The 72089-nt window shown below is 33.6% G+C and overlaps 3 protein-coding genes and 1 long non-coding RNA gene across 4 annotated transcripts in view; 1 reads left to right on the forward strand and 3 right to left on the reverse strand.

Moving 5' to 3' along the window:
• Positions 1-6832: 6832 nt before the first annotated feature.
• On the forward strand, positions 6833-20577 carry LOC114392721. Its single transcript, XM_028353944.1, has 15 exons — positions 6833-7225; positions 7714-8140; positions 8322-8415; positions 11368-11554; positions 11645-11900; positions 12634-12849; positions 12935-13021; positions 13113-13247; positions 14588-14701; positions 14801-15048; positions 15181-15261; positions 15489-15720; positions 18930-19028; positions 19172-19357; positions 20019-20577. The coding sequence occupies exons 2-15, from the start codon at positions 7787-7789 to the stop codon at positions 20115-20117; spliced, it is 2388 nt and encodes a 795-aa protein (XP_028209745.1). The 5' UTR covers positions 6833-7225; positions 7714-7786; the 3' UTR covers positions 20118-20577.
• A 6188-nt stretch (positions 20578-26765) lies between these two features.
• Positions 26766-27982, reverse strand: LOC114371505 (dehydration-responsive element-binding protein 2F-like). The gene has a single exon (XM_028328923.1). It carries the CDS (start codon positions 27976-27978, stop codon positions 27049-27051), a length of 930 nt encoding a protein of 309 aa, XP_028184724.1. The 5' UTR covers positions 27979-27982; the 3' UTR covers positions 26766-27048.
• An 8986-nt stretch (positions 27983-36968) lies between these two features.
• On the reverse strand, positions 36969-39422 carry LOC114371512. The gene is made up of 3 exons (XR_003658053.1): positions 38327-39422; positions 38135-38222; positions 36969-37866 (listed from the first exon to the last, which is right to left on the reverse strand). It is a non-coding gene; the product is annotated as an uncharacterized LOC114371512 (long non-coding RNA).
• Positions 39423-70860: 31438 nt separating this feature from the next.
• Positions 70861-72089, reverse strand: part of LOC114375240 — a 3469-nt gene continuing 2240 nt past the window's right edge. The window contains exon 4 of the mRNA XM_028333015.1: positions 70861-70947. Within this exon, the coding sequence (XP_028188816.1) occupies positions 70861-70947 (87 nt within the window). The remainder of the gene's footprint in view (positions 70948-72089) is intronic.

Below are 72089 nucleotides of genomic sequence, written 5' to 3' on the forward strand. Positions count from 1 at the left end.
TTTTAAAAAACACCATATTTATAACATAGAATAGAAAGAACTAAAGTTATTAAAAAAAAGAAAGTTAATTAGTAATTATACACTATACTATAGTAAAATTAACTAAAATTATTTATAACATAATTAATTTTCTTTGATGGAACACTATACTGTAGTTTGGTTAAAGGGCTCTAATACTAATAGAGGTACCGAGAGTTAAGAAAAATATAATATAAATCAAGAAAGGAGCTAGGAAAAATATAATATAAATCATGAAAGGTGGCAAAGCCTCCTAATTAGATTATATTATATTTTAGCAAAAATTAAAAATACAATTAATGAATATCAGAGCAGGCGGAAAGGAAGGATAAAATTAGATAGATAAATGGTACACTCTTTTTTTTACAACAAGAAATTCTTTATAGGTTTTCTAGATATTAAGCCGAGTACTGAAGAGCACTAACAACCCACACTCTTTGGGTCTTACAAAGATCTTATTTTGCTCAAAGCACCAACCTAATCATAAAGGACTTATATATTTTATAAACAAACATGCACACATTTTCAAACTTACAAATCCCAGGTTTTTGAAAGAAAGAAAGTAAAATACAAAAAATGTCCAGGTTCTAAATCATATTCACATTTTCTAAATGAAATAACTAAGACCCCTTGAGGGTACCTTCGAAGAACTTAGCTAGCTATGGTAAAGAGCAAACTTACAATAAGAAGGAAAAGGAGGGAGAGGAGACAATTGGGAATTGAGGGTAGGTGTAGGGTTGTTAGGGGTATTACAACGCTTTGCTCGTAACTCTGATGTGAGTTTGTCTATTATTGGTGACATTTGTGAGTTTGTAGAGATTAATAAATAATCTTTTTATAATAGTAACTGATCTACAAATTTCACTATACAATTTATGAGGATATACAACTTTTGTCCTGTTATCAGGATCCCATAAAGGTGTTTATACCAATTTCAAAGACCTTTGTTTAGCAAAGTAGGCTATTCAAAGCCCAATCTATAAAGGATTTTATTCAAAAGAAGAAGCAGAAAAAGCCCTTGAATTAAATACTACTGATATAAATAAAATTAAAGAAGCCTTCCTCGAACCCGAGCCCACAGCTGTAGGCATAAATGCTGACTAAACCAAAACTACTCCCAAAACTTACAAAGACTCTGTCGGCCCAAATGTTCCTGAACCAACAAACCCTTTGAATCTTGATAATTTCAAGAAAATCCAAAGATTATTGTTCAAGGTTCACACCAGCCAAACCCAAAATCCTAATTTTTACATAGGTGTCCATGCCTATTTCAACCAGAAATTTGTGTGTACTAATAAAACTCCATTTTGCGAGAATAAAATTAATTGTCCTTGTAGAATAAAATTCCTTTTCAGAAAAGTCAGATTAGACCTAGACCAATTCAAATCCTTCAGATTCGAAGACTTAGCAATTACCACAAAAAGTCTTCTCGACTATGGTTATCTAGAATCAATTTTAATCCCTCCCTCGGACAGATTTGAAGGGTTTAATCCCTCTATAAATGAAACCATAAACCTTATACAGGATGAAATGATGGACTATATGTCCATCAAAATTGTAACCTGCCCGAGTAATTTTACCTCACAAAATTATCCCACCCATGTTATGAAACTATTGCCTGAAGACCACAAGTATTTTCCTTGTCTGTTTAATGACGAATATGAGAACTGGGATGTGCAAGGCAATATACAATACCAATACAGCCTCATGAGAGCACAGACACAGGGTTATCAATGGTTTTTCTCAGAATTCGATAGAAGGGATTTTGACCTAATAAGAGAGACCTTTGACACAAAACTCTTTTTACCTGCATACAATGAGAATATTTTCATATATTGTCCGATAGAACATAACAATAAATTAGTACAATTTTTCCAAAAAGAAAAGAAAGATAAAGAAATATATGAGGCCAGTGGTTGCCACTGATAGAGCTGTCAAAATGGGTTCCGGCCCGTGGGCCAGCCCAGCCCACTGCGGGCTAGAGGTGGGTCGAGCTCAAGTTTTTTTAAAAAATCGATACCGACAACTTTTCAGTCCGACCCACTTAGCCTGTGGGTTAGGTGGGCTCAACCCGTGGGTTGGTGGGCCAGCCCGTCAACCCACCAAATTTAAATAATATATTATTTTATTTTATTATTATTATAAATTTATAATTGTTAAGAAATTAAATTTTTATTTTGTAGCTAGCAACCCAATTGGCAATTCCCATTCAGTAATAGAGCAAGCCCAAACAATAGCAAAGCCCAATTGAATTAGCAACTGTTAATTTGTTAATGGTCTGCAACGCAACTACCCAAAGCCTGCACCTTTCTTAATTTCTTTGCAACCTAAAGCAAAAGCAACAAACACATTTGACATTACGCTTACGCACAACAGAAAAGAGAAAAGTAGAAGACCTAAATGGCAACAAGTCAAGAAAAGTTACGAAACCTAAATCCCTAATAGTGCGAATTGCGAAAATTGATCTGGCGGCACCTCCACCACACGAGCCACCGACGGTGACGATGACCTCCGAATGCTCGATTACCCGTCACCACAACACTGACCTTCCTCTTCCACCTCGTTTCAGTCGTTTGTGTCGTCGTTGTGGTTGACCTCCAAAATGGTCATTTCTCTCCTATTTTCATGCTTTTAATTTCTTTCCTTTTCTTTGTTAAATGTTAATTATTCTTGATGTATTGAATCTGAGTTGAATGGCTTCTAACTGTGAACCGATTTGAATCTGAGTTTAATTTCTTTCCTTTTCTTTGTTAACTACAACTACATTAGATTGATGGAAATGGCTTATGAAACTGTAAATCGAGTTGACTCTGTTGATGATATTGAGTTTATGGAAGATGAGGAAGAAGCCAGGGTTGAACCTAAACCAAATGCAAAGGAGAAAAGAGGTGACAATGCTGAAAAAGAGAGTAAAAAAGTTAAGGTTTGCACTTCTATAGCTAGGAAATATTTTACTAAAATTGGTGTGGTAGATGGTAAAGAAAAGGCAGAATGTAATGCATGTGGGCAACAATATTTAATTGGTGGCAGTAAAGTAGGTACTTTACATTTATTGCGTCATGTTAAACTCTTGTGTAAAAAGAAAGCTAAATTTCATGATGTGGGGGAATGATAATTGATCATGCTGGAAAGTTAAGATCTAGGGAAGTTGACCAAAAGCGTGTTCTTGAGCTTCTAACAATGTGTATTGTTCGACATGGTTTGCCATTTAACTTTGTTGAATATAAATGGGTTAGGGAATTACTTTCATATATAAATTCTGATGTTAAGCATGTGAGTAGGAACACATTGGTGTCTAGTTTGCTGAAGCTTCATGGTGAGATGAAAGAAAAATTAAAATATGCAATTCATAAATGTCATAATAGAATTTGTTTGACATCTGATTGTTGGACTGCTTGTACTCAAGAGGGGTATATCTGTTTAACAACACATTTTGTTGATAATAATTGGAAATTGAATAGTAAGATTCTTGCTTTTTGTAAATTAGAGCCTTCTCACACCGGTGAAGATTTGGCAAACAAAGTGTTTGAAGTCTTGACTGAATGGGAAATTGATAGGAAAATATTTTCCATTACTTTAGACAATGCTAGTGCTAATGATCGTATGCAAGAACTTTTGGGTGAGCAATTAAGATTGCAAAATAGCTTGTTGTGTGATGGTGAATTTTTGCATGTGAGGTGTTGTGCCCATGTGTTGAATCTTATAGTTCAAGATGGATTAAAAGTGGCTGAAGTTGCTTTACAAAAAATTAGAGACAACATTAAATATGTGAGAGCATCCGAGTCAAGAAAAATAGTATTTACCGAATGTATTGCTCAAGTGAGAGGTATTGATACTAAAGTGGGCTTGAGGTTGGATGTGCCTACTCGGTGGAATTCTACTTATATCATGCTTGAGAGTGCTCTTAGGTATCGTCGTGCTTTTGCAAGTTTCACTATTCGTGATAGAAAATACAAATGTTGTCCATCTAATAAGGAATGGAAAAGAGCTGAAAAATTGTGTGAATTTTTTAAGCCATTTTATAAGATGACTAATTTGATTTCAGGTATATTTTTTCAAACTTCATAATTATAATAAATAGTTTCAGATTTATATTTATAGTTTAATTATCTTATTTGAATTTTTTTAGGTACATCTTATCCAACTTCCAATGAATACTTCATGCAAGTATGAAAAATTGAATGGTTGTTGCGAGAAACACTTAAGTGTGATGATCCAGTATTGCAAAATATGGCAGTGTTGATGATGGAAAAGTTTGGCAAGTATTAGAGTGACTATAATGTCATTTTTTTAATTGCTATGATTGTTGATCCACGGATGAAGCTTGAAGCACTTCGGTTTTACTATTCAAAGCTTGATACTTCTACTTGTGATGAAAAGATTAATAACATAAAAGAGAAGATGTACAAGCTCTTTGATGAATATGTGAGTGTAAAGTCAAGTTCATCTACTGCATCAAGTTCTCAACAACCTACTGTTGAAGAAGATTTCAGTATAGAAGAAAATCAAGAGATGGATGATCCATATAATGTTAGTCTTTTCTTTTGTTTAATTATTTAATTGCTTTATTATTCAATTTATTTAATTTAATTTTTCTCTTATATTGTCATAGGAATATATCAATTATGTGAGCCAAAATGTAAATGTCAATGATAAGTCTGAATTAGATCTCTATTTGGCTGAGACACCGCTTGAACCAAAGTTTTTTCCTAAGTTGGATATTCTGAGTTATTGGAAGGACCGCCAAGAACGTTATCCAAATCTTTGTAGATTGGCATGTGAGGTGTTAAGCATTCCTATAACAATTGTTGCTAGTGAATCGACATTTAGCATTGGTGCTCGTGTGCTAAACAAGTATCGCGCTAGTCTTCTTCTTTCCAATGTTCAAGCACTAATTTTAACCCAAAATGGGATAAATGGTTTTGAAGATATTGGTAATTTACATTTCTTTTTCCATAATTTTTAGTTTGTTATTGGTGTGCTATTTTATTTATTTGACTTGTTAATGATATTGTTTATTTTTTTTGTCTTTGTAGATGAAATTAATGGTGATGTTGAGAAAGAAGAGGAAGTTGTTCTGAATTTCACAGTCTATGACTCTAATGTTTAATTTCAATAGTTTAGAAGTTTATTTTTTATGACATTTAAATTTCAATTATCTTAATGTTGAATGTTTATTTTGAAGACTTCAATCACTTTAATATTGAATGTTTGGATTTGATTTAGTTTGGTTTTTATATTGGGTTTTATTTTAAGTTGTTTGGAATAATTTTTTTTTTTTTTACAAAAAAAGGCAGAAAAGTGGGCTAACCCGCATAACCCACCAACCCGTGGTAGGCCGGGCCAGGCTGGCATTTTGTTAGCCCACATAAAAGTGGGCTGAGCTGGGCTAGCCCACTTTTAGCTCAACCCATTGCGAGCCAGCCCACGTGGGTCGGGTTGACCCATTTTGACAGCTCTAGCCACTGACAACAAACTCTTCCATTCCCATCCACTGATTTTTCTATGGAAGATTCATCAGACATTATTTGTTCATCTTCAGGAAACATCCAAGAAGAAGAGGGTGTTACCATCACAAAAGTCTTCAAAAAATTGACAATTCAGGAGACAAGGCACAGACACATCATCCTACCAAAACACAACTGTAATTTAAGGTGGGAATCTTTCCTTTATTTGTTGGCAGAATCTTTTGCTTTTAGTCTTCTCTATGATAAGCTTTTGTAAAAGTAGACCATGTGACAAAGTAAAAGAATAGTAAATTGTTCTTGACTGAAGGGGTCTTTTGTCTTCTTCTTTCTTATTTTCTCTATATAAAGAGCCTTAGAGCTCAGTTATAGGAACAAGGAGAAGAAATAGAAAGAGTTTGTAATACACTTTACTATCAATAATATTCAGTGTTCTTCGGATTGTCCCTTCTCCGTCCTTTTCCTTCTTATTATAAGTATGATCTTTACCATGATTGACTAAGTTCTTCAAAGGTGCCCTCAAGGGACCTTAATTATTTCATTTAGAAAATGCGAATATGATTTAGAATTCAAACATTTTTTTTATTTTACTCTTTCTTTCAAAAACCTGAGATTTGTAAGTCTGAAAAGGTGTGCATGTTTGTTTATAAAATATAGAAGTCCTTTATGGTTAGGCTCATGCTTTGAGGAAAATAAGATCTTTGTAAGACTCAAAGAGTGTCGGTTGTTAGTGATTTTTAGTGTTGAATTTAATGTCCAGAAAACCTATAAAAAATTTCTTATTGTAAAAAAAATAAAAATATGAGATTATTATATTCTATATTTTTTAAATGTCATAACTTATAGTATTCACTTGAGGAGTATCATCTATCTGTTTATTTTGACCCTTCCTTTTGTTTGCTCTGATATTCATTAATTGTATTTTTAATTTTTGCTAAAATATAATATAATTTAATTAGGAGGCTATGTCACATTTCTTGATTTATATTATATTTTTCCTAGCTCATTTTCTGATTTATATTATATTTTTTTTAGTTCTCGGTTCCTGTATGACCTTGTCTTCGTGCAATTATTTAAATTTTAAACCAAAAATCAATAATTATTCCCATTCAAAAATTGTGAAATTGACAATATTGCCCGTACAGGAAAACTCTCTCGTCAACGGTCTTTAACTGCGGAAATACAAACGCAACTTACGCAAAATAGCCTGTGTATATTATAGTCATTGTTCCCGTTATGAAAACAAAAGAAACTTCACTGCCAGAAGGGCAATATGGTCTTTTCAAAACGTTAACGTGAAAATCAGTTGCGTTGGGACCTGATTCATCTTCCGAGAAAGAGAACACCTTGGCGGCTTCTGAAGGTGGAAAACGCACAAGATTCCATTCCATCCCTTCAATCTGAATTACTATCATTTTCTTTATATGTGAAACCAAAATTCAGAATGTAACATTCGGAGGAATGAAACAACAAGTGAGTGGTCCCGTGTTCATAATAGAAGTGTTGACAATGTGGGCTTAAATAGCTGCCCGAAAACAAAAAAAAAAGTACAAAAAATTTAAAAAAAATAAAAACAAAGAATCAATTTTGGCATTCCCGTTGACCCTATTGCAATTTGCGGTAGCTGGCACTTTAAAGGAGCCACCTTGTCAATTCAATTGTGGAATTGGGCAACCTTGGTTCTTGCCCATGTTGAATCTCAGCATGGGGTTCTGTGTTTTGGAGATTCAGATCCGAGAAAGGTGAGTCAACGCTCTGCAGATGTCAGAGAACTAATGTAGGGTCATGTGATTGTTGCCTTTGTTTATTGAACTCATTTGTGATTCTTCAGTTTTTGTGTAGAAAAATCCAAATGGGTTTGCATTTAGCTTTATTAGTTGTAATTTGCTGCCACCGTTTTCTTCTCTTCATGTCTTAAGAAAAAAAAAGGCTTTCTTAGTTTTAGGCCTAATTGAGCTTTGTAATGGTATGCTGTGTTGGTAGCATTTGTTTATTGAACTCACCAGTGATTCTTCAGTTTGTGTTGAAAATCCAAATGGGTTTGCATTAGTATTAGTAAAGTGTTGTCATTGTTTTCTTCTCTTCATTTCATAAAGAAAAAAGGCTTTCTTAGTTTTAAGCCTAGTTGAGCTTTGTAATGGTATGGCTGTGTGTTTTTGAATATGCAGATGGGATATGGCTTTGGTCATTGTGAGGAATAGTGATAGTGATTTTACTGTTGCTATTTCAGGTTATGATGTCAAAATAGCCTGGTGAATCAGAAGAGCTTGAGTTTGTTTTGTAGTGTTGCATTGCAGTTTAGTATGGCGAGGGACTTGTTAGATTTGTTCTCCATGAACAAATGGAGGTGTTCTTGGTCTCTTGCTGCAACAATTGCTTCTGTTGTGGCATTGGTTTCTGTAGTACATTTGTTCTTGTTCCCTTTGACACCCACTTTCAATTATTTTAAGATAGCCCAGGACTCGTGCTTCCCAACTAATGCATCGGCAGAATTTCCAAGCAACCGTGACCAGGAGTGGCCTGCAGTTGATTTTAAGCGTCAGTTTCCGGCTGACTTACACGGAGCATTTGTTTATCAGGGTGCACCGTGGAAGGCTGAAATTGGCCAGTGGCTTGCTGGTTGTGATTCTGTTATTAAGGAAGTCAACATCACTGAGGTAACAAGTGATAGTAACTTTTATTTCTGTCTTTCTGTTTACATTATTGCCTTCTTTCTGAGTTGTTAATTCAGAGGTTTCCTGTTAGTTTTTTAAAAGTAGTATGGTTGTTATTTTCATTGACTTGATATCTGCTTATCAAAAGTAATTTTTGCCCCTTAATAATATTGTTGATTAACAGATAATAGGTGGCAATAACTGCAAAAAGGACTGCAGTGGCCAGGGGGTTTGTAATCTAGAATTGGGACAATGTCGATGTTTTCATGGTTATTCTGGTTAGTTTTCTTCCCTCCTTTCATTTTATTGACCTGATACATAAGGCTTACTGAGAAGCGACTATTGTAGGATTAACTCATTTTGACAATCTTGTAGGTTTAGCTCTCATAATTTATTATCTTTCATAATATTGCTGTGATCAAAGACTGATGTTCACACACATTCTTTGGTGACTGGTAAATCACACACAATCATTTCCTCAAGGACCTACTTAGTATTTTTTAACTTGAATATTCTTGAAGTCATAATTCTCCAATGAATAGGTGTTGTTACTAGTTAGATACAGAGGTCTTTACAAAATGTTTTAGAGTTAGTTAAGCATTTAAATCCGAGATATATCTCCGGCGACATTTATTGTACCAGCTAATGGCTGATGTGTTATTTATCGTCTGGGGATTATAGTAGGTTAAAACTACTACATGCATGTAATTCCCTTGTTTGTTACTAGAAAAATAATATTAAACTTTTCTAATATTTCGAGTTGTTATCTGAGCTCTTTGTCTTGAGGGCTCTACTTCCATGTCTAAACCCTAGCTTCCTTCATTGTGGCACCTTTTCCCTTTCTCTCCTTCATTGTGGAGACCCTCCTTGCTAGCTTGTTTGCCACTGTTCAGACCGAAATCACGTGTGCCCACGAGCTCATTGCCAGTCCAACATGTGTAGTTCACATGTAGTCCTCAATGTCGTTTCGAGTTGCTGGTTGCACTACTCTGCTTGTTGGCACTACTCAGCCTCTTTTAGTGAGTGGTTGCCCTAGCTGTGGTGTTTTGAGCCTAGTTAATAGGTTTGCAATTCTTTCTAGTACGTGGTACGAGTACGGGTGTGTGGTATGCTACCTTACTAAGTATGTGGTACATGGGGGTATACTTACCACTTGTATCGACTGCCCATGAGACATTTATATCTGCTAGTACCAATCCTACTCTAGAGGCAAGTGTAATTGCTGCAATGTGTATCTAATTGACAAATTCAACCTAGTCCAGCAACCACAATTGTCTGAACTAGAGTATTCATTGGAGAAAAGTATTGGTAGCCCTGAGTCTTCAGTAATTCTCCTTCAGAATTCAGATGATTGCCTTTATAGTTCTGATTATTTACCCATTGACTTGAGAAAAGAAAAAGGTCAATGTCGGTGAGTGATGTTTTTTGGCTGACATCAGTTGAGGTTATTCGGCCAACATCAGACATGACTATTTTTTTGATGACATTTTATAGCCAACATCACCTGAAAAACCCTAATTGATGTTAGCTGAAAATAGCCTCGGCTTCTGTTAGCCATAAATAGGTCTAGGCGTCTAGCTGATGTTGGCAAAAAACTTCACTTATTGGCCTCAGAAAAAATCCTAACTGATGTTGACCAAAGGAAATCCTAGCTGATGTTGACCAAAAAAATCCTAGCCAATGCCAGGAAAAAAATAGCCCCCACCAATGTCGGCAAAAAAACCCTAGTTGGTGTAGGCAAAAAAAAAATACATCGGTCGATGCCGGCCAAAAAAACCCTAGTCGACATCGGTTTCAAAATAGCCTTGGCCAAAAAATAGCCTTGGCCGATGTTGATTGAAACAAAACTTAGACGATGCCGGTTGAAAAATAGTGACCGCCAATGTCAACCGCAAAAATCCCTAGTCGATTGAAAAATAGTCTCAATCAATGTCGGCTGAAAAACATCATCAGCCCATTGGCTGAAAAAACTCGGGATGACATCAACCAAAAACATCATCAACCGATGTTGGTAAAAAATACTCTAGACAACATCGGCAAAACAATAGCCCCAACCAATGTTGGCTGAAAAATCCCCTAGCCAATGTTGGCTGAGAAACATCATCAACCGGCATCAGCCGAAAATCTTTGGCCGGCATTTGTCGGAAAAAATGCATCAATTGATGTTGGACAAAAATAGCCTCGGCTAATATCAGCCAAAAATTTGCTTTTGACCAACCTTGGCCAAGGTTGTTTTCAAAGGAATGCTTTAAAATCTGAAAATCCAATAAAGTATTCAATCCATATCCAAATAATTGGATTGGATTTAAAATCCAAAAAACTAGATTTGGATATAAAACCAATCCATTAAAATGGATTAAAAGTGGTTTGGATATGGTCGGTTATGGATTGGTTTTAACTAACAGGATTTTTTTAACACCCCTAATTGGAGGTGTATACAAATGTAGATTATGTCTGATCAATTGTTGATAGGAGATCCACCTCAGGATAATGCATTTTCTCATGTGATAACTTGGAGGAGCAAGAAACAAAATGTGGTTGCAAGGTTAAATCTTAAGGCCCAAGGAGTTTCTGAATTACTCTGGATGAAGGTCATTCTGGAAGATCTCAAAATAGCGTATGGAGTCCCTACGAGAATTCTACGTGGCAACAAATCTGCCATTTATATTTCTCATAATCCAGTCCTATATGATAGGACAAAAGGCATAGAGATAGACTGAGACTTTATTAAGAAGAAATTGGACAATGGCGTTATAGCAGCAATGTGTGTCCCTTCTAGGAGTCAAACTAACAGATATATTAGCTAAGGACTTTCCACGGAGTGCTTCCATTATTTGTATATCATGTGGACAGAATATTTCCATGTAATTTTGATTGTGTTTTATTTTTTGTAACTGTAATTATGATAGCAAGATTATTTCCCAATAAATACTAGGTTAGAAACTTAGAACTAGTATATGTATCTAATTCCCCTGTATGCTATTAATTAGAAAATTGATATTCACCTTTTTTCAATCTCTTACTAGTTACTTCTAACTTTTAACTTGTTTTTTTTTTTTTTGCTAAAGGCGTTGTTAACATTCTCTGATATGCTTAAAACAAAACAAAGAAGAAAATTACATAATGTGCTGCTACCATTTCCTGAATATGTTTGATTATTGCAGAAAGGCATATTTAATTTATTAGTTGGTCTGAACTCTGAACCATCATGCTAATTTCTGAGGTGACAGGGGATGGATGCACTGAAAAATTGCAATTGCAATGCAACTTCCTTGGATCACCAGATCAACCATTTGGGAGATGGGTTGTCTCAATTTGCCCAGCCAACTGCGACAAGACAAGAGCAATGTGCTTCTGTGGAGAAGGCACAAAATATCCAAATCGACCATTAGCGGAGACATGTGGGTTTCAATTTAAGTATGTAAAATCCTATACCTAGCATTGAGTTTCATTGGCAAGCTTTCTCAATGTGTACTATTCAAGTCTCACTCCTTTCATCTGTTTCAGTCCACCTTCTGAACCTGACGGTCCCAGAATAGTGAATTGGACAAAAATTGACCAAGATGTCTTCACAACCAATCGTAGCATACCAGGTTGGTGTAATGTGGACCCAGCTGAAGCATATGCTGGAAAGGCAAAAATTAAAGAAGAATGTGACTGCAAATATGATGGTCTTGCGGGCCGACTTTGTGAAGTGCCTGTGGAATCTGTTTGCATTAATCAATGCTCTGGGCATGGCCACTGCCGTGGCGGATTTTGTCAGGTGATTCTTTTGTTTATTCTGCACATGGATTCGTTGTGTTACTTGTGTACTGCAAGAAAAGCTTTGCCAATCATCTATTATTTTCATTTTCTAGTTGTAGGAATAGTGGCAAATAAATTACTACCAAGACATATATGATAAAGAAAATTATTTTAAAACATTAAAGCCCATAATTAAAAGTCTTATTCCTCGAAAAGTTGCTCTGGCTATGTTTATTTCAAAATCAAATAACTTGAAGTTGGAGGAGGATAAACCTCTAAGGAAAGAGTTAAAGAATACAGAGGAATGAAAGATCAATGAAGGATTAAAAATTCATGAACAAAATAGCACAGGTTCTTTGGAATCCTTTTGTACAGATGCTATTTCAATTTCTGAAAAATTGTGTTTCTGTTTACTAGTGTAGAGAGTCTGAACTCAGTAGAACTAGGAAGCCTATAATGTGAAGCCAATTGATGCTGAGTAACAATTAAAAGAATGAACTCTCTTTGAAGTACTAAATGCCAGTTATTACCTGTCCAAAACAGTGTCTAGTTTCATTCCTCTAAATGACATTGATAAGTTTCTCAAGGGTAACAACAATAAGATAAAATGGAACTATGACCTTCTGTGCTATATAAATTCTATCTGTTTCCATTCGTTGTATGTAGATAAACTAAATGTTTTGTATTTATAGTGTGAGAATGCTTACTTCCATCCAATGTCAGTAAATAAGGTGAATGTAGTGTATTTTCAGTGCGACAATGGCTGGTATGGAGTAGATTGCAGCATGCCATCTGTTATTTCTTCTATTAAAGAGTGGCCTAGTTGGCTTCGTCCTGCCCGGATTGATATTGCTGACGATACTCATGCCAATGAAAAAATGATTAATCTCAATGCTGTGGTTGCAAAGAAAAGGCCTCTTGTATATGTTTATGATTTGCCCCCAGAGTTCAACAGCTTGCTACTTGAGGTCAGGATAATCTGAATGTCACTCTTGGTTAAATCCTAAGAGCAAAATTTTGATTTTTTTTTTACTTCTATTTTGGTTATTGTAGGGACGCCATTTTAAGTTAGAGTGTGTAAATAGAATTTATGATGGCAATAATATAACAGTTTGGACAGATCAATTGTACGGGGCCCAGGTATTTCATGACTTTTATATAGGAGCATTTCATTCGATCAAATTTAACATTTATAGCAATATATTTATCATGTGCTGCTGCTTGTCCGCAGATAGCACTTTATGAGAGTTTGTTAGCCAGTCCTCATCGAACACTAAATGGTGAAGAGGCAGATTTTTTCTTTGTTCCTGTTCTTGATTCATGTATCATAACTCGTGCTGATGATGCTCCTCACTTGAGTATGCAGGTATATTTTACTTACTGTTGTTTTTATCAGAATATATATGTAGAATATTTATTGCTGCATGTGGCATGCATATAAAGACTGACTGCATCAGTGTTTCAGCCTATGCATGCTAGTAGTGCTTTCAGATCATTTTGAGTTATAATATCTGTGATTAATTGGATGACATGACAGTCAACACTGACTGGCATCTATGTTATGATGTACATGGATTTTCCCTTCCATCAACTTTCTTGAATAGTCATAATTTTGATATTGGAAAAGACCAGGGCCGGCCCAATAGCAAGTGAGGCCTAAAGCAAATTTTAATAAAAATATTTTTATTTTAAATGCGAGAACTATATATTGGGCCTTTTTGCTAACATATGTGACATTTTTTTTAATGTGGCCTTTTTAGCTTTATAAAAACTAAAGGTAATTATTTTTTATTGGTGGGCCTAAAGCTTGAACTTTAGTTGCTTTACCCTTGGGCCAGGCCTGGGAAAGACAGTTGTATGTAATGTTCTTTTTTCCCTTTTCAAATGGAAGGATAAAAATATCTTCAATTATCTATTACTTGTTTGTTCTTACCATCAGCAAATGCTTAGATTATGTTATGTCACTCCTGGTGGTAGATCTGTTTTGTAGTTGTTGTCGTGTAAAAATTTAAAGTCAACTGAAATACGTTTCGGCTAGTCTTATCTCGACAAGATCCCAAAATAATGATGATGATTTATGCCAAGAAGGGGAATCTACTCCTTGGCTATGGGTTCCCAAGCTACTCCGGAAAGCGCTTGGTGTAGGTGAACAAATAAGAAAGGGAGAAAATAGGATTTGGCGTGAAAGGTAATGGTTGAAAGGCTATAAAGGAAAGTGGTAAAGGAAAGAAATAAAGGAAAGGCTGTAAAGGAAAGCTTTATGAAAGCAATAAATGGCAGAAACTGTAAAGAAAAGTGATAAAATAAGTGCAGGATAAAATAGGTTTGTGTTTTGGATTGATTGTGTGCCTAAAATTTGAAGTACAACGCCCATTTTTTCTAGTCATGCTTTGTAACCTCCAACAACTCCCCACTATGCATTTTGAATTTCAAACTGTTGCACAACTTGCTTTCTATTTTAAAGGAACCATTATATTTTCTTTTGATGCTTCTAATGCACTATCCATTGACTTGGTCTTCTGTCACAATCTTAACCAACTTATCAACAATTTATCCATCAACATATTTTTATTTTATTTTTTCTGTTGCCAGTAGTAGTAGTGTTAGTATATTTGTGTGTGTGTGTGTGTGTGTGGCATTGGCTATAGATTCCATGTTTTACACTGTTATTTTTCTCTTTTTCTTACATTGTTTTATAACATTAAGGAGCATATGGGATTGAGGAGCTCTCTCACTTTGGAATATTATAAGAAGGCATATATTCACATTGTTGAACAATATCCTTATTGGAATCGCTCATCAGGAAGGGACCACGTCTGGGTAAGGAGAATTGTTTATCTTATGTTGAAGATTTTTTAATGAAGTAACTTTTACTGTATTTGCTTGTGCTAATTATTTCACTTCTCTTTTTGAAGGCAGTCTTTTTCATGGGATGAAGGTGCTTGCTATGCTCCTAAGGAGATATGGAACAGCATGATGTTAGTTCACTGGGGAAACACAAACACAAAGCATAACCATTCAACCACAGCATATTGGGCTGACAACTGGGATAAAATATCTTCTGACAAAAGAGGCACTCATCCATGTTTTGACCCTGACAAAGATCTCGTGCTTCCCGCTTGGAAAGTTCCTGATGCTAATGTGTTGACTTCAAAACTTTGGGCTTGGTAAATATTTGTCCAAAAATTAATTTTCACCTAAGTGATTTGCTTTGTTTTTCTGGTCATGTTTGAATCTTTTATTCTATTCATTCAAGTTCTTGAAAGCAAACAATGCAACCATGTTATAATTTTTTCCAGGTCTCATGAGAAGCGGAAGACTTTGTTCTACTTCAATGGGAATTTAGGACCGGCGTACCCTCATGGAAGACCTGAAGATACGTAAGTTAACTAAAAAATTATTTTGGAATTTGTAGTATGGTATATATTTGTTTAAAGCATGCTCACATTTTCTTTAATTAGTAACCTTTACATTCTGTTGCCTAATGTTATTTATGAAATTAAATAATTTCTCACTTTCTTGTTACTATTGTTGGTCACCTGATGTTCGTTCAGGTTTAGATGTATTGTTGGTCACCTGTAGTATGGTATATATATATTGTGTGCAGGTATAGCATGGGTATCAGACAGAAGTTGGCAGAAGAGTTTGGTTCTAGCCCTAACAAGGATGGAAAACTTGGGAAACAGCATGCCAAAGACGTCATTGTGACACCAGAGCGTTCTGAAAACTATCACTTGGATCTAGCAAGCTCTGTTTTCTGTGGAGTGTTTCCTGGAGATGGATGGAGTGGTCGCATGGAGGACAGTATTTTGCAAGGATGCATTCCTGTGGTCATTCAGGTAGTAATTTAAGCTCTTTTTCATTTCTTATTTTTCCCCAACAGAATAAAGTTAAAAAATGTATTTGTATAAATCTTATCATTAATATCAAGTTGCTTGTTAGTTTTTTAATCTAGTGACCTGGCTTTGCCATTGCCAAGGAGATTTAAGTCACTTGGTTAGCTGACAAATCCTATACATTTGAATTCAACAAACAAATGGATGTTAACAGAGTGACGATTCATAATGTATTGGAATTTTTTGTGGTTCATCTTCAGAATGTTTTCATAACCTTTTCTCTTACAAAGAACAAGTCCAGCTCCATCTGCTTGGTTCTGGAATGCAGCACTGGGTTGTGGGCTAGAGCAACAGTGCTCATATTATCACAGAAGACCATGGGTGTAGTGTGTCTGACTTGTAATTCAGACAGCAAGGTCTGAATCCTAGTTACTTCGGCAGTAGCAAGAGCCAGGCTCCTATACTCTGCTTCTGTGCTTGACCTAGCCACAACTTTCTGCTTCTTAGATCACCAGGACACAAGATTAGGTCCTAAGAAAATAGCTGCTTCTGAAGCCTAGTCAGCATCACAGTATGCCTGAACAGAAAAATTTGAAGACTTGGAGGGCTGTAATCTTAATCCAAGAGTAAGAAACTCATTCAAGTATCTTAGAATTTTCTTTACAGCTTGCAAATTCTGTTCTGAAGAACTGGACATAAACTGTCATACTTTATTGACAGAAAAGCTGATTTTTGGTCTGGTTATGGTGGCATACTGAAGTGCTCCCACCACTGATCTGTAGAGAGTAGGATCTGTTGTAGAGGCCATTTATTGGTGATAGCAAGAGTGAGAATGATCCTAAAAGTGACCGGTTTTATCACTGGTGAGAAAGTCTCATTATAATCATGTCCAAGCCTTTGATGAAACCCTTTTGGCAATCAACCTTGCCTTGTACTTGTTGATAGAGCCATCTGGATTCTGCTTGATCCTACAGACCCACTTACTGCTAATTGCAACTTGTTGAGATGGTAATTCAACTAGGGTCCAAGTACCATTGCTGATTAAAGCATCATATTCAGACTTCATAGCTGCATACCAGGTGGGATTTGAGATGGCACTTTTGACATATTTGGGTTCAGCATGAGTCAGCAACAATGTGGGGTTAAGTCTAGGTTTCACAATTCCTGATTTTTCCCTTATGGACATAGGATGATTGTTTTCTGGTCTAGATAAATAAGTTTGAGGTGGTGCACTGGGTTGTAAAGGTTCAGGAATGAGAGATAACTGAGAAGATTTGGCAGAGGTGGTGAAGTGTTGACAGGAAGGGAAGAGGTGATTGGCTCGGGTGGAGGAGACTGTTGCTGTGGAACAGAAATAGAGGTGTCATGGGAAGAAAAGCTAGGTTCTGGTGAAGGCTGATATGGGGAATGCGGCTGTTGTATAGAAGCAGTAGATAAAGGTGAAGGTTGAGGAACAACAGTAGCAGGGATAATGGGTAAAACAGTAAGGGGTGTGGGAGTAGGTTGAGAAGGAATGGGTGTGGAGGTTTTTTGAAGGAAATAGGGCTGGGTAGGGAAATTTTGACTCATTGAATAACACATTTTTTTCTGCCATCTGATGCTAGGCATTTATAACCTTTGTGTGAGTATGAGTAGCCTAAGAAGACACTCCTGTGATCTGTATTGAAGTTTATGAGAGTTATAGGGTCTTAGAAGGGGGAAGCATGCCCAGCCAAAAATTCTGAAAAAAGCCTAATCTGGGTTTTTGTGGAACAGCTTCTGAAAAGGAACCTCATTTTGAATTGATGTAGAGGGAAGTCTGTTGATTAGGTACACCAGTAAGAAATGCATGGTTCCAATAGTGAAGAGGCATAGCTGCTTGGGACAGCAAGGTTAACCCCATGTCAAATATGTGCCTATGCTTCCTTCTATTACCCCATTTTGATGATGGGTATGAGGGCATATTAATCTGTGATTAATACCCAAATCATTTAGAAATTTGGTAAAAGGTTTGTACTCTCCACCCCAGTCAGATTGAACAGCTTTTATAGGGAAATTAAACCGAGTATTAACCATAGCCTTGAACTGCTCAAACTGGTGTGGGCATCTACAAAAGTAACATAATACCTGTATCCTGAACTAGATAAAAAAGGTGCAGGGCCCCACAGGTCTGTAAAAACAAGTTCAAAAGGACTAGATAGATAGTTAAGGAGATGAGGGCAATCTATGTGATTTGCGAAGACAACAATGTGAACAGAAATCTGAGACAGTTTTATTGATAGATGGAATTTTACAAATCTGGAATACATATCTCATGACATCTGCACACTAGGATGACCCAGTCTAGCATGCCAAGTGGCAAATGACAAAGCATTACAAGAGGCAGAAATGCAGAATTGCCAACAGTAGTATTATTTGAAGAACTATTTACAGATTCAGAACTAGAATTTGAGCACAGTGGTATTAGCAAAAGACTTTGGCTTGTGAAGTTGAAGTATGTCTGTACATAAGGCATCTGAGAATAATAGTATGGAAAAGGAGCCATTACAGGCATGTACTGCTGAACAGAGGGAACTTTCTGTGTTACAGCTTGTTGTGTTGAAGGTTGCTGGATTACAGATTGCTGTGTGGAAGCTTGCTGTGTTGGAGGAGTGGTTTCTGTGTTAGCATAGATCATGGGCTGTGTAGGATCATGGTTTTCTTCATAGCGACAATAGCAAAACGAAGCTTCATGACCAAATTTATGACAAACTTGGCACTGAATGTTAGCAAACCTACCTCTGCCACGGCCATCTCCTCTACCATAATTGTTGCGACCTCCATTGCAGCCACCATCACCACGACCACCACGTCGGCCAGAGTTAATCGGTGGTGGAGGATTTGAAGGATTAGAATTGTTGGTTGCGGAAGCCATTGTTAATCCTTAAGATTGAACAAAGCTCTGTGATACCATAAAAAGATTTCAGAATTGAAAGCGAGAAAAACTTAAACTTTAGAAATGCAGTTTTTGATATTAATTAACTCGACTGAGAAGTGGTTACAGCTCTAGTATATATGCTAGAGTGAGTACAACTGTAAACAGCTGTCATAACTGACAGAATGACTGTCAACTAACCTAAGGTTAGTTGAGTTAACTAACAATACTAACTCTGCTTAACAGAGTAAAAAGAAAAAGGAGTAATTCTGCTCTTCTACTCAAATAAGTTTTGCCTCTTTGTTTCCTTGTTCTGTAGGATGGGATTTTCCTACCGTACGAGAATGTTCTCAACTATGACAGCTTTGCTGTTCGTATACCTGAAGCGGAAATTCCAAACTTGATAAAGATCCTCCGGGTATTTATTTTCCCCATTTTTTTCTATAATTTTTTTTGGGTTATTGCATAATTTATCTTACAATATAATTCAAGACACTTTGCATAAAGTTGTCATCCTGGGCAACATTGGTTGAGTGGTTGCTAATCCTCTTTTTCTTTCAGGGATTCAATGACACAGAAATTGAATTCAAGCTAGAAAATGTTCAGAAAATATGGCAAAGATTCATGTATCGTGATTCTGTTTTGCTTGAAGCTGAAAGGCAGAAAACTGCTATTGGACATGTTGATGATTGGGCAGTTGAATTCTTAAAGCTGACAGAGGATGATGTCTTTGTCACTTTAATACAGGTACTTCTCTTCGTTTTTTCAAAACTATTTTTGAATGAGGTTTGAACTTTGGTGAGTTAGCAACTAGGTGTTATGATACCCTGACATCAACATGTTGATTGAGTGCACAGAATGTTGATTGAGTGCCCCACCCCACAGGCACAAAAAATCCCTCAAATTTGTTATTGTATTGAAACAACTAATTTGAAGTCAGCTAACAGAACCTTTTTAATTATGCTTTTCAATAGCTTCCCTCAAGTTTAAGTTTTTAATCTACTGCTAGTTCTCATCTCACCAAGATCATTAGGCACACAATGTTTTGGCTCGAAAGGAGTTAAGGGGGGGGGGGGGGGGGATCAGAAATCCTTTTTGATTTCAAAAAAATAATTAATTTCCAATTTCTAATACCATAAGATACTGTAGGACAAGTTAGATAACTCCTAATGATATAATCATGCTGTTTGATTTCATGGCAAGTAATTTCAAATTTTGATACACTTTGACTTGTACATACCGTGGATCAAAAGAAGCCTGATGTTTTAATCATCAACATTATATGCAAAGTGGAAAATAAATATTCTTAGATTGCAATTCATGTATTTATTTGTCTATATATATATATATATATAGATAGATAGATATATATATTACCTTTTAACTAAATAGCTTTTTGTTATACAAGATTTTGCATTACAAGTTACATAATGACCCTTGGAGGAAACAAGTTCGCCACAACAAACATTTTGGATTACCTCACCAGTGTCTGGTAAGCACCAGCTGAGGAGCATGGATAATGTGAAGACTACAAAAGACCAAGTTACTCTAAGAGGAGTAGGGGAAAGGATAACCTTTCTGCTACATTTTGGGAGTCAAGATGAAAAACATTATGTATGAGTAATTTGTAAAAGGACAAGTTCCTTGTAGTTACCATCTCCAATGCAGTAAATCATTCAACCAAGGTGGACGTACAACATTCTTTTTCCCTTCTCACATAAATATGTGCATGGAAAATGCATTTACAGTTTTTATTTTTTCAGAGGTTTATTCTGTCAGGTTTATTCACAAGAGGTTTTTATGGAGAAAAACAAAGAGAGAAAAAAAAAGGTTACATATTTATTTTACTTGTTTCATTTTTGTTCCCTGGATATTGTTAGGCAATACAGATCTTTGAATTGGGTTAACAAAGTGGTGCTATGCCGCACTCAGCAATTATTTGATAAATAAGTGATATTGATACTGCATACATATTTATAGAATTTTTCGTTTTGACACCTTTTAATTAACTATAGCAATTAATAAATAAGTGGTATTAATACTGAATTTTGAAATAGAATTCATTTAAGATAGAACAATGGAGAAGACATAATTACCTTTTGGCAAGTAGAAATTTGAGAAGCTAGAGAAAATTGGAGAAAGATGGTATGGGTACCAAGAAGAGCACCTCACAAGTGAGATTAACACAAACCACACTTGGAAGTTGGATCGGTAACACCCTCTACCCCTCACATATATACTAATAAAGGAATAAAAATTCAAATATTAATTAAAAGTATTTTTAAAACATTTTTTTTTCGAAACAAGTCTTTCAAAGAGGAAAGAGGCTCACATTCATTTTCTTCTACATCATATTCAAACTTGTCCAAATAAATAATAAAGTAATCTCAACTCAAACAAGGTCGTCTAAGCTTCATACAATTAATATAGAACCTATATCCTAATGTCACATCCTATCAGAGCGTTGTGTTCCCGTGTCCTCTAGCAAGTTAAAGATCATCACAGGATCCAAACACAACAACACATACGAAGTGAGTTATCACATTCCTAGCTAATAGAGAAACAAGACAATTAAATATACATATTATATAAATGAAATACCACTTGCTTAAACATAGCTCACGTAATTTCACCACTTTGTCATTCAAAATTCATTTTTCAATCATTAATCACATTACACAAGAATCCCACACTCCGATCAAGATATAATAACGCATCAATTTCATAATAAACAATTAGCAAGCGTATGCAACAGTTATACTAAAACTCAATCCTATATGCAATGTGGTACCATGTCAGTGAAAAACCACCCTAGGGCGCTTAGGAGTAAATAACAAGACGCACCACACAATGGGTTTGTCAGGTCACTCTCACTAAGTAATATCATAGGGAGACCAGTCAGGGTCACGATATTTTGTGAGAATGCTCCAACCATATGGGATCAGCATAGGCTTAAAGGAATATTCAAACCCGATGACCCCCAAGGCCTACACTTCGAAGAGTCCGTCAGGATCTCTCCCTCCTAATTCAAGTCCAATCCCTAAAATCATTTTAGCACACAGACACTGCTCGTGAATTATACAATACCCACGACCTCACACTCGTGTATTAAACACGTACAACATATTGCGCTACAATTTAACACTGGTTCTTAAATAGGAAACCTACACTTTCTCTTTAACACTGGTTCCTAAATAGGAAACCTACACTTTCTTTTTAACACTACGCATTTACAGTTTTCTCAAGATAACACTGGTCGGGTTATTGTACAATTCACAGCTTACAGCACCAATAATGTCACATCAAGAGTTAATCACACACTTATTCACGACCAAAACTCATTCACAATTTCACATCTCATAATGTCACAATCCACCATCACATGTTTTCACGCATCTCACAATTCAACACCTGTTCTGCTTTACACTTTTACTCAATCTCAATAACAATATTATAATCTCAAGACAACATATTATTCCACAATTCATCACATATTTCATTTATAAGCACTGCTCATGAATTATACAATACCACGACCTTACACTCATGTTTCAAACATGTTTAACACAATTGCGCTACAATTTAACACTGGTTCCTAACTAGGAACCTACACATTCTCTTTAACGTTGCGCATAAACACTGGTCAGGTTATTGTATAATTCATAGCTCACAATATAATTAATGTAAAATCAAGTGTTAAACACGTTCACTTATTCACAATCAAATATCATGTCCACACTTTAACATCTCATAACATCACATCAACCATCTCATAACATTTCTAATGATATTCATAAGGTACAACATATATATGTTCATCAAATTTAACCATAATATTCTCAAACTCCAACACTTAATAATTTTTGGAATCATACTATAACACTCTACAATATTATTTACATAAATTATTAATATAAATAACTACCTCTATATACATAAACTAGCATACATCATATTGAATCACAAATTTCAAAGTAAGCTTTCAATGCACAAATTCTAAAATAATTATATGAACACTTCGGTCAATTTCAATTATGATATTAATTTTTTAAAATTATATATAAAAACCTAAAAAGCAAGAAAAAGAGAAAATACAAAATCAATATATCTCTCTAAATTTTTCCTTACTTTATTTCATCAATTCATATTAATTAGAAAAATGCTCGATTTATAAGGTTCACACTCAACACAATAGCATATCAATTTCACAACAATTGGTCTGTCAAACATATATAATTAACTGTAATAATTATAAGGATAAAATGAAAATTGCAAAAACACCCCAAAACTTATTCCAATTGATATCTCTAAGGATCTCTACGCATGTTCTCACTATTCTTCAATTGTGAATAACTCATCCCTTACCTCTAAGCGGACTCACGTGTCTTCCGACAGCGATAGCGGCATCTCTAGCAGTTCCCTGAGATTCCTCCAATTTTTCCTCCGACTGCTTCGATAGAGTTCTCAAAGGTCAGAGAGACGGAGAAGGGATTGAAGCCTCCACTTGTACTGTCTTCATGCGATTCCTTTTTCTCCCTCCACGAATATTTTCTCACAAATCCCAACGGTGAAAGTGTGAGCTATTGAATTTCAAACAACATATCCAAATTTCATGAAAATCTAACGGTTAACGAAACCGGGATCGTAGGAAAAGAGAAAGCTATAGTGCGAGGGGTATTTCTCTTAGCTCCGACATGTGTTTTCAATTCCCAACGGTGAGAATGTTCGGAATTGGGTTACAAACGTGGTGATCAAATTTCATGATGATCCAACGGTGAATGAGTTCAAGATCATAGTTTTTATGAGACAGGTTTGGAAAAAAAAAAGAATTTTGAGAAGAGAAGAGAAAAAACGAGAATGAGGAAAAGAGGAGGCACCGTCGGTGTGAAAACTGACCTAACGCTATTTATAATTATGTTTACTCTATTTATTTATTTATTTATTATTTTATAAAAACAAACTCTATTTTATTTTCTATCAAACAAATAAATGAAATACTCTTTTTATTTTCTCTCAAATCATTATTTTAATTAATAATTATATCTCCTTATTTATTTATTTATTTATAAAATCTCATCATTTTTTTTTCTAAAACTCTATTTATTTATAAATAATAAACTTTTTTTTAAATTAGCTTACGAAAAAATGAGATGTTACAGGATCAATACAATTAACTCACAAACAGACTATCGCTTGATACCTCAAAGTTGATCTTATTGTTTCTATTCCTTTTGAATAATGAATGATCAATTTAATCTCTGAAATTATATATCATTATCATTTTAGTCTTTGAAACCGTGAAAAACTCAAGTAAGTCATTGAAATTTTTTAGGATTTCATTAATTAATTTTATATCCTTAAATGAAAGTCTAAATAATTTCAGAAATTTATTTAAATTTTTCTTAGTTTTAGGAACTAAAATTCAGAAGCTAAATTGGTGTTTACTAATTTCTTTTTCAACAAAATGGGCCTTCGAAGTAAATTTCTACAAGAAAATATTTGAAATATCCTTGCTTTGATGACTTGCTTAAGACCTATATTCTACGGAAGAATTAATTAATTAATATTAGAATGAATTACTAATGTATTATGTTTCTTTCAAGTCTTATCAAAACTTGTTATATATAGGATGATTAACTTAGATAAGTTCAATGATCATAACTAAAAAGTTAACTTTAACTTATGCAGAGATCAATTTTAACTGAGTTTTTTTTCTTCTTCTCCTACAAGTGTTTATGGAGAAATTTATCAAATAGATAAATAGGCAATTGGGTCTAAGTAGATATGTTTTTGTTTGAAACGAATATATAACTTAAAACATATAATAAATTTTGATATATTATTATTATTATTATTATTTTTATTATCATTATAATTATTATTATTCTCTCATGAAAGTTATTTAGTTAAATTACACTCCTCTCCAGTCCACTCTTCGAGAATATCTACTTCCTTGAAACTTGAAAGATGTAAAATGTGTTGCATATGAGTCCATTTTAATGTAAATGTGCATTATTGTAGAGATTTTTTTTTTCTCTCTCACGATGATTCTCAACATAATTAATAGTCAATTTTAAAGGTTTATTATTATTTTTGTGTGACCTTAAATGAAAATTTTAGAAGAAATCTTAAAACCAAAAATATAGGTATTTAAATTTTATTTTACCTTCTAAAATACTAAAACTAATAATAAAATATATAAAATTACTCACCATTATTAAGAGGTTCATTTATATTGAAAATGATTAAAATATATAACTTATATTAATCTCTAAAAATATAGTGTGTACATTTTAAATTAAAAGAGTCACAAAAAATAAATTAAAAGATACAACTTGTAAAAATTTAGCATCTTTTAGAAGATAAGAATGTAACTGCTGTTGTTGTTGTTGTCAAGTTAGGCCATACGCCCTTTGGGATGGTATATTTTCACCACTGTAAACTTTTATAATTATACAATTAATTTGTCAGAATTTTAAAATAATAATAAAATTTGTATGGATATTCGCTTGAAAACTATTTAGTTGTTATTCTACGCTTTTGATTAATTGTGTTGTGCTCCGTATACCTTGAAGTGATTATTCAATTTTGATGTGATTGCACAAAAGGCAAGAAATATTTACAGAGATTCTATATTTTGATAATATTTAAAATGCTAGCGGCATATTTTTAACATATTTTTCTTATTTACTGAAATTTATTAAAAATTATGAGTCTCATCTTTTATTTAATATTTTTTTAATAATTTTATAATTTTTAATAAATTTTAATCAATAAAAAAAGTGTGTTAATTACGTTGTTATCTTCTTAGAAACATTCTTGCATCAGAATTCTGTTTGTGTTATTAAAGCTAAGGTTTTGGACGTTGTGATTCTTCTTTTCTTCCTAGTATTCAGGCTTATTGCCTTCCTTTTGATCACATTGTTGAGATTTCAAGAGCATGGACAATTATTCATAAGTAAATAATCCATAGAGAAAATAAATGCTACCAAAACTCTAGTTTTTTAATTATTCATACCATTATGCTGCTCGATTGTTATTATTTTGAAATCTGTGTAAAAATTGCAGATAATGATAAAGCATATACTGTATGTTCAGATGAAATGGGATTTTGGAGAAGTCGAGGATTCTTCAGTGATTTCATGTAATAACTGTCACCTACTATATTTTTCTTTTCTTTATGTGAAAACCAGCATTTGCAAACGTTTTCTCAATTACGTAATTCCATGATACGCCAATGAAAAATCTCGCTTTGCAAGGCCATGATTCCAGGAATTAGAGTGCCATCAAAACTGCTAACTGCATACATTATTGAAGTCAACGATAACGCCATGTGCATACCTAAACTCTCTTTCCTTGATTCCACAATTCCATGATTGTTTGTGTTGCTAAGTCATACTTGAAAGAGTATATTTGGATAACAGAATTTAAAATGAGAAATTTTAAATTATTTTTTTTTTAAATATTTCAATTGAAATTCTTTTATTTTTAAAATTTTGTATTTGAATAAAAAAAATTAAAATTGTGAGGGTGAAAGAAAATAAATGTAAAGAGAAAAGAATATATAGTTGATGTAGTTCCAATGAACAGAATATTGATGCAACATAGGAGGTGGCGGCAGAGAAATCGGAACACGATGGCGTATACCCCTACACCTGACCACAACATTCAGTCAATGATGCAAAGCATGACGAGACCCTCTGTACCGGCGAGCACCTCTGCCGCGTGATGGGTAGCGACAACTACTCTCCTGACCGACTGGTGCATCTACGTGTTCCCATACACCCACACCCGATTAATGCTCCACAAACTCATACAGTGTTTCTTGAAGAAGAAGTTCATTGGCGTGAGGGAAGAGTCACGAGTTTGAAAATGAGATTTCGGAAACTTTTAGGAAGAAGAGAGAATGAATGTTATATAAAAAATAAGCAAACGTTAAAAGATTCTTCTATCAAAAAGAGAATTTTAATTTCTCACCTTTAAAAAAGAAATTGAAATTCCACATTTTTAATTGTTTAAAATTTTGTTTTAAAATTCCAAAAGTTTAAATTCTTCATAAAAAAACATCCAAACAAAGAATTTTAGATTACATAAATTTAAATTCTCTATAAATTACTTTCCTCGATTAAAATCTTCTCAAATACACTCTTAAAGATTCGCTAACACTTCGCATGGTCATGCGTGAGATCTTATAATCAATTCTGTATGTGCGTGAAAGACGTTAAATATTTTTTATACTAAGCTACTTTCCCTCTAATACATTGCTAGCTGCCTAACAACAGAAATTTTTTTTTTGCTTAAAACAAACTATAATAGAGTAGTAAATCAAAGGTCCAACATGCACTCTCTGATTATATTGATAGAATTGGTTGATGACTTGATCTACTCTGCACCTAATTTGTAACTAGTTTCAACCATATCAAAGCTAGATAGTTTTCTTAATAGTTCCAAATGGAAGGGGAGAAAGTAAGGTCCTCGTTTATGTCATATGCTTCAAACTGGATTTCTTCTGATGCACGATAAAAACTATCTGCAACTCCATGGTCATGCTCATGCATCTCAATCAATTCCTCCCAGTTAACACTACTCATGTCAGAAAACACTCCTGCTTGTTCACTGCTCTCATCTCTTGATGCAGCTTCAGACACTGTTGTTGAACTTCCTGAGCTATTAGTTTTCTCTTCCTCTCTTTCTTCCTTTAGTATTCCCATCTGCTGAAGAAACTCAAGTAGGTCAATCTGAGGCTTCTCCTCAAAATCACCAACAATAGTTTTCTGTGATGAAACTCGAGAATTACCCTCTTGCAGTGGAGGAAGAATTTCTGCATGGTTTTGGATGTCAAAGTTCTCAAGGTCCACCACCTTTGGATGAGTGGACAATGAACTAGTATGTGGTGATGATTGAGTTTGACTTGTTGCAACCACCCCATTTTGCTTAAGCTCTTGCAGCTTCTGATGGATGACATGGACACTAGGTTGAGCATTGAGGTTGAGCAATCCACCTCTTGAGGGAAACATTGAAATGAAGTTCTTGGAAGGGAACCACTTGAAGTACTTGTGAGATTTGGTGGCGGTGGAATTTGTGAAGATAGTTGGTTGCATCATCATGTGGGGGAGGTTAAGGTAAGCATCAGGGCCATAGAGTCTCCTTGCAGCCTCATCATAGGCCAAGGCAGCTTCTTCTGCTGTGGCAAAAGAGCCAAGCCAGAGCCTTGTTCTCTTCTTTGGCTCTCTTATCTCAGCCACCCATTTGCCCCATGTTCTTTGCCTAACACCTCTATACTCACATGAGGAGTTTTGAGGGCCACCTTTGCCCCTTGTTGGCCCTTTCTTCCATGGCTTTGGTGGAAACATTTTGCAACCTTCCATGATGGGAAATTTAGTAATGCAAGGTGGTGGAATTGATGCATGATGTGGGAGGAATGGAGCAGGATATGTAGGAGCAAGAGTGGAGTTTGGTGTTAAATGTTGTCACGTTTGGAGAAGTGGCCATGTGACCGTTACTTAGTGAAGGCAAATATTGCTTCAAATTCTGCAGACTCTCAAACATGAATAACTTAAAAATATTTTTAAGACCAAAAACATGTTTTGAGTATCTTAAAACTGATTTTTCAAAATCACATTATCATTTAATTGATAACACAAAATAAAAATTTTGATATGTAACCCAAAAAAATATTTATTAAAGATTTTAAAATTCGATTATTTATCAAAAACTTTAAAAAGTTTCTTTTTCTTCATCTTAAATATCTTAAAGTTATTTATCTTTGAGAGTCTCTAGCCCCAAAATTAAAACATACTCTTTAGTACTTAAATTTATTAAATATTTTATTTAGTCTCTTCTACAGTGAAAAAATTCTCACAAATTATAAATTCAAATCACAAAAAATTGCACAAAGAGACTAAAAAAAATATTTTACAAATTTAAAAGATTAAAAAAGTTGATTTGAAAGACAAAAAAATAACCTTAAATTCAAGGATTAAAATCAGATTTAAATTTTTTATAAGTTCTTTTAACCAATAATATATTATTTTTATGGGCTGAGTGAATTCTTTGGCTGTTGTCGTGAACTTTGTATATTACACGTGTTGATTATTAGGAATATGAGATTGCATGGTCTTAACATGTGGTCTTAACATGTGGTGGTAGATAAGTATATATTTTTGTTGTCTAAATCTAAACATAAGATAACTTGTTCCACAAAGGGATATAGTCAAACTGAAAAGCTGAAAAAAGATTAGCTTTTTAATAACTTCTTTCACGAAAACGGGGTTCTTGAAATTAAGGTCAAGCGCTTTTAATTGAGTGACCTAGTTATTTTGGATATCTGTTTTGCTTTTGGAAGTCACGGGTAATGGATTGTTATGACATACCCACGATTATTCAAGCTTATTAGTGTAATACACCGTGTGCTGCACGGATGTTGAGTATACAATTTATGATTTTTTTTATATTATTATATTTTTATAATATATTTATTAATTTTTTTATAAATTTTATATATGTAAAAAAAATAAGATAATTATAAATATTCATATATATTTAAATAGTTTTAGTGTTTTTTGAATTTTTTTCTAAGAAATATGAGATTGTGTGTATTGAGCTGGACGGATGTAGTTGGATGGTAATCATTTTTATCCGTCTAATTAGAATAATACTCATCATATATTCATTCGTTATCTTCACGATACCTATTAAGAAGATGTCTATAGATTTTTTAATATCCAAAACTATCCACGGATATGCATGAATAGTTTAAAAATATTTTAACAAACATTTTTATTTTAATTTTTATATATTTTAATATTTTCTTGAATTTTTTTTAATTATTACAACTAAAGTTATTCAAATATTCTAGGATCTACACAATAAAGATGCCCACATGATTAAATAATTAAATAAATATTATGAACTCCAAACAAAATTATCTAAAAATTAAATTACTTTCTAAAATATAAACTCAAATATAAATACATTAAAATATAATTACAAATAAAATTATATTTCGAAACATAGGTACAAATAAAAAATATTTACATATTTAAGTTTGGTATAAAAAAAGAACATTTAAATTAAAGTACCATGATACTTACCCCATGTCTATTAACAAAATGGCAGTGAAGATACATGTAGACTGAACTTATTATCCAGTATCCACTAAAGATACTCAGTTAGCATCTATTGCAAAATTTATTAGCAAATATCAGTGGGTGTGAATTTCTTTGTCATTTTTAGTTGTATATATTATTTTTAACTAAATATGAAATAATTTAATATATATTTATTTTTGTATAATATTTTTAATTAAATGATAAAATATATTTTTTAAATTTTATAATTAAAGTAATCTTATATAACATTTTTTTTGGAGAAAATCAATATGAAATTATCATCTGACATCATTTTATAATATATATATATATATATATATATATATATATATATATATATATATATATATATATATATATATATATATATATATATATATATATAGATTTGAGCATAGCTTTAGTTAAATTAAGACAAAGAAAATTCGGTCATTATGATTAATTAATGGTTGTTTAATAAAAACTTAATCAAACTATGATTTTGAAAATGATAGCTAAAGGAGTTTTAACAGTAGTTCGTCTTAAGCGTCACCTTAAATTTCACATGACATACTCTACGAAACACTGGACAGGAGAATCATCTTGAGTATAAAATATACAAGTTTATCCGTTTGATCCTCTAACCAATTCAATTAGATCTTTGACTTCAACAGAGTTACAATTAAAGGTATTACTTTACCTAAAAAATGGACCGATCCGGTGGGAAAGATTAATTTGCTTTCAAATGAAAAAACCCCAAATACCTTTCCTTGAAACATAAAGGATTTGATATGGAAGATAGCAAAAGGTTATTAAATGTTAGGCAGTGACTCCAGTAACAAGGGAAATAGTTTTTTCGAGTAATTGTGAGTGCTTTGAATGAACTCTGACATTCTTCTTTGGATTCTATACATTAGCTGTCCTCGAACGGACAAATTACAAGAAGATCCACCTCAACATTTTCCAATTTCACGAGCTACATTTCACATGTTTTGCTGCTATACACAGCCTGATTCTCGAGACCCAGTTCACCTTTATCCCATGCTTTCCCTCTATATGCCTAGCTATGTCATCTGTGAATTACATTCTTAATTATCACCGAAGCCTACAAAATGCCCTTTTCAAGCCAAACAAAACATTGGTGACAAATATAGACACGACAATGAATGATGGTATGTGGTAAAATTGGTGCTGAGAAGGCAACCGTATGACATAATTATACTTGGGGTTATTACAAGACAAACTGGAAATAGATGATTCGAGGAAAAGAATGAAATAAAATAGAGGAAATATACAATTGTGATTAGATGAATCACCTGTGTAAAACATATGAAGAGATATACAATTAAGATTTCACTACATATTTATACAAGCGACCAATTTTTTGTGAAAATTTATACCAATAATTGATTTTAAATGATCAGGTAAATCAACCTTACCATTGCCTCATTGGCAATCAAATGATTCAGAGCTAATCAACCTTATCAGAAAATGGCATTCAAGTCACCACTTCCATGATTCTCTTTTCTTGTCACATCGTGCAACTTTCTTGTTATGCTAATTTAGATAAATCTCTTACTAATGTGTATAAAGCAGATCCCATTAGCAAATCTGAAATTGGCTGGAGCATAGCTTTTGAAATGGGATGTTTACCTGTTTAGTGTTTATTAAGCACAAATGATCTGGCACTTTCAAATGTCACTTAGAGTCTCCCTTGAGAGATTTATACATTTTAGTTGAGAGCTTTTGAGATAAAAAGCTTGAGTGAGTGTGTTCACTCAGCTGATCATTTTCATTAATATATAAGTAAACAAAGTCAATACAAGTACAAGGGCAAGGCAGAGGTGCATACTGAGGCACCCTGAAATACAACTACAGCAAAATATAAAATACATGTGCTAACAATTTTCATTCACCATTTTTGTTTGGTCAGTTTCTTTTCCTAATGCCGAATCGCTTAGAGAACCGATCTTGGAAGCTACTCATGCACATACAAATTACTTGAAAGAATGGAGTGGATTATTTCCTCAGAATAACAGTTATATAGTGTTTGTAAATGATGACAAACGTGATGACCATTCAAATAAGGATGCTGGGAACTCCACTGATGCAGAAAACATGTTAGAAAAATAGAACTTACCTTAATTTTAGAGAAAAGGAATTTTAGAGAATAAGAATAAATCATCTAAAGAACACTTGCTTGAGAATAATTTTTCACCCTAAGAGGAGGAGTAGGGTTCACTCAGCCGATGATCATCTTACAAAACACCTTCATGAAAAGCAAGTTTGTGTAAATGAATGTAATGATTTCTTTAGAAATTCAAAGAGGATTAAGTGTTATCCATGTACATTGAGTCTAAGAAAGAAAAGCCAGTTTCTCAACTCAGATGGGAGGTGTCAGAACATTTGAAAGAATTGTAATTTCTGAGCAAAAACAGCATCATGCAGAAAACAAGAAGGAAACTGTTAACTGTTTGACTCTTGAAACAGATTTTTTAAATTGTTGCTAGATTTTTTAGGATATGCTGTTATGCTGCAGATATGTTGTTAGGCTGTTATGCTGTTTTTAAATTTATCTTCTATTTTTTAGGCAACAACCCGTAGGAGTTTTATCTATATATTTTAGCATCTCTTTGTAAAAGGTACTTTGCTTTTCAGATCAATAAAACAGCCTTTCTTCTGCAGTAATATCCGGAGTTTCTTTATCTTTTAATCATTCGTATCTTTCTAAAAACAACAAATTGGTATCCTGAGCCTTATTCTGAGGGATCTGAGAGATTGAGAGAACCCATACACATTCAAAACACAAACACACATAACCTAGTCAGAATGAATCCAGAAGGTTCATCCATTCCACTTACACTTCTGCTGTTTGATGGTAAAAGTTATCATCTCTGGGCTTTTAGAATGGAAGCCTATCTCGAGGCAGGTGATTTGTGGGAAGCTGTTGAAGATGTGTACGAAGTCGAACCCTTGCCGGACAATCCAACGGTTGCTCAAATCAAAAATCACAAAGAAAGGAAGCAGAGAAAGTCAAAAGCAAAAGCAACTTTGCTTGCAGCAGTTTCATCCACCATTCTAGCCAGAATAATGACACTTAAAACAGCCAATCAAATTTGGGACTTTTTGAAACAATAGTATGAAGGAAATGAAAAGGTTAAAGGCATGCAGGTGCTGAATTTTATCCGAGAATTTGAGATGCAGAGAATGAAGGAATCAGAAACGATTAAGGAATACTCTGATAGGCTTCTTGGCATAGTCAATAATGTAAGGCTCCTAGGTACTGAATTTTCAGACGCTAGAATTGTTCAAAAAATTCTAGTCACAATACCTAAAAAGTTTGAAGCCACAATTGCATCTCTGGAGAATTCAAGGAATTTGTCAAGCATTACATTGGCAGAATTGTTGAATGCACTACAAGCACAAGAACAAAGGAGGCTTATGAGGCAAGAAGGGTCTGTTGAGGGTGCTTTTCAGGCCAGATCACAGAATTACAAAGGAGGCAAAAATAACAAGAAGAAGCAGAGCAACAACAAAAATGGCCAAAGCAGCAAGACACGTGTCTTTTCACCTTGTCCTCATTGCAAAAAAAATAATCACCCACACAACAAGTGTTGGTGGAGACCAGACATAAAATGCCACAAGTGTGGTCAATTAGGACATGTGGAAAGAATATGCAAGACTCAACAACAACAACAAGGAGAAGCCAAGGCTGCTGAAGATCAGCCTATGGAGGAGCAGCTGTTTGTAGCATCATGCTTTGCAACCAACACCACTACGGAGAGCTGGCTTATAGACAGTGGTTGCACAAACCACATGACTTATGATCGTGAACTTTTCAAAGAATTGGACGAGACAACTATTTCCAAAGTCAGAATTGGAAATGGAGCACTCATTGCAGTAAAAGGCAAGGGAACGGTTGCAATTGAAGGCCACTCAGGTTTGAAATTAATTTCTGATGTATTATATGTTCCTGAAATTAATCAAAACCTTTTAAGTGTTACTCAACTGCTGGAGAAAGGATATAAGGTGTTGTTTGAGGACAAAAACTATGTGATTAAAGATGCAAACAACATAGAAATGATCAAAGTTCAAATGAAAGGCAAGAGTTTTGTCTTGGACTTGATGAATGAGGAGCAGCAAGCAGCTATACACAAAGAGGATGATAATACAATGCTTTGGCACAAGAGATTGGGGCACTTTCATCATGCTGCACTACTTTTCATGAAAAAGAACAACATAGTGAAAGATATGCCAGAATTAGACGATTTACCTCCAAAATGTGTTGCTTGCCAATATGGAAAGCAAACCAGACTTCCTTTTCAACAAAACAAGACTTGGAGGGCTTCACAAAAGCTGCAGTTAGTACACACAGATGTGGGAGGACCCATGAAAACACCATCATTGAATGGCAGTAAATATTATATTGCATTCATTGATGATTATTCAAGAATGTGTTGGATTTATTCTATGAAGTTTAAATCTGATGTTGCTGACATCTTTGTGAAGTTTAAAGCTTGGGTTGAAACTCAAAGTGGATGCAAGATGCAGGTGATCAGGTCCGATAATGGAACTGAATATACCTCTGAAAAATTTAACAAGTTTTGTGTAGATGCAGGCATTGAACATCAATTGACAGCACCATACACTCCGCAACAGAATGGTGTTGTCGAGAGGAAAAACCGAACAATTATGGAGATGACAAGGTGCTTACTTCATGACAAAGGGCTACCAAAGGAATTTTGGGCAGAGGCTGCACACACAACAGTTTTTTTGCTGAATAGGTTACCAACAAAAGCTTTGCAGAAAAAGACTCCATTTGAAGCATGGTACGACTACAAACCAAAGCTAACAAATCTGAAGACATTTGGCTGCCTATGTTTCTCTTACATACCTCAAGTAAAGAGAGACAAGCTTGACAAGAAAGCAGAACCTGGAATTTTTGTAGGTTATAGCTCAACTTCAAAGGCCTACAGAATCTACCTACCACAGAGCAACAAAGTAATCGTCAGCAGGGATGTCAAATTTCTGGAGTCAGATAGTTGGGACTGGAAAAATGATAAGAGGTCTGAGTTTCAGGAGGAGAATGAAGATGTTGATGAAGAACCCATCAGAGGAACCAGATCACTTTCAGACATCTATCAAAGGTGTAATGTTGCTGTAATGGAGCCTGAGGGATATGAAGAAGCTACAGCTGATCAGAAATGGAGAAATGCAATGAAAGAGGAGCTTATAATGATTGAAAAAAAATAAAACATGGGAGCTGGTGGACAGACCTAACCACAAGAAAGCGATTGGTGTCAAGTGGGTTTATAGAACCAAGCTCAACTCAGATGGTTCTGTAAACAAATACAAGGCAAGGCTTGTTGTTAAAGGATATGCTCAAGTGTTTGGTGTTGATTTTTCAGAGACTTTTGCCCCAGTTGCTAGACTAGAAACCATAAGAATGTTGATGTCTCTTGCTGCACAAAAAGGTTGGATTATACATCAAATGGATGTGAAATCAGCCTTCTTAAATGGATACTTGGAGGAAGAAATTTTTGTTGAGCAACCTGAAGGGTTCGTTGTTCAAGGACAGGAGGAGAAAGTATATCGATTAAGGAAAGCTTTGTATGGTTTAAAGCAGGCACCGCGGTCATGGTATAGCAGAATTGATGCACACTTGGTGAACTTAGGCTTCAAAAAAAGTTTAAGTGAATCTACTTTATATGTGAAGAAGACTAATGGTGAAATGCTTGTAGTATCTCTATATGTTGATGATCTACTGGTTTTGGGAAGCAGCGGGGAGCATATTGACAAGTTCAAGGAAGAAATGAAAGATGCTTTTGAAATGACAGACCTTGGAAGGATGACATTCTTTCTCGGTATGCAGGTGGATCAAAAACAGAATGAAATATTTCTTTGCCAGGAAAAATATGCAAATGAAATTCTCAAGAAGTTCAACATGGAAGGGTGCAAACCAACTGCAACTCCAATGAATCAAAAGGAGAAGTTTTACAAAGAAGATGGAGCTGAAAAAGTGGATGAAAAGCTGTATAGGAGCCTTATAGGCTGCCTAATGTATTTAAGTGCATCAAGGCCTGACATCTTGCATGCAGTAAGCTTGTTATCAAGGTACATGAACTGTGCTAGTAGAATTCATTTTCAGGCAGCAAAAAGAGTTCTTAGATATGTTAAAGGCACAATTGATTTTGGAATAAGATACCATTATGTTAAAAACTTCAGACTTCATGGTTATTCTGATAGTGATTGGGCTGGATGTGCTGATGATATGAGAAGTACTTCAGGTTATCTTTTTAGCTTTGGTTCTGGAATTTTCTCATGGTATTCAAAGAAACAGGAAGTAATAGCTCAATCCACAGCAGAAGCAGAATATGTTGCTGCAACTGCTGCTGTAAATCAAGCTCTTTGGATCAGAAAGCTTATGATAGATTTGCATATGGAACAACAGGACAGTACGCAGATATTTGTGGATAATCAAGCTGCAATTTCAATTTCAAATAATCCAGTATTTCATGGCAAAACAAAACACTTCAAGATAAAGCTCTATTTTCTCAGGGAGGCACAAAAGGAAGGAGAAGTGAAATTAATTTACTGCACAACAAAGGAACAAAGTGCTGATATCCTAACAAAGGCGCTTCCTAAAGCTAGATATGAATTCTTGAGGCAGAGGCTTGGTGTATGTTGTTCCAGAGTCAAGGAGGAGTGTTAACTGTTTGACTCTTGAAACAAATTTTTTAAATTGTTGCTAGATTTTTTAGGATATGCTGTTATGCTGCAGATATGTTGTTAGGCTGTTATGCTGTTATGCTGTTTTTAAATTTATCTTCTATTTTTTAGGCAACAACCCATAGGAGTTTTATCTATATATTTTAGCATCTCTTTGTAAAAGGTACTATGCTTTTCAGATCAATAAAACATCCTTTCTTCTGCAGTAATATCCGGAGTTTCTTTATCTTTTAATCATTCGTATCTTTCTAAAAACAACAGAAACTCTGCACTGGGTTCTCAGAGGATAGTCACAAAAGATACCACTTCCATGATTCTCTTTTGTTGGCACAACATCTTGCAACTTTCTAGCAAGAAAAAAGGCAATCCCATAAATGTAATATGAGACCAGCTATGACAATATAAAAGATCATCTGCCTAGTGTTTCTGGGAGGAGGAAAAAAATGAAATGCACTAGACATAAGCAAACAATATATATATATATATATATATATATATATATATATACCGATATATATATATATATATATATACCGATATACATGCATACATATATAGATAGATCGATGTCATACACTTAACCGAGTAAATATTGAATTTTTAATTAGCACATTCATGAGCCAAAAGAGAATATATATTCCTATCCAACATCTTGATGCAAATGCAATCTGCTTTTTGTTTCCATTCATAGAATATTTAGGACGAGCCGAGAAGAAAACTACAATTTCTACTGACTACTATCAACTTTAACTGTTTATTTTCATTTAGAGGACAGGAAGAGGAAAACTGAATTTTGAAGCTATAAATAAAAATCCATGAACCATATTCTTACTTTTTAAGGTCAAGATATTACGAGACAAAAACCTTGTTTAGATCATATATATTAGTACAGATAACATAAAGATATGGGTCCTATCCTTTCTATCAATCAATAATATCGACAAAAGAGGAACTAGATGCAGATTTTCTTCGTTTTTTCTTTTAAGAAAAAAAGGGACTAAAATATCTCCTGAACTGAAAGAACGTGGACAGAAAATTCACCAAATTAGCAAGGGAGAGCATGACACATAGGTTCAATCCAGATCTAATAAGCTAATATTTTATAAAATATAAAAAGTTTACCCATAAACAAATTGAGTAGATCAGGGTAGACCTGGGACCTTGACCAATCTTTGGAGTATCACTTATTGTATTTTTCAACTAGTGGATGTCAGATGAGCATGAGGAACAGCAGCAGACAGACTTGACCAATCTTTGGAGTATCACTTAAGATGAAGCCTTTCATTTTGATTTGAGTGAGCTTTGCAAATGTTCTTCCATGTATTCTTCAGGTCTTGTGGTGTATGATGCTCACACACCCTCTCAAACACATGGGTACCGAATGCCAATTTTTTTTTCCATTTCTTTGGGTCATTGAAACTAAACTTCTGCACTCTCCTTCACAAAGAAAGCAAGCAATTACTACAACAGTTGAAAACATATATATCCTTGAGATAATTAAACTTCAACACTCAAGGTGGAAGAAACACATACAAGGATCCGCGTCCTTTAACTTTCTAACACAATATTAGATTGTTCTAAATCAAAGAATTGTTGTGGAAGCAAAAGAAATACATGTCTGGGGAATGATGTTTACACACAAACATAATGCAGTTAGCTACTTATAAAGTATGAAGAAGTAATGAAGAAAAGAAAATGATGATACCCTTATCAGGTCTTCCTCCTTAGCTGTCCTCGGAGTTTTCTTTCGTCTTAACTCACTACCCAGAAATACTAGGCTTGCTTGGGGTTTGCTGTAAGTCAAAATATCCAATCAAATTAGAATGGCCAAAATAGATATAGTCCTTACCACAAGGTAATTATCACACATTTGCATCACAAATCAGTAATTGATCACCTTCATAACACTTTAAACAAAGATCTTGTTCTGCCTGCTTTTTCATTTCAAGCTTAATCTTTTCACCTTGATACACAAAATCACCTCTACCCACAACAATTTCTAGTATGACCTGGAGCTTTAACACTAGCAATTTGCCGTTGTAAGCCATTTTGATCTTTGAGTTATAGATCTGTTTCATGTTTTAGACCAGAGTTTACTTCCAGAAATCTTATGCTGGATTCCATCTGGAAGTGCAACATGTGGAATTGACTCAACCTGTAGTTGCTAAGAATTTTCACCTCCAAATGTATCTTGAGGCATCAAAGTATCATTAAAAGGAATATTAGATTCATCGAGAAAGACTTCAATATGACTGCTGGATTGACACAATTTTGAAGCAATGCATCTATTCTGACTATCCTCTAAGCACCCATCACCCGAAGTTTCTCTGTTATTATTTTCTGCATGATGCTCTCGTTACTCAGAAACTAGAAGTCTTCAGGCTAAATGTTCTGACACTTTCTGTTTGAGTTGAGAAACTGACTTTTTCTTTAGACTCAAAGCTTGTAGATGCGTAACATTTAATCCTCTTCAAAATTTTAAAGAAATCATCACATTCATTTTCACAAACTTGCTTTTAGTGTTTTGAAAGACAATCATCTGCCGAGAAAACCCTACCTAGTGAAAAACTATTATCAAGCAAGTGTTCTTTTGATGATTTATTCTCATTCTCTAAAATTCTCTTTTTCTACCATGTTTTCTGCATCAGTGGAGTTCCCGACATCCTTATCTAAATGATCATCACGTTTGCCATCATTTACAAGCATTGTATAACTGTTGTTCCGAGAAAATAATCCACTCCTTTCTTTCAAGTAATAAGTACCTGAATGGGTACCTTCCAAGATAATTTCTCTCAGCTATTCAGCATTAGGAAAATAAACAGACCAAACAAAAATGGTGAATGAAAATGTATAAATCTCATAAGGGAGAGTTCTCGAAAGAAAATGATACTTCCATTACCTGCTCTTAGACAAATTTGAAAGCGCCATCTCTTTGGTGCTTAATAAACATGTAAACATCCCATTTCAAAAGCTTCGCTCCAGTCATTTTCAGATTTGATAATGGGTCTGCTTTACACATTACAAAAAGAGTGAAAGATATTTATCTCAATTAGCATGACAATAATATTACCCTCATCAAATATGGCAAATGAAATATTTAGAGCCTAAAAACAACAAAAGTCACATTTTCATTATTTTCGGTAAAAATCTTTGAAAACATAATATAAAGTAAAATCAGGTGACACTTTTATAATTGTTTATGAACACAAAAATAAAAACAGGAAATGTTTCTAAAAACAGTTGCTCAATAATGACTAATGAGTAACCGAATTAGTTTAAATAGCTTCTAAGACTATTACAAAGTAAACTTTGTCACTTACATGTGAATGTTTGTAAATTTGATTTGGGTTAAAATTAATTTTGAAGTACAGTAATTTATGTGTTGGATGTTTTCATCCTGAAAGCAAGTTTGATGTAAAACTTAATACAAACTTTTCAACTTAACTCAAAAATTACTTTTTTTTATCACTTCTAGTCAAAATAAGATTTAGAGGCAAAAAAATCAATACCTAACAATAACAAACGTCCTAATCTTCACTAGTCACATTTAACACGAAGGAAAAATCAATTAATCCTAATACTTCCCACCGAGATATCAAACACATGCACTTTGAAATTGTTTTACCTAACCCAATATCTCCTGGAGGACATCTTCACAACCTCACAAAAAAAAACCCAACTCCAGAATCCAAGGTAGAAGAAGCATCATCAGGTCAACCACACAACTGAACAGTTTCTCCAGAACACCTCAAAGCAACCCATTCCATTGTAGTTTCACTAAATTTTCCATGCCCACAGGTGCTGCATCAATTAAACCTATAACAACAACGATTACAACACTAATCAAGAATGAAAGGGAAATGTGGCTGTCATGCTTGAAGATTATTCATAAGATTATTGGGAAATGTGGTGGTAAATACTCAACAGTGTTTTCCTCCGAGTTGGATCTGCTAGATTGGTTATTAGGGATACTTTTGGAATATAAACAAGAATGTTGTCTCAAACAAAAAATAGGGAGATTTATGGAAATAGCTTACAATATTCCCAAGGAAAAGTCAAGTTAACGAAATGCAGGTTTAATAGATTCCTATGAATAACATTCCGAGAGTACTATTCTGAGGAATGAAAAACCAACTGTTAAGCCAAATGCACCCTAAAAGTAACTTACCCAAGCCAAAAACTTAATCAAGCTTGGCTTCAGGAATTTATTAAAAAATTAAATCACTAATTCTCAGTTTCAACATCCCAAAAAGTATTCATAGCATAAGAAACAAAATACTTCCTTCAGAAAATCTTGTTACGAAAAGTACTTAAATCACTGCACAGGACCAAATAAGGCAAAACCCCTTAGCAACTCAACTAATCAGAAGTTAATTATCACACATGGTAGGGAAATTAGTGTAGGAACTTACCATTGTTTTTATGTTCACGGAATCTCATGAAGTGTCTACTCAACCTGTTCAAAACAATGTAGGACCTTCTTTTGAGGAATTGGTGAAGCAAATAACCACGAGCAATATTTAGTTCCAACAAAAATGTGTCTATCACAATTCAAGATTTGCAAACTCAGATTGCCCAATTAGCTACAACTATGAACCAACTGCAGTAATAGGTTCTGGCTAACTTCCCTCCCAAATAATTGTCAATCCAAAAGTGAATGTTAGTGCCATGTCTTTGAGGGGTAGAAAGGAGCTGCAACAAAAAAATAATGTAACAAATTCTAAATTGAAGAAAAGTAGTGTTGCACAAGTTATGAATTTTAGAAAACAAGTCCAAATGCAACACTCCCCAAAGCTCCCCTCCATTTTCCATCCAGAGTTGCTTCTCCAAAGAGACATGAGCTAGATAGCGAGATGATGGAGATTTTTAGGAAACTTGAAATCAACATTGTTGGTGTGATACCTTCTACCCCAACATGCATATAAATGAAAATATATATATATATATATATATATATATATATATATATATATATATATATATATATATATATAAAACGCGGAATCAAATTAAATCAAATTTTATTTAATAAAATTGTAAGTAAATCCACATGGATTCACAGTTACCAAATAAAACTTCTTAGAAACAATTTAAGCACAAAACAAGGTTGTTTCAATTTATAAAAGAACTCAAGTTAAGCAGCAAAATAAAATAAAGTAAAATAACATGTTTGGAACATCATGCAAATAAAACAAAAACCCATGCTTCAATGTCACATTCTATCAAAGCATTGTCCCGGTGTGACACTCTCTACCCCGACATACATATACACAAATAAAACATATAAAAATATTGATAAACAAATTTACATGAATAAAAGGTTCACACTCACTTCACTATTACCAAATAAAACTTATTAAAAGTATATCCGACTTAGAGCAAGGCCATCAAAGTTTACAAAAGAAATTTTGTTAAATCAATGAGGTAAAATAAAATAAAATAACATCATGCAATTAAAATAAAAATTCATCCCCAATGTCACATCCTATCAGAGCATTGTGTCTCAGCATCTCTAGCACGAGATTCTTTAAAGTTATTCACCTAGTCATCTGCTCCCACAAACACAAGGTTTAAGATCATCACAAGATCCAAACACAAATAACACATACGTGCATGTGAGTTATCACATTTCTATAAAAATAATATAAATAAACAAGGACATAATCAAAATAAATTATGGAAGTAATTATAACATAGCTCAACTTAATACAATTCACGTCACATCACCACTTTATCATTTAAAATTCATTTTTCAATCATTAATCACATTACGCATGAATCACACACTCGGATCAACACGTAATAACACTTATCAATTTCATAATAAACAATTAGCAAGTGTTATGCAATAATTATACTAAAACTCATGCATATATGCAATGTGGTACCACGTTATTGAAAAACCACTCTGAGATGCTTAGGAGTACATAACAAGACACACCACACAATGGGTATGTCAGGTTACTCTCACTATGTAAAATCATAACGTGACTAGTCAGGGTACTCTGTTTTGCGAGAATGCTCCAACCATAAAGGATCACCATAGGCTTAAAGGAGCACTCAAACCGAGTGTCTTTACCTCCAAGGCCTAGACTCCGAAGAATCCGTTAGGACCTCACCTTCCTGATTCAGGTCCAATCCCTAAAACAATTTTTGCACCCAGATACTGCTCATGAATTATACAATACCCACGACCTCACACTCATGTTCCAAACACGTTTAACACATTGCGCTACAATTTAACATTTTAGGTTCCTAACTAGGAATCCTACACTTTTCCTTTAACATTGTGCATCAAGTGTTAACCACACACTTATTCACAATCAAATCTCATGTTCACAATTTAACATCTCATAATGTCACAATCCACCATCACATGTTTACGTGTATCTCACAAATTAACACATGTTTAACTTTATACTTATACTTAATCTCAATAACAATATTATAATCTCAAAGCAACATGTTATCTCACAATTCATCACATATTCAATTTTATCATTTACACTCAATTTTAATCACAATTTCATGATCTCAATATTACCATTTATCATGCTCACCTAATAAATCTTATCCAAAGTACAAACAATTTATACAAAAATGTTTCTCATAACATGGGATGTAAAACCCCTCAAATAATTTCACATAATCATATCAAATCAAGGAATCAAAATCATAGCTAAAAAGAAAAACATGGAAACACCAAGAGCATTCAATTTATCAACCAATTCGCATCAGAATATCAATTGGTTCATGAAACACAATAAAATCATATTTATAATCATAAAAGAAAAATTACAGTTCAATAAACATCCCAAAATAAATACAATTTAATCCTCTAAGGATCCCTACACATGTTCATTCTAACCCCAATAGCGATAAACTCATTTCTTACCTCTAAGTGGGCTCACGTGTGTAATCTAACAGTGATAGCAGCGTCTCTAGCAGTTCTCTAAGATTCCTCAAGCTTTTCCTGTATTTGCTCTGTTAGGATTTCCAAGCGTTAGAGAGAAGGAGAAGAGATTATATTTTACTGTCAACGTGCGAGACTAATTTCTCACCCCAAAAATATTATTTCATACATCCCAACGGGAAGACTATGCAAAAAAAATTTCCGAAGGTGGTGTCCAAATTTCAATACGATCCAATAGTTGACGAGTACAGGATCGTAGTTTTACTGGGATAAGTTTTGGGTTTTTGCATGAAAAGAGAAAGCTACGATGCGAAGGATATTTCTCTCACCTCATACATTGTTTCAAATATTCCAATGATGATAATGTTTGAAAATGAGTTCCAAAGCCGATGCTCAAATTTCACGATGATCCAACGGTTAACAAGTACAAAATACTAATTTTACTAAGACAGGTTTAGGTGTATGAGGGAAAAAGAGAGTTTTGGGAGAGGAAGAAGAGAAAATGAAATTGAGAGGAAGAGGAAGCGTAGAGACGTATCGTCAGTCTAAAAAACTAACCTAACGTGTCTCTAGTTATAGCTAGGGTACTCTCAGCCTATTATTTATTTTATTTTTTCTTTATTTTTATTATTTTATAAACAAAAACTTTATTTTATTTCCTATCAAATGAATAAATAAAATATATTTTTTTATTTTCCTTCAAACGATTATTTTAATTAATAAAGTTATTTATCCTTATTTATTTAATTGTAAAAACCTCATCATTTTTTTAAAACTATTTATTTTTACAGAAATAAAATCATTTTTAGTTTATTTTATGAAAAATGGGGTGTTACACCTGGCGTCCTCCATCACGAGTTTCATTAAAGCAAATCCACTTAGTCATATGCTCCCACAAACATAAGGTTCGAGATCATCACAGGATCCAAACAAAAACAATATAGAGGGAGTGAGTCATCACATTCCTCAACAAATAGAGATAAACGAAAACAAACAAGTATGATATATATATATATATATATATATATATATATATATATATATATATATATATCAATAATATAATTATAACAACAATATAGGTACAACAAAGGCTGAACATTGGCACAACTGGCATCATTTCAATACTCAACACATAACATCAATTGTCCTAGAATTTAATCATAAATCACATTCCACGCCTTCATGATTAATCACATATTCAAGACAACACATCTCAAATACAATACCACATCTCACACTTACGCAAGTCATTACACACCATCACATAACAAGTCAAAATGATGATTACATAGGCATTATGCAATAGATACACTAAGACTCAATCATATATGCAATTTGGTACCATGTCATTGAAAAACATCATCGAGCGCCTAGGAGTATATGACGAGATAGACCACACACTCGTAAGTCAAGTCATTCTTACTAGCTAAAATCATAGGGAGACCAAATAGGGTCACGCTATTTTGCGAGAATGTTTCAACCCTGTGGAATCGACACATGCTTAAAGGAGCACTCAAACCAGGTATATTTAACTCTAAGGCCTAGACTCTTCTGTTAAGGCCTTTCCCTCCTGATTCAAATCCAACCTAGAAAATATTTTAACACGTAGACTCTATCTATGAACTATACAAAACACACGACTCCTTAATTGTTCTCAAAATAATTTTAACTCATCCTGCCTCAAAGTGATTCAACTCGTCAGGTTCTCACAGTGGATCTCACCAAAATATTTATCGTGCATTAACTCGGTGTCTATAAAAGGTCTTACAGTCGTATGATTGTATGGTTCATAGCTCACAACTCAATGCACACAACATCTCAATACTTGTATGATCTCACAATTTAACACATACTCAACTTGTCACTTACACAAAGTTTATCACACTTTCATAATCTCAAGACATCTCTTTTGCCACTAGAGTTGGAACTATGCAATACAAACAACAACTCAATTGTTTTCAAAATTATTTTAACTTGTCGCGCCTTAAACTGGTTCAACTCGTCTGGTTCCCACAATGGATCTCATCACAATACTCATCGTGCATTAACTCGTCGCCCTTAAATAGTCTTACAATTGTGTGATTGTAGAGTTCATAGCTCACAACTTAATGTGTACAAAATCTCAATACACATGTATCTTACAATTCAACACATACTCAATTATCACATACACCCAATCTCAATCAGAATGTTATAATCCCAACACAACATGTTATCACACCTCATGAATGATATAAACATCACACAATATTAATATTTACATGACACAAAAAATGTAAATATTAAATCAAATTATATCATTTTCAATTAAAAAGAGTTAATAAATAATTAAACTAAAAATACATTGAAAGTATTTATCGTTGAATCATAATATATTAATTTCCTTCAATTTTAATTTTATTATTTGAACTATTAGTTTCTAATTTATTTTAACAATTCATATACATAAATATATGTGTTATAATAATCAACACGTAATAAACTTTTGAGACCAAAACATGACAGAGAACATTTCCAACATTCATTCTCACCTTAATCAAGTAAATCTTGTCCAAACACAAATGATTTATACATAAATATTTCTCACAACATGGGGAGTAAAACCCCTTAAAAAATTTCACATAATCATATCAAAATCATAGGTTCAAAAATACGAAAACACCAAGAACACTCAATTTTATCAACCAATTTGTATTAGGGCATCAATTGGCCCGTCAAACATAACAATCTTGTAATTATAATCATAAAGGCAGAATTACAATACAATAAACATCCCAAAATAAATCCCAATTTGATCCTCTAAGGATTCCTACACATGTTTATTCTAACCCCAATTGTGATAAACTCATCTCTTACCTCTAAGCGAGCTCATGTGTGTAGTCTACCAGTGATAATGGTATCTCTAGCGGTTCCCTAAGATTCCTCAAGCTTTTTCTCTGGTTACTCTACTATGATTTCCAAGCATTAGAGAGAAGGAGAAGGGATTGGAGCCTCAATTTCACTATCTCTGTGAGAGGGACATTTTTCTTTTTGCAGACATAATTTCGTACATCCCAATGGTGGGAATTTCAGGAAATGAGTTTCGAAGGTCGGGTCCAAATTTCATGACGATCCAATGATTAACGATTTTGATATTGTAGTTTTACTGAAATAGGTTTGGATGTATGCGGGAAAAATATAGGATTTTGTAAGAGGAAGAATGGAAAACAAATTTGAAAGAAAGAAATAGCGAAGAGATGTATCGTAATTGTAAAAATTGACCTAATATGTCTCTATTAATAGCTAAGGCACCCTGAACCTATTATTTACTCTATTTTTCTTTATTTTATTATTTTATAAAAATGAACTCTATTTTACTCTTTCATTAAATAAATAACCAATTAAAACATCCTTTTATTTTCTAAAACGTCATTTTAATCTATTTATTTTCTAATACTATGAAATCCTAATTTTGATTAACAAAAATCATTTCCTCTCATTTATTTAATTTCTAAAATCTCTATTAATTTTTAAATAAAACTATTTTTATTTATTTTATGAAAAATGGGGTATTACAGTTAGACACTAGATGATCCATCACTAAGCAACTCAATCATCTCTTAAGGTTTTGATGAAATCAAAGATATATATTTTTGTTAACCACTTTGTTGCATGTAAGTCAACAAGGTTGATGACTGAAAGCAACACCAGGTGAAACTTATCCATTAGTGGATACCTTGTCTACTAAAAGCCAAAAGTACTCGTCCAATCCATCCAAACAACAATTGAAATAAGCATTTCATTTGAATTATTAATTTATTTCAATATATATGATCTTATTTAAAAGAAACGTATCTGTGAATCTATCCTTAATTTCCTTTTATATGTCTAACAACCATATTGAACTATGAATGATCGATAAAGAAAGTCATGATCCTATAAGACAAAAACACACAATATCTGCTTAATACGGAAACAAGATTAATTTGCTTAAAGGTCATATTATTCAATCCTAAAGATACTCTCCACAATTGCGAGCATCTCTCTACCTATAAATACGACATCAAGGAGTGAAGAATGACGACTAACAAGTGCAGAAAAACAAGAGTCGCGAATCAATAAACCAAAGAAAAGAAAAGCATTAGTTGAGAAATACACTAAGCTTAAGAGAGTCCATTATTTGTAATACACAAAGTACTTGTGAGAGATTAGAATCTTATTTTAAATTCACTCATTTAGTGTTGTAAAGAATCTCTCATTTGATATCAAACTTTTGTTTGTGAAAGCCAGGAGTTAGTGAAAAAACAATACTTGAGTGTTCTTAGATTTAGGGGGAGTCTAAGAGTTGTGCCAGTAGTGACATTGAGAATACTTGTAAGTCAGAAGTTGCAAAAAAGAATACTTATTGTAATCAAGTTTGATTAGTGGAACCCTTTACGGGTTGGTAAAGGAGAACTAGATGTAACTCAGATTGAGTGAATCAGTATAAAATGAGGTATTTTTACTAATTTTTTTAGCTTATCAAAGTGATGTAGCTCCATGTGGAGCTTGTAGGCCTTGGATCTTCTTCATCAATGAAGTCCTTTGCTTCTTGAAGATTAATGGCCGCGGAATGGAGATGGAAGAATGATTATTGGAGATGCCACTTTAAGGAGAAGATGAGTCAAGAAGAAGCTCACCACCATAGGAAGCCATGGATAAGAGCTTGAAGGTAGGAGAAGATGAAAGGAGGGAGAGGGAGAGAAGGAGCACAAAATTTAGTGCCTCAAAAGAGATCTGAACTTTGAAATGTAATTATCAAATGATCAAAGTTGAAAAAATGCACACGCATGGCCTCTATTTATAGCCTAAGTGTCACATAAAATTGGAGGAAAATTTGAATTACTTGAATTTGAAATTGAATATGTGGAGCCAACTTTTGGAGCTAAAATTTCACTAATTATGATTAGTGAATTTTAGCTATGGTTCAACCCACTAATCCAAGATCAAGTCCAAGATTTTCCACTAAGTGTGCTTAGGTATCATGAGGCATGTAAAGCATGAAGGACATGCACAAAGTGTGATTATATGATGTGGCAATGGGGCGTAGCAAGCAAATGCTCACCTCCCCCTCTAAAATTTAATTGGATTGGGCTTCTTCCAATTCAATTAAATTTATTTCCCAACACACACATCAAATATTCCATGTGAAATTACAAAAATACCTCTAATAAAAAAACCTAGTCTAGGTGCCCTAAAATACAAGGGTTGAAAAACCCTACATTTCTAGGGTACCCTACCTACATTATGGAGCCCTAAATACATGACCCAAAAATAATGAAATCTTAATCTAATATGTACAAAGATAAGTGGGTTCTTACTTAGCCCATGGGCCTGAAATCTACCCTAAGGCTCATGAGAACCCTAGGGCCTTCTTTTGCATCTCTAGCCCAATCTTCTTGGAGTCTTCTATCCAATGCCCTTGGGGGGTAGGATTGCATTACAAAGTATTTCAAAGTCTATTATTAAAACATTCTACACACAAGTTTTTCACTTGGAAATAAGTTTTATACACCATTGGACGACAATCCACTCTTAATCATTGGACGAAGGCTCTTATAAACTTGTTTATCACAACATTTTCCATTTTGAAAAAGGTTTTACATTTTGACAAACACATTATTCAACCTCACTTCTAGTGTGATTTATTCTATTTCTGTTGGCATCTGTAACATCCCAATTTTTGTAATCTAAATTAAAAAGGATTGTTATTTATAAATAAATAGAGTTTTAAATAAAATGATGAGATTTTATAAATAAATAAATAAGGAGATATAATTATTATTTAAAATAATGATTTGAGAGAAAATAAAAAGGGTATTTTATTTATTTGTTTGATAGAGAATAAAGTAAAGTTTGTTTTTATTAAATAATAAATAAATAAATAGAGTAAATAATAGGTCGTAAATTCCCCAGCTATAAATAACAACATGCTAGGTCAGTTTTCAGACTCACTCCTCAGCCTCCTCTACCTGACAATTTCATTTTTTTCTCTCTTCTCCCAAAACCCTCTCTTTTTCCCGCGGGCCACCTAATATGTCTAAGAAAAATGACGATCTCGGACTCATTTACCGTTGGATCGTCGTGAAATTTGAGTACCGCGTTTGCAACCCAATTCCTAACATTATCACCGTTCGGAATTTCAAAATCATATCTGAGCTTAGAGGAAAACCCTTCGCATTGTAGCATTTTAATTTCCCGCAGAAACCCAAAACTGTCTCGTTAAAACTAGGATCCCGGTTTCGTTAACCGTTGGATTTTCATGAAATTTGGATATGTTATTCGAAATTCAATTGCTCACATTTTCACCGTTGGGATTACCGAGATAATATTCGGGGAGGGAGAAAAAGGAATCGCATGAAGACAGTACAAGTGGAGGTTTCAATCTCTTCTCCGTCTCTCTGACGTTTGAGAACTCTATCGGAGCAGTCGGAGGAATAACTGAAGGAATCTCAGGGAACCGCTAGAGATGTTACTATCACTGGCTGAAGACACGTGGGCCCGCTCAGAGGTAAGGGATGAGTTTATCACAATTAGGGGTTAGAATGAACATGTGTAGGGATCCTTAGAAAACTAAATTTGGGTTTATTTTGGGATGTTTATTGAATTATAATTTTTCTTTATGATTATGAATACAATATTATTGTGTTCTATGTACCAATTGATGTCTTGATGAGAATTGATTGATAAACTTGAGTGCTCTTGATGTCTTTGTGTTAACCCATGATTTTGATTAATTGATTTTGATACAATTGTGAGAAACTATTTCAGAGGTTTTACATTCCATGTTGTGATAAAATCTTTTGTATAAATTGTTATGTTGAGGTTATGAAATGATGATTCAAACTGTGAGTATGTGATAAATTGAACATGTGACGGATGATGAAATACATGTGTATTGAGATGAGATGTGTGTATTGAGTTGTGAACTATGAACTGTGCAATTACACAATTGTAAGACCCTTTAAGGGCGACGAGTATTGTGATTGGATCCACTGTGGAAACCCGACGAGTTAAAATGATTTTGAAAACAATTGAGTAGATGTGTGTATTGCATAATTTATAGGTAAAGTGTATATGATTCATGAGGTGTGATAACATGTTAAATTGATATTATACCATTGTGATTGAGATTAAGTGTATGTGATAAATTGAGTATGTATATGATTGAGATATATATGTGCATTGAGTTGTGAACTATGAATTGTACAATCACACGATCATAAGTCCCTTCAAGGGCGACGAGTTAATGCTAAGTCCCTTTTAGGGCGACGAGTTGATGTTAAGTCCCTTTTAGGGCGACGAGCTAATGTTAAGTCCCTTTAAGGGCGACGGGTTAATGATAAGACCCTTAAAGGGCGATGAGTTAAAATTATTTTGAGAACAATTGAGGAGTCGTGTGTTTTGTACAGTTCATAGATAGAGTCTGTGTGCTAAAATGTTTTCCGGGTTGGACCTGAATCAGGAGGGAGAGGCCCTGACGGACTCTTCAGAGTGTAAGCCTTGGGGGTCACACAGTTTGAGTGCTCCTTTAAGCCTATGTTGATCCCATATGGTTGGAGCATTCTCGCAAAACACTGTGACCCTGACTGGTCTCCCTATGATATTACCTAGTGAGAGTGACTTGACTTACTATTGTGTGATTTGTCTTGTCATGTACTCCTAGGCGTCCGATGAGGTTTTTCACTGACATGGTATCACATTGCATATAGGCTTGAGTCTTAGCATAATTGTTTCATGCGCTTGCTAATTGTTTATTATGAAATTGATGTGTTATTATGTCTTGATCAGAGCGTGTGATTCTTGTGTAATGTGATTGATGATTGAAAAATGTGATTGATGGATGAAAAGTGAACTTTGAATGATAAAGTGGTGGAATTACGTGAATTACGTGTAAGTAAGTTTTATTTGATTTATATGATATGTATATCTAGCTGTCTTGTTTCTCTATCAGTTAGGAATGTGATAACTCACTCCCTGTGTGTTGTTTGTGTTTGGATCCTGTGATGATCTTGAACTTTGTGTTCGGGGGAGCAGATGACTAGGTGAATTGCTTTAAGGAACCTTATGCTGAAGGACGTCGAGACACAACGCTCTGATAGAATGTGACAGTGGGACATAAGTTTTTATATTAGTTGCATGATGTTAGTCTATTTTATTTTATTTCACTGATTTAATAAAATATCTATGTAAATTTTGATGGCCTTATTTTGAGCCAAATATGTTTTAATAAGTTTTAATTAATAATAGTGAAGTGAATGTGAACCTTTTACCCGTGTGAATTTGGTTACCAATATTTTTATATATTTTGTTTATTTATATATATGTCGGGGTAGAGGGTGTCACAGCATCAGCGCTCAGCCTCTCGCATTGAGTATTTTTACAAATACAGAGGAAAGATCCTAAAGTCAAATAGATATGGAAGAAGGATAATCCACAAACAAGCTACCACTATTCAAGGGCATCAAATACGACTATTGGAAGGAACATATGATAGCTCATTTCAAGTACATTGATATAGACCTCTAGGATATCATAGAACATGGCAACTATATTCCACTGGACGATTAGTTGAATGAAGTTCCCAAAACCTTTGGGACAGATGCTCAAAGATAAAGGTTTTTCTTGAACTGTAAAGCTTAGTCTGCTATGAACCCTCTCTCAAGAATAATATACAGAGGTCCACAACTATAGAAGTGCAAAATAAACATGGGACACCTTAGCTTTGACGTATGAATGATCGTCACAGGTAAAACGCAACAAACTCAGCTTATTGACATGTAAGTATGAACTCTTCACTATGGAATATGGTGAAGATATACAAACCATGTCTGGACGTTTCCAAACCATCTTAAATGAATTACTTTGTCTTAATAAAACTTTTGATAATTATGATAACATTGACAAAATTCTAAGGAGTTTATTTAGAAAGTGGAGACCATAGGTGACAACATTGAGAACTGTAAAGAACCTAGACTTTGTGTCTATTGAAGAAATGATTGAAGCCTTAAAGGTCCATGAGCAGGAACTTTAGCAAGATGAATGATTAAAAAAGGGAAAATTCTTGGCTTTAACAGCACAAACAGCCAAAACCTCTTCAACATCAAAGAATCCTTATCCAGACCTGCGTCCAAAAGCTCATCCAAAGTTATTAACAATGATACCTCTTATAATAATGAGTCCAATGATGAATGCTTCGATGAAGATGATCAGTTAGCCTTCATCTCAAGGAAGATAAGGAACATTTGGAATAAAAGAAGTGGATCAGACTGGAAAGGATCCAAGAAATCACATAGAGAAAAAAGGACAAAGATAGAAGCTCTATCACAAGCTATGAATGCAAGAAACCAAGACACTTCAAGTAAGAATGCCCAAATCTTGATAAGTCAAATCACAAGAAAAGGTGCTTCAAACCAAAGGACAAGAAGGTACTGATAAGCACATGGGAAGAACTAGAAAACACATTGTCCGATGAAGAGACAAAAGAGGAAGAATAAGCCAACCTTTGTCTAATGGAAGACACTGCATTAGAAGGATCAAACTCTAAATCAGATGAAGAGGTAAATATAAAAAACGTTGAAACTTTTCAATTTGCATATCATGAACTTCTCTCTAACTCATCCATTTTGTCCAAAGCTTATCAAAATATGAGAAAGGACTTCAAAGTCTTTTAAAAGATTACAAACAACTTCAAGGAAAACATGAAGAAAAGATAGATAATTCTTCAAAAATTTTCACTTAATCATGTGATGACTTTGGATGTCTAAATTTAAAGACAACAAAGCTTCACCCTAAAAATGAGGAAATTTGTAAAGAAAGATCTAGTTTATTGGAAGACCTTTAGAAGTTGAAAAATCAACTAGAAAGTATACAAAATGACTATATCACACTCAATAAACTTCATGTTTGCCTAAATAAGGAAAGGTGTAATCTATAGGAAGAATGTTCACAAGTCCATAAAAATTATGGAAACTTGGAGCCAAGTAAACATAACTAATGGGTTAAATGTTAAAGATATAAGAAAATCTTGAAATTCTCAAATGATAAACTTGAATAGTATAAGGTTCTCCAAAAGCAACCCTAAGATGTTGTTATACTTCATCAAGAGATTGAATTTTGGGTACCTAAAGAGAAGATAATTCTTTTTGCAAATATATTCAACCACAACAAGAACACACCTATCATGCTACTTGGAAAGTGGCTTCTCATGTCACATGACAGGAGAAAAGTGTATGTTCCAATGCCTAACTCCCATGCATGGTGAAACAATCAGTTTCAAAGGAAATAAAAAGGGAAAGATAGAAGAAGTAGGAAAGATGAGTATTGATCCTTATCCTCCCATTGATAATGTATTGTTTGTTAGCAGGCTTAAACACAATTTGCTTAGTATAAGTCAATTATGTGACAATGGAATTGATGTTTTCTTTAGCAAAGAAGGGTGTGTCATCCAACACAAAAAGGAACCCAATTTTTCACTACTAAAAAGAAAAGAAATCTTTATAAGATTAATCTTAGTGAATAATCAAATCAGAATGTAGCATGCTTATTATCCATCAAAGGAAATCATTGGGTTTAGCACAAGAAACTTGGAGATGCAAGCTTGAGGTTAATCTCAAAACTGCAAAGACATAATCTTATGAAAGGTTTACCAAGAATTTCATACGAAGATGATTTATTTTGTGAAACATGTGGGAAGGGAAAGTAGATTAAAACCTCATTTGCAAGCAAATAATCAACTTCCTGTGATCATTTCAAACTTTCTCCAAGTTGGCCAAGAGAAAAAGTTGTTGAAAGTCTTGAGAGATCATATGAAAGACATTAGGTGAACTCTAGTTGACCTTCCTGGGATTAATCCTGCCATTTGCATGCATAGGATTTTATTTGAGGATGAGTTCAGACTAGTGAGATAGCCATAGAGGTCCCTCAATCCCAAAATCTAGGATGAGGTCAAGAAGGAGGTGATGAAGTGCTGGTAGCAAGAATCATTTACCCCATATCAAATAATGAATGGGTTAGTCCTGTATAAGTGGTTCATAAGAAGTCTAGGATAATTGTTGTGAAGAACCAAGACAATGAATTGGTTCCAAGTAGTGTGAAGAATAGTTGGCGAGTGTGCATAGATTACATGAAGCTCAACTAAGCCACTTGCAAGGACCCCTTTCCTCTTCCCTTCAATGTCCAGGTCTTAGAAAAATTAATAGACAAGACCCATTATTTCTTCCTAGATGGATTTTTAGGCTACATGAAGATTCATATTGCACTAAAGGACCAATACAAAACCATATTCACATGTCCATATGCCATTCTTGCTTACACCAGGATGTCATTCAACCTATGCAATACCCTAAGCACATTTCAAAGGTGTATGGTGAGCATTTTTCTGACTTACTTGAGAGTTTCATGTAGGTGTTTATGGATGATTTATGTGTTTGATGCATGACTTGAGAGTTTGTCCAGAGTTTTAAATAGGTGCATTTAGACTGACCTTATGCTAAATTTTGAGAAATGTCGTTTTATGGTAACTAAGGGTATAATCCTTGTTCACCTAGTCTCTAGCAAGGGTATTGAGGTTGTAAAGCCAAGATTAATATTATTTCTTCTCTTCCTTATCCCGCATATATGTGTGAAGTTCGTTCTTTTCTTGGACCTATAGGTTTCTACGAAAGGTTCATTCTAGACTTCAGCAAAGTTGCCTTGCTTCTATCCAACCTTTTTCAAAAGGATGTGGATTTTTTCTTTGATCAATCATGCTAGACAGCTTTCCAAGAGCTATAGAAGAGACTTACCACAACTCCCATCATTCAAGCACATGACTGGGACCATCATTTTGAGCTCAAGCGTGATGCTTTTAATTTTTCTCAAATTGGTAGAATTCCTCATGTCATAGCTTATGCTTCTCGCATATTGGATGCTACTCATGCTAACTACACCACCACTGAGAAGGAGCTTTTAGCTATAGTTTTTCCTTTAGATAATTTCTAATCTTATTTGGTTGGCTCCAAGATTATTGTTTTCTCTGACCATGCGCGACTTTTAAATTCTTGTTGATGAAGCCTGATGCTAAACCCAGATTAATTAGGTGGATGCTTCTCCTGTAGGAGTTTGATATAGAGATCAGAGATAAGAGTAGTGTAGAAAACCTAGTGGTTTACCATTTGAGCAAGATTAAGATAACACCATATCATTTTCCTGCTAGGGATGATTTTCTTGATGAGTTCCTTATGCAATTGTAGACACATCAGTCTCCCCCTTGGTTTGTTGATATTGAGAATTATCTGGTTACTCATGTTTTACCACCATAGGCATCTAGTTATCAGATTTCTAATTTAAAGAGTAATTGTAAATATTATGCGTGGGATGACCCTTACTTGTGGAGATTTTGTAGTGACCAAGTGATCTGCAGATGCATTCTAGACCATGAGATCTAGTTAGTGCTTCATTTTTGTCATGCCTCCCCATTGGAGGACATTATTGACCACAACGAATAGCCAGAAAGGTGATTGATAGTGGCTTCTATTGGCCCACCATTTTTAGAGATGCACATTAGGCCTTTTCCACTTGTGAGCAATGCCAACATGCAGGAGTGGCCATTGCTCACAGGCATGAGATGCCCAACAACCCATTTCTTGCTTGAAGGTATTGATTTCATGGGCCTTTTTCGTGTTTCTTTTGGTTATTCATATATCTTGCTTGTTGTGGATTATGTCTCTAAGTGGGTGGAAGATAAGGCCAAAAAGACTAATGATGCTCAAGTGGTTGTAGACTTTGTCAAGTCTATTGTATTTTGTAGGTTTGGTGTGCCTAAAGCCATCATCAATGATTAGGGGAGGCATTTTTGCAACAAGACCATGCCAGATTTGCTTCAAAAGTATAGGGTTATACATAGATTTGCCACAACATAAAACCCCTAAACTAATGGGCAAGCTAAGGTTTCCAATGGTATAGTAAAGATCAAGGATGAGGCTACCAAGAAGACTTAAAAGGTTATTGGGGGAGGAGCCTATGGAGGACCTTCCTTTGGTCAAGCGCATATTTCCTGAAGTGCAAATCTTTGCACCTTGAGGGAGTTCTCATCCTTACTTTCTTTACACTTGTCTTGTTTTTGCATGATTTCCTTACATTGAGGAAAATGTGTGATTTAAGTGTGGGGTAGGTGTTCTTAGTTTTAGTTGTTTTAGTTCTAGTTGTTCTTGCATGTTTCTAGCTATTTTGGCATGTTTTTAGGTATTTCTAAAAACTTGTCATTTAGTTAGTTTGCATGCTTTTAGGGGGAAAAATAACTTGCATGCTTTTTATTGGATTCTTGATTTGTATGATTTATGAGTAGTTTCATCATTCATGGTGGAAAGGTTTTATGACTTGATTTGGATATATTTTTGCATCTCTAGTTTAATGAGTTGACTTGGAAAATTTATTGTGAAGCATTTGTGATAGGTTGTTTACCTTTGTGAGGTTGACCTTTGTGTGATTTGCACTCATTTGCATAGTTACTCTACATTTTTCCTTGACTCTTTTTTATGCTTCTTGTTGCACATGCATTATTGAGATGATTTAGGCATTATTTCTTTGTTAGCTTCTAGCCAAATGGGCTCACCTTGCATTATTTTCTTTGTTCACCCCCTTGTGCCTATCTAACCTTTTCTTTCATTTTATAGCTCATTACTATCCTTGGAAGTGAAAACCCATGATTCACCCTAACCTTAGGGATTAAAGGAACTTTGGAATTGTTTTTGGGAATGAGTTTTAAATAAGTGTGTGGTGTCTCAAAGTTTTGAGAGTTTTGATGTGCATTGTTTTTTTACTTTTGGTTGTTGATGTTCTTTGGTTAGAATAGCATTCTTCTTCAACTTCTTCCTAAAAAAGGAGAGGAAAAAGTGAAAAAGAAAGAGAAAAAATCTATAGAAAAAAGACTTGTCTTGACTTAAATTGAGTTTGACTTTTTTGGGATACCTCTTTGTGCTTGTTGATTCATTACTCATTGCTCCTCTTTTTTCTTTGGTGCTTAGCCTAAAATCGCTTCTCTTATCCACCCTTCACCCTTGCCCAGTTGCAACCCTTAATAAGTCCTTTTGATCTTTAATTATATGTATTTCAAGTGGGAGAGATTAGAGGCTTGTCAAAATTTAGGTGAGCTTGTTGCATGAAGTGCTTTAGGGTAAACACAAATCTAAACACATGAGAGCTTTAGAGAGTTATATCACATGAGTTAAGAGTGTGTATCTTGAGAGGATTCTATCACTTTTGGTTCATTTAGGATTTTGCTTGTCCCTTGTTGCCTCTTGATGTTGAATTTGTGTTCATTGATTGTTTGATTTCTGAATTCTTAGGATGCTTACGTTCTTGCTCACTTTTGTGCATTGTTGAGATTTAGTGGAAAGTGTGAAGCTTTTGCCTATGCATTAGTTTTTAAAATTCTTGTTTTGCATTTTACTCTTTTACTTTTGGGTCAATATTTGAGTTTTGCCCGGGAGTGCAAAAATCCAAGTGTGGGGATATTTGATAGAGCATTATTTAGCATTCATTAGTGGCTCATTTTGTGCATAATTGACATATTTTAATAATTGTTTTTGGCTATTTTAGTTGAGTATTGTAACATTGGGCTTCATTGGGTCAAGTGTTGATTTTTATTAATATTTTGGCTTTTTTTAATTATTGACATTGTTTTACTTTACAAGCCATAATGTTTTACACAGATCTCAGATGCAAGTGATTCTTGTCTTATTTGAACGCTAAAAGGAAACTCTACAATATTATGTCTCACAAGCGCAAATTAATTCAGACTATTAATGGATCAAATTCAAGCTTCAATATTGCAGTCCAACACTTGTATTTTCAGCTTTAGCATTTTTGGGTCCAATTTGTAATTAGTGGCCCAGTTACACATTTAGGTAGATTTTTGGAGAGTTTATCAGTGAGATTTATCAAAATATATTTGAAGATATCGTGATGTATTTAGTATTGATTATTGAGATTTAGAGTTAATATCATTAGGATATGTTTTCTTATCTTGTCTTATCTTTAGAATCGTTTCTTTATTAAGATGAGGATTCCATCTTATTAAGATTTGTTTCCTCTATTAGAATTAAGATTTTATATAATCTTATCTTTAGGTTATATAAGATTATGAATTTTTTAGGATTTATATATTTTCTTTCTTATCCTATAAATTGGAACCCATGTAATGGAGAAAAAGAGAATAATATTGAGAATTTTAATTAAGGGTTTCTATCATCTTTTGTCTCCGTCTTCCTTCTCTGTTATGCAATTTCCTCATTTGGAGCTTTCAACAAAGATGTTAATGGAGAGCTAAATTCATTTTTCAATTCAAGGATCCTAAAGCCTACAATAAATTTGAGTTCATCTATGCTTAAATTTTGAATTTTTAATATGTTTCTTACCCTTTTTTGGTTTCCAATTTTTTGAATTTAATGCATGATAATGATTAGATTTAGAGAATTGAATTCAAAATAGGAATAGGGTTGGTTAATCTTATAGTAATTGATTGATTAATTTCCAGTATGTTTTGTGCTTGAATTCGGTTAAATTCGATAATGCAATTGTTTGCTCAATTTTTCTAGAATATATGTGAGATAGTTATCTCATGAACTTATGTTGGATTTGATTATTTGATTTCTTTCCAATATGTCATGTGCTCGAATTTAGGTAAATTCAGGAAAGTTGTTTTCTCAATTTTTCTGAATACATGTGAGATAACTATCTTATGAACTCATATTGGATTGCATGATTATAAATTCATCCTATAATTCTGGTATCGTGATGATTTAACTAGAAGCTTTGATCCTTGGGTTGATTTTATATGAATCTTTTTTAGTATTTTTTATTGAATTTTGTGTTTTATTTTTATTAATTATGCAATCAACAAAATCCTCCCCCGTCTATTAGAATTAATTCCCAGTGTTTAATGAATTGTGTCTCTAGAAGAATGACCTAGGGTTGTGCCTTATTCTGGATCCTAGTAGCTTTTGATAGTAACCTCGACATTGTTGTCTATGGGAAATAGGCCCAGGCTTGGGCCATAGAAATATTAAACAAGTCAGGCCAAGCTTAGGTAGGACCTGACCCTGTCCAACCCAACCCATTTTCACCCCTAGCTATACATAGAGTTGGAAACATGGTGATTATAAAAAAAATAGAAAAAGAGCTAGAACATGCATCATTGGACAGAAAATCGAGCAATGTGCCTTGATTTCATTTCCAAGATTTCAAAATTCAATTAAAATCTTAAAACATAATACATATCACTTTTGATTTGTCTTCTTCCCTTTAATGTTTCAAAGGCTTCTCTTTTTTGTTATTTTCTATGTGGCCATCTCTTCTCCCTTCTCCCATTTCATACCATTGTCAAACTTCAACTACAGTGCCATGTCCTTCATTTGTTACCCATCTTGTCCCCCTTCTCTTATTTCATCTCGTTGCCTTGCTAGGCTTCAACTATGGTACCATCGTCATCATCAAGGACGTACCACACTTGATATTATTTCTTACACTACAACTCTTATAAGTACACATTCAATCATTAAGTGGAAACTATTTTATTAAAGGTAACATCCAGCATCCAACACATTGTTATAAAACTATTGTCCACTCCTTTGTGAAAACCAATGTCTATACATTGTTGCTTTTACTCACGTCCAATAGACTTAATCACTTACAATATCTTTTCTATATAACAAATAAGTGGCATTCTCAATAGTAATAAATCTAGTGTTAGCGACAAAAGGGAAGTGCACAAACCTAACCTCTTGAAATTTCATTATGCCTCTCTTATGTTTGAATTGTTGACATTTGAATTCAAGGTAGGGACAAAAGGAAAGGAATGAACAAAGGATATTCCTCTTGGGTCGCTTTCACAAGGAGAAGAGACAAATGCATCTGTATGTACCTTGTTCGAAGTTGTCAGTACTATGCTTTTTCTCTCTCTAATCAAAACACACCACATTGTTATGTGCCAAAATATGAGACAATGGTCACATAATGAAAGCGAGCATGGATCCCACAATGGATACTTCACTAAAATTTATAAACAGAGACCCAAGTTCTGAAGTGAAGTAGAGAAGTAAAATACGAAGTGAGGCATCAAAGTGAAAGCGATATTTTCTATAAGTCATTGGACGATACATTTTGTACTTAAAATAGTTCTATCCTTTGCTTAACAAAGATTATCTTTTGTATTCAAAGTTATTGTTTATCCATATTTGAGTGTCTGAATGATAGAATTCAATCAAACAATATGTTTGTGAAAGCAAGGAGTGACTTAGTATAAAAATAATACTTGGGTGTTCTTAGATTAAGGGGGAGTTTAAGAAGTGTGTTAGTAGTAGCCTTGAGAATACTCGTGTAGCCAAGGGTGACAAGTTAGAATACTTATTTGTAATCAATCTCGATTGGTGAAACCATTTACAGTTTGTGAAGGAAAACTAGACGTAACTCAGTTTGAGTGAGGTCAGGATATACCTCGAGGCTCAAAGGGAGCTTAAAGAGGTATTTATAGATTACCCACCAACAAGGTTCTCACATTGGCAATGGGAATCGAACCCATGTCTTCATGGGATATGAGCTTATTCCTGACCAACTATACCAATCTTTGTTGGCTATTTGAATAAGTATTATAAAAGTCATATTAGATCTTAAAAATAAATAAACTTATATCATATAAACAAGTTAGACTAGACTCATATGAAGTTTAACTTACATATTTACTTCTCGTTTCATGCCTTTAATGATCAGGGTAGGTCTTAAGGCACACAGAGCACTTATAGAGGTACTTACAGATTACTCATCAACAAGATTCTCACATCAACAACGGGAATTGAACCCACATCCTTGTGGGATATAAGATCATTCCTTACCAACTGGACCAGTCTTTGTTGGTCATTTGAATAAGTTATTATAAAGGTCATATTAGATCTTAAAATAAATAAACTTATATCATATAAACAAGTTAGACTAGACTTATATGAAGTTTAACTTACATATTTCCTTCTCATTCCACGCCTTTAATGTAATGATTGTATTTTTCATAGTTTGTAGTTGTTTTAGATGGAGATTTTTCCCATTAATCTCTTAGTTGATTAGCCTAGGCTTGAATTAGTTTTAGTCCCACAAATTGGAAACAATTTTGATTTTGGTTCCCTAATTATAAATCTTCTTTTTTTAGTCCCTAAAATTCATGGAATGATGTTGTTAGTTTCCTAGAGTGAATTTGAGGAACTAAAAGAAAAAATATTTTTAGTTCCCCCAAAATGAAGTCAGGGGACTAAAAACAACATTTTGTGAATTTGAGAAACTAAAAAAAACAAATTTTTAATTGGGGGAGCAAAACTAAAAGTACCTAAATTAAGGGACTAAAAATGTTGGGGGGGACCAAGGTTTTTAATCTGGCCGAGGACCAAAACTAAAAGTACCCCCATTAACTTTCACTATGGCATGGCAAAAGTCACAACATTGTGAGAGAAACTATGAAGCTAATTTGTGACTTTTAGCAAATCTCATGGTGGGATGATGCCATATCTCACAACATTGTAATAAAATCTTGAAGCAATCACATGACTCCTAGAACGTGTCACAATGATGTGACATGTAACATCTTGGGCACTAACGAGGGTCGGGATTGATCCCCGATGCAAAACAGATGAAGCACAAAGAAGGAGTGACTTCTAGTAGGCTTCCAACATGAGAGATACATTAATGAATCATATACAAATTGAAATGAGAAGGTTCTAGAGGTTGTGTAGGTATGAGACTTCATAATTGAGGATGACTTAAAGGAACAAATTAATACTACCTATACCAATAAGATGTATTTGCTTTTTGGTAGCATATCATTTAAGAACTCCACAATTAGGTGTTCTAGGAGCAATTTTGGTTGAGTGATCTATTGGGAAGTTTCTTATGAAATAAGTGAGTGAGGTTAAAGCATGCTAAAAAGTATCATGTTGGTTTATGGGGACAACCAATGATCTCGAAAGCAGTCAAGTGTTATAAGGGATATTAGAGCTGGTTGTGGATGTCTCTAAAAAGGCTACTTATGAAGGGTTTTGACCTATGAAAGGTTATGACTAACGAGGAAATTGAGCTAGTGAACTATTATTGAGTGAAATGTTGTAGAGTTTGAGCCACCGAGACGTCGATTCACATGGGTGTTGCAATCTGCAAATCGTAAGGGAGAGGATGAGCAATCCACTTTTTAGGGGAAACGAGAACCTCAACTAGATAGGATAAGAGGCAATAAGAAAAGTATGGGAATGACTTGGAGTTAGCATCGTTGGAAAAGAAGGATTTTGGGGGGGGGGGGGGGGGGTTTGGAACTCTCTTTTAACTAGGGATGCCAGTGGGACAGAGGGTGGGTACATGTAGTGGTCACCTGCTACCCGCCTCAAGAGATAAACAATTGATTTGTTACATATGCATGTATCTGTTAAGTGGATATCCATGTACTTTTAAATATCTGTTGATATCCATGCTTATTTTTAAAAAAAAATAACATATTTTAAAAGAAACTTTTATTATAATTTTTATTTATTTTAATATTTTCAACAAAAATTATTCAAATATTCAACACAATAAAAAATGTCTATGGATAATTTTTAACAAAATCAATAAATAAGAAATTTTTTTGTGATTTCCAAACAAATTTATCTAATAATTACTTTATAAAATATAAACTGAAATAAAATTACATTAAAATGGAAGTCCAAATAAAATCATATTCCACTATATAAGTAAAATAAAAAATGTATATAAAAAGTATTTAAGTATTTTAATATTAACAGGTAATGGATACCTACATATACAAGTGTCATAATATTTGTACTAGTCCCATTAACAAACGGATAGTGAAGACACCTATACTTGTTATCCGTGAGTGTCCATTAGAGATATCCATTTACAATTCTTTGGGATATTTGTGGGTGTAGATTTTTTTACCATTCCTATTTCTAATTCTCCTATCAACACTTTCTAGTGCACCAACAATTTAGCCCAATAATTCTAATTTTCAGTCAAGGCCCAAAACATAAGCCCAACACACAAACAACAACATAACACCAAATATTTACATTAGTTATATTTTTATATACATAAAATAAATTTAACTTTCCTTGCAATTTAATAAAAATACTTAGTCACGAGTTAGGAAAAACAATTGTTTTACATTAATAGTTTAAATTAAATTTTGTTTGGTTTCAAATAAATAAAATAAAGACAAAAATAATAACAAATAAGAAAAAATGATTCTGACTGGATGGGTTATATACTTGCTACCTATCTCTTGGTATAATAGATAAGTCAAAGTCATGTATTTATTTCTTAGAAATAAATGCATTTTTTTTGTTATTTAATATTAAAATAATCTAATTTCTTGCTAATTTATTTATATTTTTATTTTGGCCTAAATATGTTTTTACCCATATAATATATTGCTTTTTTATTTGGGTCCTTATAAACTCTTTTTTTTTAAATGGTCCTTGTAATTTTTTGTTTTGTCTGGGTCTTTGTTATTTTGTTTTACTCCTTGTAATACATAGATAATTTGTGTTGTAGATGAAGAAATGTTTTTTGTTTCACAAAACCAATTTGAGAAGAGCATGATAGGTTATAAATATAATATATAACCCATAATATATATAATATACCAAGTTTATTTGACATTTTGATAAATTTTGCATTTGTTTATTAGTTCAAGATAAGCTTTACTACACACACATTGAGTGCATTTAAAATAGCACCATTCATAATATAATATTTAGCTTGAAGTCCGGAACTTAATGCTTGTAAGTAGATACCATAATTATCTCCTAATCACACAATTTAGTTATCTTGCACACATTCTATTACAATGAGAGAACAGACCTTAACGCAAAATGTGCTCTACCCCACTCAATGTATTTATTGCAAAACACCCCACCCTGCCTCACTTGCATTCTTTTTACCGTTTAGATAGATCATCGAATTTCCCTTTCCCAAGATTGTTTCTCATTTTCAAAAAGTTGTCAATCTTACCTAACTGCTTCTTGTAGCCCATTGATATACATTTCTAAACACACCTTCAAACAACCCCATCCTTGATAACCAATTATCACCTCCACCATTGGTTATGGCTACCTGAACTAAGTACGTCGACCCCTCTCTTATTCATATTCGTAGCCCCTACCATAGTTCCCAAACAAAACCCCATTTATCATTTCTTATACTCACCCAGGGTAATGGTTGTCTAACTCATTTGCATTTGTTCTCCTATTCACATATGTAGAAATGAGGTTCTAACCATTAGACAATTCCCTAAAGTTATCATCCCTATAGAATATGATAGCAAACAGGTTCCATTTGTCTTAACAATGGATAGCTTGAAGGGCTCTCAGATAGCACTAGTGAGAAAGGAAGATTGTGTTCCATATAGTATATATTTCGAAGGGTTGAAGGGTTCTAAATTAACACTGGTGAGACAAAAAGTTCTTTTTTTTTTAATATATATTTTTGAATTTCTTTTATTCATAAAGAGCATGATTCCTTCATTGTTTTTGTATTCTTTTCTGCAAAAATATTTTATTTTATAACAGGGCATAACTTTAACACATCACTGTCAATTGAACACAATATGCATGCCTAATATGGTCCACAGTTACAAATTTTAAACATGAAGAGGAGTTACAATTTGAATTTTAAACTATGTGAAGAGGAAGACAATTACTTGGAGGATCTATGGCACATTTGTGACTATACAACCAATTGCTTAGTTATCATTTTCTTCTTAAGTGGGTAAACGATCTCTTCATTAAAATTTCTATTCTTTTAGTTTGTAGACATGTTATGGATCCTTTAGCAATTCTGTTCATGGATCATCACTTTTATTAATAGTAATCCCAAATTTGCAAACGAGATAGATTAAAAGACTGCACGAATATGTTTTCAATCAAAGTAGGAATTCAAATTATATATATTCAAGATATGCTGAGCCTGTATCGGTTTAATTTTAATTCAACTACATATAAGCCTATGTTTTATGTAGGTATCTTTAATTTTTTTAATGAAAAACATTTATAAAAGTAGAATATTAAAAAACTAAAAATTACATGGAAATAACTATCTTTTTACTTAGAACACGAAAATATTGGTCTAATGGTATTTAGAAAAATAATATGCAATTTGTGTGATAATCTTATTGCAGTAAAAAAAGTTTAGATAATTCTACTTGAGTTTAATACTTTTAAATCTTTTTTTCTTCTTTTTTTTCACTATATCTAAATTTATAATCACGAATGTTTAATTATCCTAGCTATTAATACTTGGATACATCGCATAAAGTAAAGAAAAGATTGTGACTTCTAGTCCTCATATATATATTAGTGACTCAAAAGGTCTGAAAGAGATAAATCAAAGAGAATGATTTATATGAAGACAACTCATGGTATAAAGTAAATGTCAATGTCAAAGCTTGCGCTTTTATAAATTATATAATAATGATTTTTCATCTCATGGTTTTAATACAAATTTCATGTTGCTATTTAGTTTTGATGTTCAACATACTGAATTGCAGCTGAACTTCAACAATGTCACACTCATATGCTTATCCAATGTCAAGAAATCTGGATTTAAAAGGAAACAATTGCTTTATTTGAAGATAAATTTATCATTCCCTGCAAACATAGGTAAGTAAAAGCTTTGTTTTATAACATTACACCAGACTATCTTAATATATATAGGATTACTATAGTAGTAACGCATAATTAGTAATATATTGTTAGTTATTGTGTCATAAGATATGTTTTAAGCATTCAGTTGCTAGTTTTGAACACATTTATATTTCAATTCTCCTATTCTCATGCATTTTAGGCTAATAAGAAAACATGCAAATAAATGGTGATGTTAGGAAAGTATTAATTATTCAACATGTTTTATTATATGTGAATTCCAAACTTATTTTCAATAGTGAAATAAAATAAATGAGAAATTACAAGTACTTTAATTTACATAATTGTGTAAGCAAAGTCAAATAATTAAATTACATTAACAGTTAAAATATAATTGACTCGTGCAAGTGCGTGAGGAATCCAATTTCAAGACAGTATTAGTATTAGGTTGATGTCATTCTTAATTAACTCTTAAACACTCATAAAAAAAGCATTTTTGTCTTAGAGTTATCTAAAGTTCAGTTCCTAAGTTTTTTTAATTCAATTTTTAGTTTCTAAACAAAAGTTTTACCGATCAATGTTACTCAAATTTTTTTCATTAAGATTTTTGTACCTAAATTTTTATTTGAGTAGTCAAAATCTCTAAACTTATAAAAATTTTAAATTTTTATTTGAGTAGTCAAAATCTCTAAACTTATAAAAATTTCAGATTTTAACCTGTTAACAAAAATTTGAATTCATTATTTTTATTTATTTAATAAAATTTTTGGGACTAATAACCATAATTTTTAAAAGTTTAAAAACTAAAAACCTTAACTAAAAAAGGTTGAGAGATTTTAATCCGTCAATTTTTTTTAAGGATTAAAAATCAAATTTTAAAAAAGTATAATAACTTTAACCAATCAAACTTTTATTTAAGAATTAAAAATCAAATTTTAAAAAATTTTAGAAACTAAAAACTTATTTAACCTTTTTTTATTATAACCTCATACATTCTATATTACAAACACCACTCCACCCACTTACAACTTGAGATTAATATTCACCTATGTCCCCAACCACGTCTCATTTCTTGATTCACATTGGTGACAAAATGTAACTTACCTAGTTAACATTCCTTTCCCCATCCATGTGATATCAAACATCTTGCTCCCTTTGCTTATTAGCATATGCAAACCCAAGCCATTACTCATTATTAACTAACAAGTATAAATGAAAATGCAACCTCCTTTTTTTTTAACAATGGCGACAACAATATTTGAATTTAAAACCTTGTGTGAGTTACTTACATCTTCTACCATTAAGAATCTAATATTTTGAAAATCCAACCAGTTTGATCTCTTGCCTTATTCCCATAGAAGATAATAAAGATAAGATTTTTTTTGTCTTTATATTTACCCCAAAATAATTTTTTTTTCTTTTTTTCCCACTAACAAAACTTTTACGAATGAAACTAAATTGATATCAGCTTTTTTTTTCTTTTTTAGAGCAAATTGAGATGTCATTTTCTAATGATTTGACAGTCAAATTTATGTCTTTTTTTTTTATTTAGAACCTAATTGATGTCATATGTTATTTTCAAACTAATGAAGTTGTAAGTTTTAATGAAATTATATGTAAAAATGGTCAAACAAATTATGTATCAAAATTAAAGTTATCTTAATGTGCTTTTCTAAATACTTTCCTTAAATTTACACTCTTTGGTTTTGAGAAAACTCTATTTAAGTTGTATTAAAATAGTATGTATGTTGAGATTATAGTCAATGAAAATACACAATTATCCAATAAACATGGGTATAATGTCAGTATTATGTAAATTGCAACAAACTATATATAGAAGTTTTATTTCTGTAAGTGACATGAGAAACCTTTTATATATGAATAACCATAAAAAACAAGCCACGACAAAGTTTAACCAAGAACAAAAACACACCAAACTCATAAAAACCAAAACTATAGAAACCATAAGAATGAAGGTTAAAAAATTATTGTTTTCATCCTCTAAATTATTTCTAATATTCAATATGATCATCTAATTTTTAAATGATTAAATTTAATGTTATAATTTTTTGTTTTTTATATCAGTTCAATTATGTCCTTCTCTCAAAATTAAAATTAAAGCTAATGAAATTAACATGATAGAAACACATGTAATTTTTACACTTACTGACGACTTTAAAAATTCGCCAGAAAGTGATGTTTCTTTAATACCCAAAGGAAGCCAACACCACCCGAAACACACAACCAATGATGCAAAAATCAGATCCGTCCAATTGGTTGGATTGGAAATCGAACCATAGGTAGGTCTGGTTCAGCTATTGGACCTGTTATGCATTTGACTCAGTCTAACGTCGTCAAAACCAATATAAAAATGTGTTTAACTGTGAAAACTAATTTGATCGAACCGTATTAACCTTTCTATAAAGTGTTCATGGTGTGCTCACGTGAGCCAATAAAAGCTTGTAACCATGCATAGCCCTAGTTGATGTGTCCCAAAGAGTAGTTTGTTCCTCTGCTGACCCTGCTAATCTACAACTACGCGTGGCTGGAGGAAGTAGGCCACCTGCAAAGAGTAGTTTGTCCCAAAGAGTAGTTTCTCAAAAAACTATTAGACAACTTGCACACTTGTTTGTTACATAAAATAATAAAAAATATAAAATGATGCATCCTCTAATGGTGACGAGCTCGCAGTTTTGGATAACAACACCCATCTGACACGAGTTTGACACATTGGACTCATTGTTGGTCAAACTGTAGTTCGCGATTCTCACGACCTCGATGCACCGAAATGCAACATTAGTCAAAAACTGGACCAACGATGGACGAACGATGTTGTCTTCAACTTTCGTCCATGGTGAGGGCTCAACCCCGCAAGAATCGAAGCAAGTACAATGAAGCTCATAAAAAAAAATTGTAAACGTTGAAAAATACGCTCCTGATACCCAATTTCAAAGTCGCAGAACTCGCCCCAAAGGGAACAAAATCGTAGAAGACCCAATCGGGTTTGGAAGATTCGACAAAACACGTGAAGGGGAATTCGAGGGCATCGTGTGCATTGCATCAATTTGTTTTGCTCAATTTCTCCTCGAACTCACATGCGAGTTGGATTTCCAATTAAAACTTGAAGTAGATCGTTCCAGATCTGAATTGTCATCTTAATTTTGGTCCAGACTTGGCTGCACAAAAACGTTGGTTCAAGCATTAATTCATGCTTGCCAACTATCCAGATTTTATGCGCATTAATTAATGTTTTCTCTAATTGGTTGGAGGATAGCATGAAATTTGATTGAATGAAACATTGATTCATGCTTGCCAACTATCCAGATTTCTTTCCTCTGAGTCTGCGGTCATCTTTCATCCATTGGTCTTAATTTGATTCAAAGATTCTGGGAACTGAAGAGAGTTGATACCTAAAATAAAATAAGTAAGGTTCGCATAAGGGTAAGTGTACTCTATATAACAATATCTAAATTTGAAAGTCTGGATATCAAATATAAAGGAACGGTTGTATTCCCAATTAATCAAATTTATTAAACTAATAGTTGAGGTGATTAAAAAGAGGATTTAAATATTTTTATGATTTTGATTTTTAAAAGAAAACAAATACACTAATGCAAAGAAAAAATTAAGTGATGATAAGAATGATCAAAGATTATGATTCAATAATATCTTTCTCCAATCCTAGTCCCAATGAAATTCTTTTTCTAATTAATTATTGATTCCCAAAATTAACCGAAGCCTATGATCAAGGTTAGAGGATGTTCTTTGCCTTAAATCAATACCCAATAATCATGGGTTTATCAATTTAAGTCAAAGGATATAATCAATTATAGGGATGAACACTTAAAGATAAACTAATCTATCGGAGATTATCCAAATAGTTTGATAATACAATTTGATGTAAAACATTCTCTACCTAAACATACCAATTACATGCAGATGATCACTATTATGCAACTGATTAAGTATTAGAATAACTAGTTCCAAACAAACAAGGAAGAATTCCAATAAGAATAGAGAGAATGATACAATTGGATAGTTACATCATAACCCTCACACTAGGGGGACTAACCATTCATGATCAAAGCAAAACTAACAATCATATACAAAAGCAGCATAAACATACCAATAAGGTAGGAACGATGATCACAATTCATCCTCACGATGTTGTTCATACTTCGCTCTCAAAAGTTGTCAAAGTTCTCTCAAATTTATAAAAAGATAAAAGTGAACAAAATATTATTACAAAAGTCTAGAGACCTTTATATAGCTTCCTATAGATACTTGATGGAATCCTTATTTTGTGGATCCAATTTTTAGCATAAGCAAACTCGGGAACCAATTTGGGGCTCTATGAAATTGGGGAAAATAAAAGGAAAAAACGGAATTAGAGAAGGAGATGGAAAGAACAATGACACAATCTTGAAAGATTGATAAGTTGAGGATGATTGTCACAAAGAATATAATTCTTTGATAAGAACCTAAGGTTTCACACAAGAACCAAGAGAGACACTCTCTTAACTGTGTCTGATCTAAAAATTTCATAAAAAATACCAACAAGGTATTTAAGGAGTCTATTTATAACTTCTACTAATCATCCTAAATCAAGCCCAATGCCTAATAACTAATCTACTCATCAAAAGACTTGAAAATAATAATAAAAAAGGTAGCAGCCCAAATCAAATCCAAAAATAAGCCCAAAAATATAATTAACAATAAAAATAAATCTTACTCTGAAAGTTTGCTAAATAAATGAACTTCGCTTCTTCTTTTCTTTCCTCCATAAGAGAATTTAGTCTCTTGTCAAGCTCTTTACTCAAGTGATTGGTTCATCCATGTTGAGCCCACCTAAGTCAAACTCTTTCTCCTTGGATAGTCATCTATCATACCCTCCTTCTTAGGAAGAATTTGCCCTCGAATTGATGTCAAAGATACCTACATCACAAAGAGTCAAGTCAATAACCTAAAAGTGTTGCTCACACCATAATTTAGTGGTAAAAAAAAATTATATGCATTATAGTTGATGCGCTTTAAAACTTGAAAGGGACCATCTCTCTTTTCTTGAAGTTTAGATTTCCTTTTGGAAGTAAACATATTCTTCCTCGAGTGAATCCAAACCCAATCACTCGGTTTGATAACTATTTTCTTTCTCTCCTTATTGTAATATCTAGCATATTGTTCAATCTTTTTCTCAATTTGTACTTTCCCCTTTTCATGCAAACTCTTAACAAAATTGGCTTTAGAAAGCCCATCCCTATTCATCATAGCATAAGTGTTAGGCAAAGGTAACAAATTAAGAGAGGACAATGGACTAGAACCGTAAACTACCTCAAAAGGAGAATAAGTAATAGAGTTTACTACCATATTATAAGAAAATTCAGCATGGGGTAGGGATTGCTTCCCAGCTTTCAAATTCTTACCTACCAAGCACCTTAGAAGTTGAGATAGAGTTCAATTTACCATAACGATGGACATATCACATGGACTCAAACTTTCTCTAACCCATCCTTTTTCCATCAAGCTCACCACTTGTCTTTGGCTCTCTTTTTTTCCTATGGATTGCTTCTATATGATGACCAATTTGGTATGGAAACTCCCGACATGAGATCAGCTTGGTGTTTTATCCCTCTCAAAGGAGGCAATCCATAAGGGAGGTCTTTGGGGAAGGCATGTAAAATAAGCATAGATAGAAGCAAAGAACACCATAAAATAACATTAAATAGATAGTAAGAGCATTACATCAAGAGTTTAAGTAGTTACTCCCCAACAAAGGTTCTAGCCTTCCATTACAAGCAAAGCCTCAAAATACAAGAAGGAAAATATTTTGGTGAAAGAAAATGGAAGAAGATGATAGAGAATGTCTTCTCCAGCCTCTCAGCCCTAATTCTCTCTATTTTTTCACATAGCTAGACTCTCCCTGTGGCTCTTGATTGGTTGTTCTTTTTCATTTCCGCCAACCTCAGTGTTTTAAAGGCTCTTGGACTTCTCAGCTTCCGAAGGCTCACTCAGCGAGCATGCCTCGCTAAGGGAGAGTAAGTGAAATTTCGCTAAGCGAGAATGGGCACGCTGAGCACGAG

Source organism: Glycine soja, chromosome 2 (genome assembly GCF_004193775.1).
Source record: "Glycine soja cultivar W05 chromosome 2, ASM419377v2, whole genome shotgun sequence".
NCBI classification, from domain to species: domain Eukaryota; kingdom Viridiplantae; phylum Streptophyta; class Magnoliopsida; order Fabales; family Fabaceae; genus Glycine; species Glycine soja.

Coding starts and splice junctions, on each gene's coding strand:
- LOC114392721 (XM_028353944.1), top strand. CDS start 7,787: ATGGCGAGGGACTTGTTAGATTTGTTCTCCATGAACAAATGGAGGTGT. Junction 13,248..14,587: donor CTCCTCACTTGAGTATGCAG/GTATATTTTACT, acceptor TATAACATTAAG/GAGCATATGGGATTGAGGAG. Junction 19,358..20,018: donor TCTTTGTCACTTTAATACAG/GTACTTCTCTTC, acceptor TTGTTATACAAG/ATTTTGCATTACAAGTTACA.
- LOC114371505 (XM_028328923.1), bottom strand. CDS start 27,978: ATGGAAGGTTGCAAAATGTTTCCACCAAAGCCATGGAAGAAAGGGCCA.